The sequence below is a fragment of the Peromyscus eremicus genome, chromosome 1 (genome assembly GCF_949786415.1).
Source record: "Peromyscus eremicus chromosome 1, PerEre_H2_v1, whole genome shotgun sequence".
NCBI classification, from domain to species: Eukaryota; Metazoa; Chordata; class Mammalia; order Rodentia; family Cricetidae; genus Peromyscus; species Peromyscus eremicus.
Genome location: NC_081416.1, coordinates 96,187,583 through 96,258,655, shown reverse-complemented (window position 1 = coordinate 96,258,655; position 71,073 = coordinate 96,187,583). Strand labels below are relative to the sequence as shown.

Here is a 71,073-nt window from a genome sequence, read left to right as displayed (position 1 = left end):
CTCTCAGCTCTACCACTGTACCAAAAATGCTGGCCATTCTGTGGCTCCATGCTAATGAGATTTCCTTTGGTGAATGCCTAGCCCAGATGTTTTGTGTCCATTCTATCTATGCTCTAGAGTCCTCAGTCCTCCTTGCCATGGCCTTTGATCGATATGTGGCCATCTGCAACCCACTAAGATACACAACCATTCTCAATCATACTGTCATAGGCCAAATTGTCTTTGCTGGGATAGTTCGAAGTGTGGCTATTGTGTCCCCCTTCATCTTTTTGCTGAAGCGACTGCCCTACTGTGGTCACCATGTCATGGCTCACACATACTGTGAGCATATGGGCATTGCTAGGCTTGCCTGTGCCAACATCACTGTCAACATTGTCTATGGGCTGACTGTGGCTCTGCTGGCCATGGGCCTGGATTCAGTCCTCATTGCCATCTCCTATGGCTTCATCCTCCGGGCTGTCTTTCGTCTTCCGTCCCGTGATGCTCAACACAAGGCTCTGAGTACCTGTGGCTCTCACCTTGGTGTCATTCTGGTTTTCTATATACCTGCTTTTTTTTCCTTCCTCACGCACCGCTTTGGTCACAACCGAGTTCCCAAGCATGTGCACATCTTCCTGGCTAACCTCTATGTCCTGGTGCCTCCTGTGCTCAATCCCATTATCTATGGAGCAAGAACCAAGGAGATTCGGAGTCGGCTTGTAAGACTGCTTCACTTGGGGAAGGACTTGGTGTGAAGTCTGAGCAGGGGTTGGAAATAAGAAAAATAAAATACTCTTGGTGTTATGTCATCAGATCTCTGAAAGGAAGAGGATTGGCCAGATGAAGTGGAGACTTAATGCTCACATGAAACAAACTATTTTTTTTCTGGGACTTTTAAAGGAATTCTGAGTAGTCAAGAAGAATTATATTTTCACTTTTCTCTCAAAAGTGGTGTCCTGGCTAATTTTATGTCAACTTGACACAAGCTAAAGTCATCTAAAAGGAGGAAATCTCAGTTGAGAAAACGCCTCCATAAGATCTGGCTTTTCTTAATTAGTGATTGATGGGGGAGGTCCCAACCCATTTGAGTGGTGCCATCCCTGGGCTGGTGGTCCTGGATTCTATAAGAAAGCAGGCTGAGCAAGCCATGGGGAGCAAGCCAGTTAAGCAGCACCTGTCCATGGCCTCTGCATCAGCTCCTGCCCTGCTTGAGTTCCTGCCCTCACTGATTTTGATAATGAGCAGTTATATGGAACTGTGAGTGAAAAAAAACCCATTTGTCCCCAAGTTGCTTTGATCATGGTGTTTCATCTCAGAAATAGTAACCCTAACCAAAAAAATATGGCTACTACTTACTAAAGAAGTCAGTTACCAGTCTTATGAAAACTCTGGATTTTGTGAAAGGGACTCTATCCTCTGAGTTCAAGTGGAAAATAAAAATGAGCTTAAAATGAGTTTGAATCTGAGTTCTGCGACTTCACCTCTTCAGGTAGCAATTACGGCCCGAAGTGTCCAGTCAGACTGCCTGAACTTAACTTTTCTACCTACTAATTGTGTAACTGTGAACATGGTGCTCAGTGCCTATGTGCTTTAGGTTAGCCAGTTAGTAAATGGAGGTATTGACATCTAACTCATACTGGGCATATGTCAATAAGGGTAGGAAAATTTTTTTAGGATATTGCTGGTAAAAGTTCAATAAAGAAATAAAATGAAAAAGTTACACAATTTCTATAAACACTAGTAAGCAACTTCTTTACCTCTTTTTTTAACATTATTGTATTTCACAGAGTTATTATGGTAACTACATTATAGAACAAATCTGTAATTTGTAAATGGTGTTTAAGGTGTAATTGATGCCTAATGAAACTAAATATCCTCCCATCGTTCCTCCAATCTTCTGGTTCAAGATCTAGTTCATTTCAGTCCTAAAGTTGTCCCTTGCTAATATTCCAGAGAGCTGAGTCAGACTTTGTCAGTAATCTCAGTTCTAAAATTTACAAGTTTGCCTACACTACTCCAACAGATGACTGCTAATGTTTTCATTTCAAAATAAGAACATGTAATTCAGGAAAACACCTAAGATTACACATTTACATAGACAGTATCATGTATATTATCTAATCTTTTGTGGTGGCAATAATACAAGCTCTGGACCCTGGTGGCCAGAGGCTTAAATCTCAGCTGTTTAATCTTCTTGCTGCATGATTCAGGACATCTCATTTAACCAGCCCCACCTCAGTAAATGCTTATTGTGGTATCTGAAAACAAGCAAGCACTCGATTGGTAGTAGTTGGTGGTATTTAGTTAATGCCACTTAAGTTAACAAAGATCTACATGTTTCCAATCTCCCATCTCTAAACAGAGGTAATCTCCAATTGACATCTACTTTCAAAGGAAAAATTAGTTTTCTTCAGTGGAGGCTCACTGGCTATATAAACCACACTTAAGGGTAGTCCACCTGCCCAGCAGTACATGGCCAACATAGAACAAACTCAATGGTGTTTTGTAGCTGTTTTTGCCTCATAATGATTTGTTTGTACATTTTTTTATTGGACTGGTCTTTTGCTTGAGTATTATGGTTTCTGATTTTGTGGTTTTATGGGTTGTGCTTTTGTATGTCTGTGTGTGTTTCTTATGTTTTTCCATTTTTAAAAAATTCTGGTTTGTTTGTCTTGCTTGTTTGTTTTCTAAAGAAGGAAAGTAGGTGTGGGACTGGATGAGAGGAGAGGTGGGGAGGATCTGAGAGGGTGAACTGTGATCAGAATTTATTACATGACTTTTCAATAAAAGTTTTTCAAAGAACTTTTTTTTAAGATCTGTGGAATTTACAGATTGGTATGACATAACAAAATAATATAGTGATTATTTCTTTGTTGGTTGGTTATTATTCAAAATTGCATCCCAACAAGCATTTAATCTGTGTCTCATACAAAGTCAATAAACAGCTAATACTATGACAGAATTGTTACAACATGCTGGTGTGCATACTAATCTTTATTGAGTCAATAAATGTACAAATGGTACATTCAATGTGTTACTGTGATGAGGAATTTAGAAGCATGTCTAGCACATAGTCTGGTACTGAGACACTGCTGAGTAACTCAACTCCTATTTGTTTCTATTACACTGAGACTGCTCATCCATAGACTCAAGATAGTTAAAGAAGCACTGTTTTTAGACTGGAAGGCAATTGAGGGAATATTATCAATGTTCACAGGTGAAACTAGAAGACAAGTGTCAGCTCTGGGAATAAAGAGCACCATGTTAAGCTATAAATACAAGTCCACATACCAGGAGCCACCAGGAGCCAGGGCCTCATGCTCATGTCTTGATACAGAAAGCTCCAAGGAGAAGATCAAAATGAGGAGAAGAGATAGGGAAATGTAGCCAGTTTATTTTTAAGCATATAAAGGAGAAAAATTAACTTAAAAATATGAGGTACCATAGTGCCAAAGCGCTGAGATATGACTGCTGAATACTCAGCCCTCAATGAGGCATTTACGTCACATGCTCCAAGACTCAGGAACATCACAGAAGAGAAGAAATAGGCAGAAGATGGAGAGGAACACTACAAAATGTTGTCTTCTGTATATGGCTTGGCTGTCAGAGTTATGAACACATAGCATCTGTGGCTACCTACATTAAACAAGCACACAAAAAGTTAAAATAAGTGGACATTGTAGTAAGGATAGTGAAAAAGAATGGACCCAGGAAAAGTGGGAAAGGGATTAGAGAAGGCAATGGTGAGGGTGAGTATGGCCACAGTATTCTATGTGTGTATGCAGTTGTCAAAGATAAATGTTTAATAAATGTGACAGCTAAAAACACAGAGGGAAGTGTGTCAAGGAAGAAGCAACTCTTTTATTCCATACAGGAAAAAAAAATCATGCAACTGTGATTCAAGCAAGTGGAATGGTGGCTGATGGATGACCATGGGACTTATTACACAGAGCTCTGTGGTCCTGACAAGAGTGACCCCAAACCTTGGTGTGATATTTACAAAGACTTAATTACATTGTAGTAGGTCTGAGAAAACAAGAAGAAACTAGTGTCATCAAAGATAGACATCTTATGCTCACTATAGTGGTGAACTGAAGAATAGGAAGGAGCTAGAAGGTTATAAGTGGGCACAAGACATCATTCTCTGTTCTGTTAATTGATTCTGTTTTTTATTAGAAAGTAGTGTAAATGGAAGCCTTTCTCTCTCCCACCCCATCCTGCAGCCATTTCCAAATAATCACTCAGAGGCTTATATTATTTACAAATGTTTGGCTGGTGGCTCAAGCTTATTACTAGTTAGCTCTTACATTTAAACTAACCCTTTCTTAGCTATGCTTTGCCACATGGTTTGTGGCTTGTTACCTCATTTTTCTATACATCTTGTTTCCTCAGTGGCTAGCTGGCATCTGCTCCTCACTTTACCCTTCTTTTCCCTGTATCTCTGCTTAGATTTTCTGCCTAGCTCTATCCTGCCTTTTTGTAGGCCAAAGCAGCTTCTTTATTGAACAATGGTAATAAAACACATTCACAGTATACAGAGGGGCTATCCCATAGCATTTCCCACTTTCTATCTAATCAAAAAGGAAGGTTTTAACTTTAACATAGTAAAATTACAAATAACAAAACAGTTATCAAGTAAAAATTACAGTTACAATATCTAGTCTACTTGTATTTGGCAAAATTAAAAAAATACTTTATCATCTATCCTATCTTTGTGAATCTAAAGTTTCATATCTAATTTACCTTTTATCATAACTAAGGAAAACTATAATTATAACTATCTAGTCTTTAACTCCATTAAAGAACTCAGAAGGGTATAATAATATCTGAGTAAACAGGAAGTGCATTGCAAGCAACTTCCAAAACTCTAGAAATGATAGAGACATCTGGCTACCTGGACAGTCACCCAAAGTTCTTCTGTAATGTTGGAGCATCCATCTTCAGCCTAGAGTATTTGGAAAACTTTTCAGTGAAGCAGGAAACTTGAAAAACTCTCCCACCTATATTGACAAAGTTTGTCAGCAGTTTTCCTCTGTGTCCTGCAGAATGTCTGGCAGTTTCTTCTGTAAAGCAGGAACTCTCAAGGATCATCCCACTTTGTGTTGGCAAAGTTCAGTGGTCACTTTCCTATGGGTCCTGCATTTCCAGTTCATCAAGCAGTCCAGGCAAGAGCAGTTTTTTGCCCAAATGGCTAACCTTGTCACATTGAAAGCAAACTCCATGAGGAGTGTTTTCTATGCCCATCATCCTCTTTGAAGTAATTGGGTACTACCAGGAGCAGACATGTCTTACTGTTGAGGAGAGTCTAAATTCTTTTTTTTATTTCAAACATTGATATTTAGTTTATTAAAGAATTTTACATTAATTTCTAACTTTCAAATAACATTACATTTAAATAAGACTTGTCTTGATTACTGATAATTTTTTCATGTCTTTTTTTTCTTTGAAAATGTCATCATACATGTATGCAACACATGTGCTTACATCCAACCTCCACCTCACTTCCTCCTGGGCTCCCCTCCCCATGCCTCCCTCCCAACTTCATGTCCTCCTGTTATTTTTTTATAACTCAAAAATAAGTGATATATATATATATATATATATATATATATATATATATATATACATATGCAGGGATGGGAAGCTATTCATTAGAGCATGGCCAGCTTACCAGGGACCACATCTGTTGCACGAATCTTAAATGGTCTTATTAATAAGACCAAACCCAGAGCCAGATACTGAGGTCAACACTGGAAGATCAGAGAAACAGAACAAGCCACAGCTACCTCACCTTGCCAATTCCTCAGCTGATCCTGTTTCCTCAGATGAGAAGCCTCTGAGTCCTCATCCAGAATGAATCTCAGCTGAACTGCTGCTCCAAAGCCTAAAAGCTTAACCGAGAGTCTAAATTCTTAAAACATTTTAAATGCTATATTCTGTAGGTCTTTAAAAGTGTTTGAAGATTATCTAATTGAAATATATCTTTGTGTACATAGAAAACCTAATTAATACGGCCAAAAGTTTGACTATTATAGATGACTAATTATTAATCTGTATTTTTAATTATACATTATATTTTTTAATGAACTGCATAAACGTAATACCTTAAACAAGAGTAGAAATATACATATATTATAATAAAATTGACTTTAAATTTGTATTAATAAACCAAAATCCATACCAATGCAAAATATTTTGAGATTAACAGTTGTTTTTTGGATTAAAGTAGATTCAATAATCTACCCTTTTTTTCATAATAATCTACCCTTTCCCCATCATTTCTATATCATATCATCCTTTCTTCTTTAGAAAGAGATTGACTATGACCATTAGCAATTTATTACCATCCCCCTCTTAAATGAACACGAACATTCATAATTTATTTTTAGGAATGTGGATGTAGTTCTCTAGACTACTTCCTGTTGATTGAGGGTGCTGGTAATCTTTGGGGGACCCTGAGAACAGTTAGAATTATGGTCAAGTCCTGACTGGAGTAGTCTGTGAGGCTGGATCATCTCAGCCAGCAACCTTGAAGCTGTTCTGGATGTAGAACTCAGAGGAAACTGCAATAGAGGCACTCTGAAACATTGGATCATTGGAGATTTTTCAGGGGGTCTTTCTTAATTAAACCTGATTTTTATAACCCAGAATGAATCCAGAGCCTCTCATTTCCTGTGGAGATAAAATCAGAACCTCTTTCCCAAAGTAACATATCTTTTGACTTAAATTTTGAAGTCAAGACATTTTTAAAATATGTAGGTTGGATTAATCCAGCAACATTTATAATCAAATGTGTCTTAGTAGCTGTTGCTCCTTCCTCAGCAGTCAGACAATTCAAAGACAACTCAATAACATACAGTATGCAGACTCTGTGCATCTTCCATCTTTACATGGTCTTTTTTATTACTTTACTTCCTTTTTAAGGACTTTATTATTTTAAAACTATATATTTTTTATGACTGTCTATAACTTCTCTTTACTCTCCCAAGCCTATGTATATTATAAACATGCTGTGAGCCATTTAGAGGGTTTTTTGTCTGAATCTCTCTTTACTGCATATGTCTATCTTTTTCTGACCACACAGATGTATTAGAGCAAAGGTAAAGGCATGAGACACATGGCAAAACACAGATTGATAGAAATGGGTTAATTTAAGTTATAAGAGCTAGTTAGTAATAAGCCTGAGCAATAGGACAAATGGTTTGTAATTAATATTAAGCCCCTGAGTAATTATTTTAAAAATGGATGCAGGACTCGGTGGGACAGAAAAGCCTCCATTTACAAAGTAGTAGAATATATGTTCGTGGGAATAACTCACTAAGGAAAAAAAAAAAGAAAAGCTGATGGAGCAGGAGGAGAAGACTGTACTTGAGAGGTGAGAGATAAAGGAACCCAGTATTTTAATGGAGGAGCTGGAGAGAGAGAGAGAATAATTTTGTTAACAGCAACAGAACAGACAGAATACATCAGCACAAAACCACATTCACATGGACATTGATATGGAAACTCAGACATGTTTAATATCAGTCTTTTTTATTGAAATGAGAAACAAATTCTTCAAACAATCCTGTGAATGGAAAAGAAGGTGCTATTGTTTTGATAGATCAAGCAAAAAGAAATGATGTGAGGCCATCCAAGAAATGCAGCGAAGATTGGAAAATGAATACAGAGACCAGTTATCTACTGTATTTGTCTTTTAGGAGACTATCACTGATTTTAGTGGGCTGGTTTCTGTGACAAAGAGAAAATCCAGATGGGAGGTAAAAAGTGTAAAAAAAATATTTCTAAAACTGAAATGTGCAAGGGAAAAAAAGGATGACCCACAGCAAAAGAAGCAAGGATGAAGAGAATTTTATTTCATTATGTCAATGGACTCCAGACATTATCCACCTCCGACCCATACCCAACCTACCTCATACCCTGATGCAGTCTCTGGGACTGGATTTAGAATATGTACACATACATGTGTAGTAATCATGCCTATTATTTCCCCACATTCAACTATAAATCCTAATGCTTGAGAAAAAGAGATTCCCTTATTACACAGGTCTGCAGGCCCAAATTGAGGGGGTATTTAACAACAAGAAAATATCTAAGCAATCACAAGAGTGACAGTAACAATAGATGAGGGAAACTCAATTTTCTCCACTTTCCTCTCTCCTTAAGCTTAATTGTTAATTTTTCTTTGGATAAAAACTATGAACCCAGATTCCACATCACCCAGATGTGATTTAAGAAGATAAAGCATTCAGTAAGAATCCTAGACACAACTCACTGTTATCTATCTGCCAGTTGAACCTTGAGTGGAGATTGGAGAACTTTTGGAGACACACAGAAAGAGAGAAATAACATTATTTCTGAATACCTGTGTAACTAATACTACATGTGAAGTGTATACATGTTAATGTTGAGAAATATTTGCTAATTCCATCTTATAGATGATGAAACAGAATTGTGGATCATTGCAATGACTGATACTCATTAGCCCAGTGTTTTAAGTACTTCACACTACAGACAGTCAATAGATAGATGCTATTGAATAAGGGTATGTTAATCTGTACCTTTATAACATGATGATAGGAATGTATATGCATGTCTACCACAGTTTACCATCTAGAATATAATTCCCTGTAGACCAGTTTAATATCTTCCATATTATCTAGTGTTGCCTCAGTATATGATTATTCCATATGTTTCAGTGAGCATTTTTACAATGTATAACCATATGGACTGATATATTTAAATATGTTCAGTGTGGGATTCCATCTACTCATTCTGCCAAGTATCCTTCCCTCATTCCTAAAAATTTCATTTTTTAGGAATTACATAAAAGATTTGCTTTAGCACAGACACTAACTCTCTTCCCCATTCTGGATTTTTCAGTAGCTTTTCACTCCTCCTTGTCTTGCTAGAGAAAGAAGCTAGGAAGCAAGGATCTTACAGTGGCTAATACCCTGAGGGATCTCATTTCAATCTCTACTCTAAGCTGGTACCCTGAGAATATAGTTCAGATATCTCCACTTCATGGTGGGAAATACAACCCTTAATGACCAAAGCGAAGCTTACACTCACAGATCAGTAATGAGGGAGTTCTCAGCCTTGCCAACAAATTCTGCTCAAACCTCTGAGTGCTGCTCCTTTATCAACCTAAAGATAGAATGCACTAAATCGTGCAGTGAGGGGTGACATCATAATAATACCAGTAGCTGCTATCCTCCAAGGTATAACAAGGATCCAACCCCCAGTAAGGCCACTAACAATAATACAATGATGATTTCCACCCCAATCACAAGTCTAGCTACAGGGGTCTATATGATGATGGAGTGAGGTGAAGCTTACTTCTAGGATCCCAGCATACTTTCCTTCCCATCCCCATCCTTCACATCAGGTACTCCCCACTCCTTCCTGGGGTCAAACTCCTCTCAGAATTTCAGACCATCACCTTGATGGTATAGATAGTGTTATGTCCAACCTGTAGCCAAAAATAGAAATAACTGTGCCCCAGTTAAAACTGTAATTTACTTAAAATTTTATAAGGCTTTACAGTGGGAGGGGGGGTCACTCAATCACAGTTCTCAAGCAATGTCATATTGCAGTAAAAAAAAAAGCTTGAACGTGCCTGCTAGGAAAACAGAGAGTTAAGTACATACCAGGTTCATTTCTGGTAAAGGGTGACCTAAAGATATTCAGTTCTCTTCTACATTCTTTGGGTGTCTATTCTCATGGAGCATCACATAACAATTAAGTTACAGTGTCTGCCTCCGAGTTAACAACCCTTCTCAGCCTTAAGGAGGCCTGAGACTCAGATGCACATCCATTCAGGCTTGACTGACTCCTATGGCCAATCTGAATTTTCTGTCCTTCATACCTCCTTAAGCAATTTTCTAAATATGACCTCCCCTCACTTCCATCCTTCTGTTGCCTATGTTCATGCTATATGACTGTTCTTAAACTGCTGATACTCTCTTCCTACTCTGTGAGTCCTGCCCCTAACAACCCAGAAATGACAGGAGAGCTATCTGGGTGTATTGTAAAACCATGGGTTACTTTTATTAAGATACAGGGCAGAAATGTAAAATTCAGAGTGGTAATGAGCCAGGGGAAAGACACTGAATTACATTTGGAAATTCTGAGCCATAGACATCCCTAGGACACCCAAGAGAAGTCCAGTGGGCTGGAGAAATACAAAAAGCACAACTGTCAGAAACTTAGAAGCCATAAATACAAAAGAGCCAGAACTTTGCTTATGAAAGGGGCCAAAACCTCTGAGATAAATTTTAAAAGAATTGATAAAACATAATCCAGGAAGCAAATGAAAGAGTTGGCATCTTAAAGAGAATTAAAGGAAGTGCATTCATCAAAGAAACAAGAATGTACAGGTCAAATTCTATAAATAAAATTTGAGAAAGAATTCAGAGAGAGTTTTGAAAAAGCTTCTACATCTTAGTGGGCTAACTCCCCAACTGCAGAGGATCATAAAAATTTTTCCCCTGAGAGGGACATGTCAAAATTTAGAGGCAAAAACTACAGAAATAGACCAGCCACTGATAGAGCAATAGAGGTAAGCATTTTGTAGGAGAAAAGTACCCTGTGGAGGGGGGAACAGGAACCTAAGCAGAGGCAGGTATCAAATGAAGAATGTCAGCTCAGAGAGAAGTTAGAAACCAAAAGAACTCTAGACAGAGAAATGCCAGCAAAGAAATGAGTGGTTTCAAGAGGTCTTAGGAAATCTCAGGACTTCTTGGGGGAGTAACAGCCAAGATTCTGTCACTCTGAAAGTAGCTAATAGAGGTAACAGCAATGCTGGCAGGACCCCAAATGTAGATGAGTGTGAATAAAAATATGAAACATGTCAGGATTTATCTGCCGTATTTTTAGTGTATATGCATCTGTATGTACATGTCCGTGTGTGTATGTGTGTGGGGGTGAGTGTGTGTGCATGCGTGCGTGTGCGCATGCGTGTGTGTCTAGGCCAGAGGCTGACATCAGGTGTCTTCCACTACTGCTTTCCATCTTCTGTTTTGAGACTGAACATGGCGATCATTGACTGGCTAAGCTATGCTGGCCTGTGAGCTCCAGGCATCCTCCTCTTTCCCCATCCCACTGCCTAGTGCCAAGGTTACAGATGCACCACTGTACCGAGCTTTTACATGGGTGCTAGGGATCTGAACTCAGTCTTCATGCTTGCGCAGGAAGCACTTTACCCATGACCCACTGAGCCATCTCCCAGCCCTGTGTTTTGTTTAAAACGTAAAAGGATCCTTAGCTTACAGACATGAGAATAAGTAAAGCATGCTCTCAAAGCATTATGCAAGTCCCTCTCCAAGTAAGATGACGTTGCCCACCCAGCCGCAAATCTACAACACACAGGAGCTCCAAGCAATCTTCTTTAATGTAGAACAGGCTTGGGCAGTAAGAGAAGGGCTGCCCAAATGTGCTCATAACCCGAGGAGGAGGAATCTCTAAAATAAGTGCCTTCCCTCCCCTTCCCCCTATTCCTCCCTTTCCACAGAATGGCGCATCGTGAGCATCCGCTGGAGAGACTAGGCCTGTGGAGCCCCCAGAAGCCTCTCAATGGCAGCGTGAATATCTCCATCCGTGGCGATAAGGGCCTGCAGGTTTGCATCGTGGTTAGCAAAACCCAAGGCCTTCAGCTGCTCCAGTTCTTGCTGGTAGCGACTGTCAGTGAGGAGGGGCGAGGACAGTGCAGTTTGGGTAGACTGGGAACAGGCGCTGGCCAAGGAATGGAAGAGCTGAAGAAAGGCCAGGGAGTGTTGTGTGGAATCTTCTCTATGGGCTTGTCTTCTACCCCTAGTTTCTGGGGCTCCTCTAGCCCCACGTGGTTTAGCTGAGTCCCATAAGAATGGTCCCAGCTCAGGCACCTCCCTTGACAGTATCTGTAGGCCTTGTTCTATCTGTAGCAATGCCTGCAGTGCTCGCGGGTTGGTAAGGATGGGGAGAAGTGGCATATGATGTAGCAGGGGGCTGCCAGTTGCCAGCTGGTGTAGCAGAGCTGGGTTCTGCTGCAGGACATTTAAGGCTCGGCACAAAACAGAGGGTGAGAGTCCTGGCTGACTGGTTAGAGGGGCTTTCTCCACTTGCTGCTGGCTCTCTTGGGAGGGGAGATCTGAGCCTACGCGTAAATCTAGTGTACCAGGTCGACACCCCGAACTGGCCTGACTTGAAACAATGCCCTTGACCTGGGTAACTCCTCCTGTACTGACCTCTTGTGCCAAGGGCCTGGCTGGAGCAGAGGTGGCTGGAATGGTGGTGGTCGGGTCAGAACTACAGTGAGCATTGGCAGCTTCTCCTCTGCACAGGTCTGAGCCTGAAATGTGGCTTTTAGAGGCCACCAATAAGGCCAGAGTGGAAAGCATGATCTGCTGGATATCAGAGCAGCCAGGACGCATAGCATTGTCACCTCCTGGCACTGCTTTCAGGGCCTCCAGACTCTGCTTGTGTTGTTGCAGGACTTCCGGTTGCCGCACAGACTTCTGAAAGGTTTCCGGAAACTTGAGAGCTGGCTCCCGTTTCTGTACTGTCTTTGAGGATTCAGGAAGATGCAGGCCGTTGGCTTGTTTCTCATTTGCCAGTCCTTGAATCAGAGGGTCTTCCAAGAACTGCACCACCGACTCTGGTGCCATCGCCAACAGTTGGATAAGCTGGCTGAAGAAATCAGCTCGGTCAGGTGAGGTTCGGGCCAGCCTGCCCACTCTGGCTAGCACCCCAGCACTATCAGAGGCAGATGGTTCTGAATGGCAGGTAAAATGGCCTGTGGGGCCTGCCAGAGTTCCCGTACAGACTGACCCTTTCAAACGAGTCCTCACTACCACGTGGACTGTAGAGCCATCAAGGATGCCACGCTGGCTCAGTATGTCTTGATCCCGGAGAATCTTCCCAGAGAAGATGAGCACCAATCGGTCAGCGTCACAGTGAAGGTATTTGGAGATTTGCTTCTTAAAGCGGTGGACGTTGCTATTTTCTGCCAGCAAAAACTCCTGGCAGTCCTGTGGGGTCTTGACAGACACTTTGATGATACGTGAGATTGGCTCCCTACCAGATACCAGCTGACTGTCCCCTGCTTCTTCTCTAGCCCGTGCCATATGTCCTTAAGAAGATGATCCAGGGTTACCTGAGGGCACAGTGGTGCACACACCTTCAAAAGCTCTGATGTGGCACTGAGCACACCTGGGTGCAAGGACCAGTAGGTGTCCGGTGATGTCCTTTCACCTAGGTCCTGCAGGTGCCACCTCCCAGTGGTAGCCCTACAGCCACCTGGCTCCCATTGAGGAGGCAGCTGCTCCTCTCTTTAGCAATCTTTAGGGGATATGCTGTCAGCGATGAGGTCACAGTTGAAAGGTAGACCTGAATGGGGGCAGGGCAGAAATCTGTACCACCTGCCTGAGGTTGGGTTTTCTTCATGGTCAAATTGAAACTTAAATGGGGGAAAACATGTTACCGTCTGGAAACACATTTCACACAAACCTGTTCCTCTTCAAATCCTAACTGAGCTTGACAAGTGACAGTGGTTGACTAGAAAAGCAATGTCTACCTGTCAGCTTAGAAAGCACTCATTCTGGTCACCAATCTTCCACTAAATTACTGTACCCTCATCACAGTCCAGCCAAGGCCTCAGGTCCTAGTTTCTATCTGAACGGAATGAAGAGGTGTAATTAAAATGTGTAATCAGCCTACAGTTTCAATGGGACACTGTATTCCAAGGTCCTGAAGTAACCTGTCTGCATGGTTCTAAAGGTAGTACATAGAAGCCCTGATCATAGCAGAGCTGCTTCAGAAAATAAACTGATGGGGGTGGCAAGGGGTGGCACTGGGGAGATTCTTGCCCTTCCAGAGGACCCTGGTTCAGTTCCCAGCACCCACTTCAGGCAGCTCACAACATCCAATAACTCCATCTCTAGGAGACCCATGCCCTTTTCTGGTTTCTGAAGGCACCTAAATGTACAACAGACATACACAAGTAAGTGTTAGTAAATAAAATTTTTAAGAGAAAAATATAGTCTCAACACAGAAGTTGGTGGTTGGGTCAAAAGAAATCACAGCAGCAGTTTGAATCAAGATCTAAACATGATTTCATTACTATAAGACTGTGTGACAGAGCCCTAGGGAAAATGTAATCCCTCTAGCAGTTATTTGTTGATATGAAGATGATTGAGATGCATTAGGTTTGTATCATTAACAATCACCATCACACACACACACACACACACACACACACACACACACACACACACTTTTTTGTTGTTGTTCTAACATTTCCAGTGATCACAAAACTCAGAGATGAGAGAATTTGCCTGCCTAGAATGCCACCTCTAGGGAAGCTGCAAGAGGTAAAATGACCATACAGGTCACTCTGCACCCACATTATCGGGTGCTCTTAAACTTTGGTAGTCTTGAACCAGGATCTCCAGTATCAGTCAATAGCAAGTCCTAATAAAATGTAATTTCTGAGCCTGAAAGAACTTCTCAGTCCCAGGAACTTTCCCAGTGCCCTATGGTTGGCTGACAGTTACCCTCCCTAGATAGTGTCCAGCCCATGAGACAACTTCTACCATACAATTGTTGCTGCAAAAGCAATTCTTTTGAGATTCACTGTGCATTGCCCGCCACATGGGAGGGCATGGAGGGAGGAAACAGAATGGGGAAAACAGTGTAATTACATTTTAATTTTAAAATAAATATTAACAGTTTCTATTTCAATGGTATTGTTATTCCACATCCTTTCAGGCACTTTTGCAGACATCTGATATGTCTGAGTGTGGAGAAGTACCTAAAATTGTGATTTCTTGGATTGCTAGAGATCTTTTCATTCCCTCACGAAGACCTGAACTGGGAATCACAGCACCCACATTAAAAAAAAAAAAAAAAAAAAAAAAAAAAAAAAAAACACAGGCATAATTCGGCACTACTGTAACTCAAGCACTGGGAGGAATATGGATATCAGTGTACCCCAGTGTACCCCAGGGCTCCTGGCTAGTCAGTGTAGCTGGAACATTGCCTTCCGTTTTAGATAGGAGACATTGTCTCAAAAAAATAACATGGAACATATCTGGAGTCAATATCAATCTCTATTCTTCATATACACATGGATGAGCGAGTATAGGAACATATCCATACACCTCAGAGAATGGGGAAGGGGGCGGGAAAACACCAGAAATCTAGGAATTATGCAACCAGATGTAGTGGGTAGCCATTCCAGCTTTGTTCTGGAAGTTCCAACCCCCATTGAGACTTCGGCAACTGTCACGCCTACAAGGCGGAACCAAGGAGATTTATTTAATGGCGTAACTTACAAATTAAGGGATAGGTAGGTCGCAGGGTCTGGGGAAGGTGTATCACAGTCCAGCGGTGTTCTCTGGAGCTCTGCTTTGTCCACCTCCACCATCCAGGGTCCTGGAACCAAGAGAGTGTTCGCCAATCCAGATCTCGGGTCCCCAGGCGCCTCCCTTGGCCCCGCCTTGTAGGCGTGACAGTTGCCGAAGTCTCAATGGGGGTTGGAACTTCCAGAACAAAGCTGGAATGGCTACCCACTACAACCAGAGTTGGGTTTTGTTTTTTATTTTATGTGTACATGTCTGTGTGTGTGTGTGTGTGTGTGTGTGTGTGTGTGTGTGTGTGTCATATGTACGCAGATAGATACCTGCAGAGCCCAGAAGACTATATTAGATTCCCGTGGAGCAGGAGTTACAGGTGGTTTTGAACTATCCAGTGCGGTTTCTGGGAACTGGACTTGGGTGATCTGCAAGAGGAGCAAGTGCTCTTAACCACTGAGCCATCTTTCCAGCCCCTAAAAGCAACAATTGTGTTAAAACATATAAAAGGAGCATCATTGTGGTACTACTTGTAGTATCTGAAAAAATGGAATTATTTTCTTTATATTCTTAATTTTCCTATCCACATATCTACAATTTACACATATAAATCCCTACTAGACTAGCAATGGCTTTCTAACTCTTATCTCACTTGCTTAAAAATCAGCACGCCATCTGTCTGAAAGGATTTATTGTATAACCAGTTACAGTGCAGTTTTCCCTCACAGTAGAAAAAGTATCTACTCAAAATCACAGCCATTCAAATTTAGTGTTTAAATCATCTCAGAGTTGAAGGACTTATGGGAAGGAACTATGACATCAAGGGAACAGAGAAAACATGAATAGATGGAACCATTCCCTACTCTAGAAGCAACGGCATCTCTTGTGAGTTTCTCAGTTCTCTACTGATTTGTAATTGTCATGAAAAGTCAACCAAAACCCCAGTTGCCTTCTCTGAAACTTGAGTTCTGCTGGAAAGTGTTTAGAAAAATGAACAAACGGAAACCAATGGCATTTTGTGAAGAATGGTGGTCTGAGCATATGCCTTTTGTCATCATTTCCTGGAGTTGTAACAATTAACTATGAATGGGTAAAATAAGAGCACAGTGATGCAAACGCGGGCATACACACAGGTAAACGATGATAAGACTCTTCGATTCCATGGACGTATTTGCAGGAGTCAGAGATTCAAAACTCCCAACAAAATACTGAAGATCGTGCTCTGTTCACACGTTGGGAACTAAGGATTAAAGCAGAAGTGAATTTCCTCTGGGTACAGTGATTAACAGCATGGAACCTAGAAGTAGACTGTCTAATTTCAAATCTTGACTCTAGTAGAACACTTCCTAATTTTATCGTTGTGGTTTCTCCTCCTTGTGTGCTCCAGCTTTCCTCAACCCTACGTCAAAAATAGCAACATGGCTATGGAGAAAGGGAAAATCTGTCTTCTCCAGGGACAAGCGCTGATAGTTCTCCAATCCTAACTAGTCTGGCTTAACTAAACACTCATATACAGGCAACAATAAATGGACTCGGCAGGTTGTATTTATATATACATTATGTGTATGTGTCTGTGCTGACGTGTGTGTTGTAATAAAGTTATGATGCTGAAAGGGAGGGAGAAGACAGGAGAAACTGGAGAGTGTGGGGTGGGAATGATGGAAATGCAGTGTTCTTGCATGAAATTTAGGGGAAAAAACAGAATAAACATTAAAAAGAGAAAAGAAAACAATTCTATGCAGACAGCTGTGGTGGATAACACCGATATTTCCAGCCCTCGGAGGCTGAGGCAGGAGGATCTGCTTGAAGTGTGAAACCAGCCTGGCCTATGTAGTGAGACCCCACCTCAAAAAGAAAATTAGGAAACTTCTCTTTGCACCTGTGTCCTTCTAAAAACGTATGCTGTACTTCCATCATAAATGGCATCTTTGCTAGATGTTAGGGCTTCTCTGTTTACATTCAATCTATGGATGGCTGTCAGCCACTGATGGTGTACTTTAGGCCAGGCCCTGTGGATCTGATTCTTAAAATAGTCCTCTAGCACAGGCAATGTTTTAGTTCTTAATTTTTTGAGAATTACTTGAGTACTGCAGTAACTTTTCCACCCCTCCTTCTCCCCCATCACCTCCTCTGAACTTCATGACTCTCCTTACCAGTTACATACATATGAATATAAATGCGCATTGTGTGCATATGTGTGCGTGTGTGCATGTAATTTGCAATGAAATTCATGATGGTAAAGAACAGTTATTTGAAATAATGTAAACACAGAAAAACAAGGACTCTGTGTTCTCTCTCATGAAGCTTAAGTCAATCAGAGAGCTGGGGACATGACCCACTTGATAGAGTGCTTGCCTGGCATGTGTGAAGCCTTGGGTTTGATCCCCAGACAATTTCAAAGTAAAGTAGAAATCACATTGGGAAGGGTATAGGAAGGAGGAAAAACAGTAGGTTAGATTTGAAGCATGTGTGTTCCATTCAGGCTGGAACTGTCTCACTGTACTCTGTTAATACGTACAGTTAATACATGCTAAATAGAAATGTTGTATGAAGAAGCTATGACAAGAAAACAATTCACAGCCAGGCATGGTGGTGCACACCTTTAGTCTCAGCACTCGGAAGGCAGAAGCAGGCAGGTCTCTGAGTTTGAGGCCAGCCTGTTCTAAAGAGTGACTTCCATGACTGCCAGGGCTATACAGAGAAACTCTGTCTTGGAAAAAAAAAAAAAAAAGGAAGGAAGGAAAGAGAGAAAGAAAGAGAAAGTCCACTAAACACTCTCCTAGACAAGACTTCAAAACTCACCCCAACTTCTCTTTGCCTTCCTGAGGAGCCTTTAGGATTCCTCTTACCCAAACGAACAGCAAGTAATTAATATTTATTTTTGTGCAGGTATGTGGGTCTGTACACATGAAAAGATGGGTGCCCCTGGAGTCCAGAAAAAGGAATTAAACCCCCTAGAGACAGGATTACAGGTGGTTATGAGCCACCACCACCCCAGCAATGGTTCTGGGAATCAAACTTGGGTCCTCTGCAAAAGCAGTATGACCTCTTAACCACTGAGCCATCTCTCCAACCCTAAAAAATTTCTCGTATGAAGATTATTTTCCTTTTGGCCTTCCAAAGATGGGAAATATGTGTTGTATCTTACATCTTCTGCAGTTAGACACAACCTGCAGCATGCCCCTTCTGAGTTGCAGGACATGGTAGAGCTAAGCTTGCCTCTTGATGTCCTTAGTGCTGCAACAAGAAACATTCTTTTTGTTTGGACAAGATTTCTCTCAATAGTAAGAAACAGACAGGAAAAATTGGGTGCCTAACAGCTGTATGCCCCACTGAGATTGAAATCTAAGTCTCCAGGAAAAGTTGTTCCTAAAAGTTGGCCTTGTCTTTATGTCACGAGCTAGTAGCTAATGTAACTGCTCTGAGATTTGGATGGTTATGGAAAGGAAGGGGAAAGAAAGACTGGACTCAAAAGGATGCTGCACAGTCTCTTACATTTAAATACATACCACAGGCAGTTTTCCCACAGAGATATAATCAATTGCAGACCTCTTCTCTGGCTTCACTAAAGCATGAGTGTTTTTGTTTGTATTGCTACTCTGTGAAAACTTTGACTTCAAGGACCGTATTTAGTATATACACATTGCATTTGTGCACAGGGTATGCTTATGTGGAAATGCACTGGGATACATATTTGTGCCTTTCTTCTAGTATATATTCATGCACACATTCCTGTGTATAGGTACCGAAAATCATGGCTCACTTGATTCACTTATGGATTGTAACATGTTTACACAGGTAACGGGAACAATACTCTTGTCTGAGGTCTGTGTCCTAAGTCCTTACTACAATGGTTGTGCATAATATTCCTTTGGCAGGGACAGCCCTCCTCCCTTTTCAAAGCTTTATCTGCTTCACTCTGAATACTTTTCAACTTTCACCCCTAGCTGGCTTCCATGTCTCCCCATAGTAAGCTTGCTCATACTATTTCAGAGATTTTTCACCTGTTTTCTTTTGTGTGTGCAACATGTGTGGTGTGTGGTGTTTGTGTGTGTGTGTGTGTGTGTGTGTGTGTGTGGTGTTTGTGTGTGTGGTGTTTGTGTGTGTATGGTGTTTGTGTGTATGTGTGGGTTTGTGTGTTTGTATGTGTGTGTGGTGTTTGCATGTGTGTGTTTGTGGGGGGGTGTGGTGTTTGTGTGTGTGTATGTGTATGGTGTTTTGTGGTGTTTGTGTGTGGGGGGTTCTGTGGTATATGTGTGGTGTGGGGGGGTGTTTGTGTGTATGTGTGTGGTGTGTGTGGTGTGTGGTGTGTGTGTGTGTGTGGTGTGTGGGTGTGTGGTGTGGGAGTGGGGTGGGTGTGCTGTGGGGGGGGGTGTGGTGTGGGGGTGGGGTGGGTGTGCTGTGTATGTGTGTGTGGTGTGGGTGGGTGTGTGGGTGTGTGTGTGTGTGTATGGGTGTGTGTTTGTGTGTGTGTGTGTGGTGTGTGGTGTGTGTGTGTGTGTGGTGTGTGTGTGTGGTGTGTGGTGTGTGTGTGTGGTGTGTGTGGTGTATGTGTGTGGTGTGGGGGGGTGTGGTGTGGGGGGGTGTGGTGTGTAGTGGGGGAAGGTGTGGTGTGTGTGTGTGTGTGTGTGTGTGTGTGTGCATTCACTCGTGTGGAGACCAGAGGACAACCTGCAGTACCACTTCCCATCTACCACCTTATTTCAGATGGGGTCTCTGTTGCTGTTTTCCACTCTGTACACCAGGCTAGCAGGCCATGAGCATCTGAAGAGTCTCCTGTCTCTCCTTCACGGCTTCCTGCAGGAGCACTGAGATTACACAGTCATGCTACAAAGCTAGCTTATGCATGGCCTCTGAGAATTGGAAGTTGGGTCCTCACATTTGACTGTAGGTGCTCTTACACACTGACCCATCTCCCCAGACTCATCATTTTCTTCCAAACTTATAGATTATAACCACAAATAAAATACATTTTATTTGAACAATTGCTGCCTGTATACCATAAACCAATGAGGGAAGAGTTGTATCTATTTTACTCATATTGAATTCCTAATACCTAGATACTAAGTGTAGGGCAGCCACTTCATATTTGAGCTAGAAAATGTAAGAATTCAACTCTCCTGACAGTTTAGAGTGCTTACTGCTCTTGCAGAGGATCTGGGTTCAGTTCCCAGAACCCACATCAGGTAGTTCCCAACTACCTCTAAATCCAGTTGCATGGGTCTGATGCCTTCTTTTGGCCTCTACATGAACAAGGACATACATTGTACACATATGTTCACATAAAACATAATAAATAAATCTTCAAAAAGAAAAGAAGTAGGAGGGCAAAGAGAAGGAGGAGGAGAAGAGAAAGAGGAAGAAGTGGTAATCAACTCCGAATCTGGCTATAAGGAATAATATAAACTGGATGAAATTGCAGAATCTATCATTATAATTGAGCGTGCATCCTCGCTTCTCTAGCTCTTACCCACTCAAGAGATTAATGTCAAGTCTGTGAGATAGTCTTTAGGGACAATAAATTAAGAAATTGTGCCTTTTCTGGAGCCAGGCAAGAAATAAGGCATACCATAAAGCAGAAGATGTGGTAGGAGCTCCTATAGTACACACGATCTGAAAAACTTCCTGGATACCAGGAAATCCATGGGCCTCCCACTTTAAAGGGTGGCAGCAACGTTCCTTCCCATTCCCAAGCTTTTGGCTCCTCCAGCTTCCAACCTTTTAGCTTCCTAAGCCCTCCAGAGAAACAGCCCTTACTGCCTGTTTTCCCCCACGTTTTCTCCCTTTTCTCAGAGCCCACAAGAATCAGACTCAGGCAATAGCTGGCACTAGAGATTGGATGTAATTGCATCTCGAGATAGGTATACACAGAGCTCAGTCGAGGGCCCCAGGTAGAAGAGTGGCAGGCACAGCTGGGTCACACAGCATCCCCACCCTATTTCCTATTTCTGTTTTTTTCGTCTTCTTCATTGACTCCAGAGCATTGTCTCCACAGTAAAGAACATCATAGTAATTTGGTTTATAGTGCAGCTGTATTTAAGAATAGGAGAACTACGGTAATAAGGCATGGGGGAAAGGCACAAAGGAAAAGACAAGGTCCAAATAACTAGAGTTCCTAAGACTTCCTCAGCTTCTCCACAGCAGCATCTACATCACCCCCTGTAGCAATGAGGGCCTGGAGATTGGCTTCAAGATTCAGAAAGCCCATAGCCCGTAGTTGCTCCAGTTGCACCCGGAAGTGAGCCTCCAGTTGTAGCTGTTGAGGATTGGTAGTAGCTAAGGCTTGCAACACCTGGAGGAAGGGAGTGGAATGGAAGCCTAGCTCTGCAGAACCCTGTGCTTGGGAAACCTGAGGAGCTGGGGCTGTGTGGGGATCCTCAGATATGACAGCACCTTCTCTAGATTCTGTACTTCCTGACACTCCACTCAACCCTGTTAGGCAGGGCATGAACCAAAGTAGGAGACGAGGTGCTTCGGTAGCCAGGATCTGCAGACCCTGCTCAATCTGCAGCAAGGCTTGCATGACGCGGGGATTTGCCATGGCTGCCTGAAGGTGCAACAGTAGTGGTAGCTGTTGGTGTATCTCATTCTGTGTTAAAGGGACTTGATTTGTGCCAGCTGGCCTCAGAGTTCTTGGATAACCTGTTGTAGGCAGCCAAGGAGATTCTGGGACTCCAGCAGTGACTGCCACAAGGGAAGATAGTGTAGGAACAAATGGCGACCTGTTGGCAGAATCCCTTATCTGAGAGTTAAGATTGGGCAGGCTGGTGCTCGGGCCAGTAGATCCCTTCCCTGCATCATGTAGGCTTCTACCTTGTCCAGTACTGTTCTCCGATGACTGTCTCAAGAAAGCTGGGCAGGAGGACTTTCCCTTGATAGCTACTGACTCTTTGGGGAGAGGCTGACCTGACCCAGGTTTTGGGGATGAGGGTAAAGTTGGAGGAACTCTGTTTCCTGATAGTGGTGCTTCCTGGCTTGGGCTCGGAGTGGACACAGTACCCTGCAGAAAGGGTCCCAGGGACTGGGAGGTCTCATGTAACTGCTGGAGATAATCAAAGAGTCCTATGTAACCCAGAAAGCTTGGAAGCCTACTTCTACTCTCGGATGCATCCTGGTCCCCAGGTTGTCTTCTTTGTCTGCCACCTGAGACCCCATATGTGGAAGTCCATGGGTTGGGAAGAGGGTCACAATTCTCTGTCCTTGATGGTTGGCTGCTGGTGGTGGTGGTACTAGCAGTAGTAGTAGCAAAAGGATTGCCACCAAACTGTTCCTGTACTGCATTAAGCATGGGATCCATAATATCTGTGTACATAGTACAGAGCACATTGTAGCCACCAGGGATGCTCTCCAGGTTACTGAGTGCACGGTCCTGGCTACGCATCATCTCCTGCATCATGGAAGGATTACGTAGGAACTCCATCGTCTGCCGCATGATCTCAGGGTTGTTAAGAATATGACCAATCTCGGGGTTCTGCTGGATCAGCTGCTGCATATGAGGATTGTCAAGAACCAGCTGGCGCACTAGGCCTGTGTTAGACAGCAGACCCTGGATGAAGGGGTCATCAACAAGCTGAGCCACAAGTTCAGACACTGAGATGTGCTGCCACATTAGTGAGCCTGGCTGGTCAGAGAAGTTCCCTGAGGTCAGACCCAACCCACTGAGGCCTGTGAGGACACCTAAGTTGAAAGAAGGAGACCCATCCACAGGGTAAACAGAACTTGACTGATGGAGTACTCCAGGATTTGGGCCTGGAGTAGAGACTGGTGAAGCTGGGCACTCAGTGCCTGTGGTCCGGCGCTGCATCTTGATGACCAAGTGAACTGTGAGGCCATCTCGTACTCCACACTGTGCCAGTGAGTCGGGGTCCTTGAGGATTTTTCCCGCAAAGATCAGGACCAGCTGATTTGGATGTGCCTTAAAGCGGTGTGATATCTCTTCCTTCAGCTGCCGGATGGTGCACGTGTCTACAACTGAGAAATCCTCCTTGTCCTTGGGTGTCTTCACTGTCACCCTGATGAGGTGGGAATCCTGGGCTGGCGCTGGAATGCCCTGTGGTAGAGCCTCTCCACTTTTAGCCATGGTAGGCAGCAGGAGGCCCAGGTCTGTGGGGACACAGCTGAGGGAATGGGGGGGAAGACAGAGATCATCTTTTCAAACAATAGTGAAAGTGAAAAATGAGTATAAAGAGGGCCTAGGGTCTTGAGGCAGGGGAAGGTGTAGTGTCCGTATGAAAAGGACCATGAGGTCACTTGGAGAGGGGTGCTTTGGGGAAATTATGGAATTAAGATGTGTCAGTTAGGGAAAAACACTCAGGGCCCAGAGAAATGGTCTTCAGATGATGAATAAAGGGATAGAGGGCAGTAAAGGGACCTGGTCTGGGGGATACACACCAATCTGCTGTGGCCCCGTCCTTCCTCTTAGGCAGGGCTCCAAACCGCCCTCATCTTGCTGCACAGCCACCCCGGAGGCCTTCTGGGCTGGAACCCATCCTATCAGATCACCTCTATGACCTCAGCACTGACATCATAGCCTCATACCATGGATACTGGAGACCCAACCTCCCCACTTAACTTCTGTTACCTTTATCTCAATTACTCATTAATAATGAGGACCCTGGGCTGACAATTCCTTTTTAGGTCAACAGTGCTCTTCCATACAACACTATACATGGTAGATGGAGACTCAGAGTGGAGTTGGGGCCTCTACAAAAAGTTCCTTAGGGACATGTAGTGTCTCTATTAAGAACCGAATTCAGTTGCCCATACTTGAAGATTTTTCTGGAATCTTCAGTTCCTTTTTCTCTACATTCAATATCAACCAGAATATATATATTTACATATTTTAAAATGTTTATTTGTTAATAGAAATAGTATAGAGTGTGAGAGAGGGGTCAAAAATGACTGAAAGTTTTGTAATTCTATAATTTTTTTGTACAGAGGAATGGTCATATAAAGACAGTACATGAGGAAAATTATATGCAATTCAGATGTATATAATAATAAATATTTGAAATACTACTTTTTTTTTTTTTTTGGTTTTTCGAGACAGGGTTTCTCTGTGTAGCTTTGCGCCTTTCCTGGGACTCACTTGGTAGCCCAGGCTGGCCTCGAACTCACAGAGATCTGTCTGGCTCTGCCTCCCAAGTGCTGGGATTAAAGGCGTGCGCCACCACCGCCCGGCTGAAATACTACTTTTATCTATCAAATATATAGAAATGTGGCAAAGCAGTTAAATATTGAAAGTCTAGACTGCATCAGTGTTTAGATTAGTTGAAATATGGGCTGACTTGAAATAAGACTATTCAATATATAAAAAACATAGATGAAGTTCTGATTGTACACGAATTCATAAATAAAAAGGGATAGACATAAAAAATACCAACTCATACAACAGTTAGAAATCTGGAATATTATAATACAGAGCAGGAGGGACAGACAAAACAAGGCAGAAGATGGATGATTAAATAACACTGCAAAAGTGAGAGTAACCAACTGTTTCAAGTTAGACTGGTAGGTCCAAAGCACTAAGGATTGACTACAGAGTTATCTTTTATTTATCCTTCGACAATTTCAAAGACAATAACAATGTATACATTGATCATATCTACCCATAATTCCCCCACCTGCTCCCCTTGGATGACTCTCAACACATCCCCTTCCACCCTTTTGTTCTCTCTTTTTGTTGTTTTTGTTTCCTGGAACCCAGTAAGTCCAGTTAGGGCAGCCTGCTGGTACTGTAGCTGATCCTCTTGGCTTGAGCTCGCACAGCTCTTGTGTAGGTAGCTCTTGTGTAGGTAACTGTAGCTGCAGTGAGCTATGAATGCAATGTCCATGGCATGTCCAGAGACAGCGTTTCCCAGCACTCCTCCCCATCCTCTGGCTGTCATATTCTGTTCACCACTCTTCCATGGTGTTCCCCGAGCCTTGGAAGTGTTGATACAGTCTGTTTGTGGCTGAGAACTCAGGTTGACTGCTGAATTTCATAAGAAGAAGGCAGAAGACTGTGGGAGCCCACAGAGGTTTCCTAGTGAGATCTGAGCTTGCTTTACACACCAGGGCTGCATTAGGGGATGGGTTGACGGCATGTGTGGTTACAGGTGTTTGGAATGTTCTGCACTTGGTTGTGCTGGGGGGAGGTCTTTTGTTCCACCCTTTGGCATTTCTTTAAAAGCCCTTTAGCAGAGACAGAAGGGGCTGGTGGGTATTGACCCAGACCCTCCTGAGGCTATCCTGTGTTTCTATCTGTCTGTCTCCTGTCTCTCTCCTCTATATTTCTATCTAAATATTTCTCACTTCTCCCTGCTCAAGAGTACCCTGGCTGGGGGAAAGTGGGGGCAGAAGACCAGCTGTGGAACAGTGGTTGGGGAACAGGAGTCCTGTTTTGAGGGTGTTTAAGAACAAATGAGTCAGAAAGCAAGTCATCAAATGAGAGTAGAACAAATGAGAGAAGGAGTTGTGGTGCTGAAAGGCTTTTCAGTGCTCCTGTGCTTGGTTTCCTGAAGACGAGCCTCGATAGTTTTATTGTGAAGAAAACATTCCAGTGAGGAGGAGGAGGAGGAAACAGGTGCAAGAGTGGAAAAGGGAATCCCAGGCCTGAGTCATGAGCAAGTGCCCAAACGGATGGCTTGACTTGAGGATTTGGACTGCTTACTCTTCATACCAGAATGGAGAGCTGAGTCTGCAAGATGAGGTGTTGATTGTCATTTGGCAGCAAATGTTCATGAATGCCTCTTTGGATCTCGTCTGTCTTTTGGTGAAAATAGGTAAAACACCCTTTAACACTAGAAAAAGATGATATATTGAAATTTTCCAAAAATCAGGAAAAGTATGACATATTCATCACAAAGGACAAGAAATGACCAGGTCTGTTGATCTGGTGAGATCAGTAGCATCCATAGCCCCTGAGAAATTTGTTAAAAAAAAAAAAAAAAGAAGTCTGAGCCCCACTCTAGATATGTGGAATCAAAACCCTTGGAATATAGTTAGAAAACTGTGTTTTAAAACACTTGCCCCAAGTTTTTGGGAGCCGGTGACTGTGGTGTGATGCCTTGCGCAGCCTTGGTGTAGTGGGAGGGGCTTGGACCTGCCTAGGTTCAGTGTGCTAGGCTCTGCTGACTCCCCATGGGAGACCTTGATTTAGGGGATGTGGGGTGGCCAAGGAGGGAGGGCTGGAGGGTGGGAGGAGGGAGGAGGGGGGAATCTGTGGGTGGTATGTAGAGTGAGTAGAATATTTCTTAATAAAGAAAAATGAAAAGAAGAAAGAAAACACAAACGAAATATACCAACAACCAAAAAAAAAAAAAAAAAAAGCAGCTCCTCTCCACAGCTTCGGCATCAGCTCTTGCCTCCATGTTCCTGCCCTTTTTGAGTTCCTGTCTTGACTTCCTTTGATGATGACCTGTGATGTGGAAGTAACAAACCCTTTCCTCCACAAAAAAAAAAAAAAAAAAAAAAAAACTTGCCCCTATGTGATTCTGGATTCTAGTGAGAATCATTGCCTGTAATGTGTGGTTAGGATAACTGAGTAGATTAACTGAGGCCTTGATTAATATATATAAATAAGACCAACAAACATGACTGTGTGCTTTCCTTGACTGCACCGATTGAGCAAAGTTAGGTATAACTATGATGAATTCACTAGAGAATTGTTTCATTGACAAATCTAAAAGCTATCTTGAAACTAGAGAATCTGGGTCAATAAGCATCCAGAAGGTGCAAGAATGATACCCACTTCTGAGAACATGCATAGTAAAAGCAGCAGCTACCGTGGTGGGGAAGCAGGACTTCAGTGGACAACTTCCATTACAGAAAACAGCTAAGGGAATCCTTGAAAGAAGGTTGTATGTAGGAGAGTTTTGTCCTGGCCTAAATTATGTGTTCCTAATTGTAAGATGAAGATGTTTGGGAAAATGGTGACAATTTTTAGGACAATGAGTGTAAACAGAGATCAGTTCAGGATTTCAGAATATAATGGAATGAAAAAAAAAAAACAGGAAGATTATATCATACCCAGCATGGATGATATGTAACTATCATTCCAGCACTTGGGGAGGCAGAAGCCAGAGGATCACAAGTTCTAGGCTAGCCTGGGCTACATAGAAAAGCTCATTTCTATCTATCATCTATCTATCTATCTATCTATCTATCTATCTATCTATCTATCTATCAACTATTAACTCTACCTATCATCTATCTATCTATCTTGGGCTGTTTATGTAAAGTGAGACAGATAGGATGTAGCTATAGTTTGTTCCTTGAGTATGTTTTCGATAGGTTGTAGTGATGAAGTAGAGTCTGGAAAGAGGCAAACTAGAAGAACTGGAACTTTGTGGCCTTGCCCTCTTTAACACTTGCTGATGATGATAAACTCTAGGCCAGCTTTGGGATACAAGAGAGTCTGTCTCCAAAACAAAAAACAAAACAATAGAAAGAATCTTTGTTTTGTCTATTTAGTTAATGTCTGAAACCATGCCAACTTATTACATTATAGCAAGAGTGTAATGCTTAATAATTGAACCATAATTGGTTGTGTATCCTGCCAGGCAGGGATACTTTCTTCAAGGTAGGAGGAGAAGGTGGGACTTGATGAAGTGCATCATGCAGGAGCAATGTCCATGGAGGGCTGGTTGGGCGTGATGGGACTCTGCAGTGAAGGTGGCCAGGAGCTGTACCTCTCTGATTGATAATGGAAGACAATTCACAGTCTACATCTTGTTATCATAAAAATAACAATCAGTAAGATACCCCAATTATAAATACCAATATCTCATTTATATGTGAATTCCTCCTACCTGTATCTATCAGGATCTATCATTCCTCTTCTTCAAGTTCAATTCAGTTTTAAGAACCATGCCTAAATATCAATCTTTATAACTAAATATCTGGGCCTATGTGATATTTCTCTTTATTTCACAAGTCTCTTTTACAACATATGGTCTACTCTTGTACCACTAGGTATTTGTGTATATCAACCTGTGTATACACATCCTAGGTTACATATGTTTATTCTCTGACACTTGAAAACTATATAAGCAACTGTGATTATCTATCAAAACAAGCATATAATGTATGTGTTTGTGTATCTGTAGGTAAAACAAAGACATCAAACACATTTTGTTGATTTCCTGGGGAGGGGAATGCACCAAGCTGAAGGCCAGCTTGGTCTACATATCTCACAAAAAAAAAAAAAGCAAGGCAAGCCTCAGATGAAGTAGGTGTAGCCCTTTATTGACAGATTTTCCAGCCATGACCAGTGATCTAGTATCCAGTTGAGCAAGCATTGATTGATTTTTCCTGTTCCAGGACTTCTCCCAGTTGGAAGCATCAGGAAAGGCAGGTGAGGTGGTCAGATGGGTCAACATGCAGGTAGAAAGCAAATGGGGAGACACGATGGCTACATTCCCTGAGATCTCTTGAGCTTGTGAATAGCAGCATTTGTGTCACCATCAGTAGCAATGAGTGCTTGCAGATTGGCAGTGTAATTCACAAATCCCATGGCCTGGAGCTGTTCCATCTGTTTGCTGAAACGAACCTCAGGGGCTGGAAGGGAACAGGAAGGGTCTTCAGATAGGGGCTGTAATCTCTCCTGGGCTGTTCCAGATTTGGGGCAGCATTCAGGCCACTGAGGCTCAGCCATGTCTGGCACATTCGGGGTCCAAGGCACTGTATCAGGGTTGCTACAGCTGGAAGGAAAAAGCCAACCTAGACCCCATAAGTAAGGTTCAATGCATGGCAAAAGAATAGGAGCCTCTGTAGCCAACAGCTGCAGACCATGCTCAATTTGCAATATTGCCTGTGATGCTTTGGGGTTGGCTAGGGCTAAAAGCAAGTCAGAAAGTTGTGATGACTGCAAGGATGGAGGAGATTGTGGGCTCCACTGTTCGTTCTGATGGGGCATATTCATAAGCAGCAGCATCTGAGCTGCCATATGTGGGTAGTTTCTAAGCAATTGGATCATTCCTCCTGTGATCTGAGAGCTGGTCTGCTCATCTGACTGCTGGAGATCTCCCTCTAACCACTGGTCAGAGCTACCTAGAGGGATGGTAGTATCCTTATCATCTTCCTGAAGCTCCTGAGTGACTGCTGTGCAGGGTAAGGCTGAAATCCCAGCTGTCTGCTCAACAGCACAGACATGGCTTTGGCCCTTGGTGGTGACTGTGGCTGGATTTTCCTTGGAAGCATGGTTGGAATTGTTTAGAGTAGCATTTGTTGGGGTGATTGATGATAAACCACAAGAATTAGCATAAGTGACTTGGGCAGTAGGGGGTTGGTCCCATTGTCCCTCAGATGGCAGTGGGGATAGAGGAGTCTGGACTTGTTCTGGTACTTGTCCAGCCAGAAGGGCTGTAAAAGAGTTGCCCCCTAAAAGATGTTGCATGTCATTGAGCATTTGATCATTGAAATCATAGCTCTGGCCCAGGGCATTGTTCCCATTTGGAATTGTCTCAAAGCCCAAGTATGGCTGTGGGTTGGGTGGGTGCTCAAGGTTCTGTGCTGGCTGATAAATCTGCATGATCTCTTGGATAATGGCAAGGTGCCTGGCCAGCTCCAGAGTCTGGCATAGGATTTCAGAATTGTCAAGGAGATGGGAGACTTCTGAGTTCTGCTGTATCACGTCTTGTGCATCTGGATGTTCTGAGATCAGCTGACGCATCAAAGCTACACTGGACAACATTCTCTGAACACAAAGATTCTCCAGCATCTGTATAATATGCTCTGAACTATCCTCTTCTGGGTTTTGAGTACCCACCTTGGGTGCATCAGACTCCGTGAGGAGGGATGATTCCACTTTGGTTTGACCTGTGCCTGCAGATTGGCACACCCTACTGCTGTTTTCTTTGGTGCTTCCGTCTTGATGGCAGGGATTGTTGGTTAACAGGTTCCGGAAAGAATGAGGCAGGAATCTGGAGCCATGCTCGGACTTGATGACCACGTGGATGGTATGGCCATCGGTGATGCCCCTCTGGCTCAGTATGTCATGGTCTTTGAGAAGGCGGCCCATAAAAACCAGGACCAGTTGGTCCATTTGGCATCTGAAGTGAGCAGATAGCTTCTCCTTGAGTTGACTCACGGAGATGTCACCAGCTACTGCAAAGCTGTTCTGGTGGCCTGGCGTCTTCACAGTCACTCGGATAACACTTGGAGAGATATTCCCATCTGCAGGCGTGCCTGCAGGACGTCTGCTCTGGGGCATCCTAGGTGTTCAAGGGATGATACGCAGCATAGACCTTAGTGGGTAGCAGATTGGGAGCAGGCAGAGGTGAGGGCAGGCAAACGGTCCTGCTGGCCTTTGTTGCAGGTGTTATGTTCTGAGATCATAGGTTAGTTTTTCTTGATGCCCCCAAAAAAGAATGAACGGGCTAAATCCGGTATTATTCGATGTTGTGCCCTCACCCCAGTTCTCCAGATGTGGCCCAGCTGAGGCCCGGCGTGGCTACTTACTCATACTTGGCACAGAGTGGACTAAGTGGTGGTGGCCCCTCACAGCTTCCTCATCCCCAAGGGCATGACCTGTTCAAAAAAGAAATATTGTGATGTCAACTTAAGCCTCACAATATGTCATGAGGAAGTGGGGATATATAAATTTGGGAGAGTGGGGTGTGTCTCTCTCTGTAGTAAAACATATTAGGGCAGTTTTTCAAAACTAGAGATAAAATTTCCTAGTAAATAATAATAGTGGTAGTAGTAGTAATTGAACAGATATGGAATATGTGTTTTTTAAAGAGCTATGTGTAGGTCCCTCTTTGGAATGATTAGGCTTATTGTATAAAGTGTTGGATCTGCTGAAACCATTAAAAAAAATAAAATTCGAGCCAGGCAATGATGGCACATACCTTTAATTCCAGCACTTGGGAGGCAGAAGCAGGAGGATCTCAGTGAGTTTGAGGCGAGCCTGGTCTACAAAGCAAGTTCCAGGATAGCCAGGACTACTACACAGAGAAACCCTGTCTCAAAAAAAAAAAACACAAAAAGGAAAAAGGGGGGGGGGAGCTCATTCCAGAGAGTAAGAATGGAGTCTGCATCACAGGAAGGGTGTATTAACTTTGCTGATGATTTGGACAAAGTGAATGTTAGGAAAATGGAGATTGGAAGTTATGAGACATGCCTTTAATCCCAGCAGCTCTGAAAGCAGAGGCAGGTAAATCTCTATAGTGAACCTGGTCTACATAGTGAGTTCCAGTCCAGCCAGGGCTACATAGTATGACTTTGTCTCAAAAACTAAATTAATTAAATAAAATAATATTTTTTAACTTTTTATTGATTCCTTGTGGATTTCCCATCATGCATCCTGATCCTACTCATCTCCCTGTCCCCTCCCTTCTGCCTTCTGCCCTTGCAACCTCCCCACAAAAAAAACCCAAAATTTTAAGTAAAAAAGAAAAAAAAATTTTTAAATCTCAGCATGGAAGCTGTAGTATGGCCCAGTGAGTCACACAGTATACCCTTCAGTCCATATGTCTTTACCTGTAAGTGTTGTATCTGGTTCAAGGCCTCTAGCTTCTGTTATACCCTCGATACTGGACCCTCACTGGGACCCCTCTTGGAGATCCTATTGTTGGCTTGTGTCATGACCTCCCATAGCTTTAGATCTGCAGATCCAGCCCCTTCACACACTCCAGCAGTTCATAGGTGAGGTGAGTGGTGCAGTGGGCTAACTCATAGTCCTGGTTCTGGGCCTGGGTGTTAGGTGGGCTGGCCAGACCACCAGCTTTCCTTCATTGTCACAACCCAGGCAAGCTCTCCAGCACTGCCCCGGCTCACTTGCCCAATGTAGCAGACAGCAGGGAGCAGAGCCAATTCTCCTGCTCTCACACACTCAGGTCGTCCACCTCACCCACACTCATACCACCAGGGCCAGCTCTACTGTTTTGCCTAGTCGAGGTGCAAGGCCCAGATTGCAGCACTTGGTGAGGGGCAGGGCCAGCTTCTCCCTTCTCATGCCCTCTAGGCCAGCTCTCCCGCCTGTTGCAGGTGGCAAGAGGGGAAAGAGGGGATGTATTTCCCTTACCCTTGCCACCACATAGCCTACAAGGGAGAGAGAAGGGGCAGCTCACCTGCTCTCACACCCACAGGCCTGGCTCACCTGTGCCCCACCAACAGAGTCAGCTCTAGTGTGCTGCCCAGGTGAGGCGTCATGCTTGCCTTCCCGTGTGCTGCAGCTGGTAAGGGGCAGGGCCAGCTCTCCCACTCTTGTGACCCCAGGGCCAGCTGTCACTTGCTGCAGGTGGCAAGGAGAAAGGGGAAGGAGAGCTTTTTTTTTCCTCATTCACGTCACCACATGGCAGGTGGGAGTAGGGAGGGTGTCAGTCCTCCTGCTCTCATACCCACAGGCCTGGCTCACCTGCACCCCTGCCAACATGGTCAGCTCTATTATATGGCCTGGGTAAGGTGCAGGGCTTGCTCTCCCACGTGCTACTGCTGGTGAAGGGCAGTGCCAATTTTCCCACTTTCATGACCTCAGAGACAGCTCTCCTAACCCACCACAGGTGGCCAGGGGGAGAGGGGGGAGGTCAACTCTCCTTCTCCACCATATAGCAGATGAATGGTGGGGCCAGATGTCCCACACACATTTGCAGCACCAGAACACCCGCACCTCCCATCAATGGGGTCAGCTCTACTGTGCTGCCCCAGAAAGGTGCAGGGCCCACTCTCCTGCATGCTGCAACCAGTGAGGGGCAGGATCAGCTCTCCCACTCTCATGTCCCCAGGACCAGCTTTTCCCACCTGCAGTAGATGGTGAGGGATGGGAGACGAGGGGCAAGAGGGATATCTCTCCCTCACCCACGCCACCATATGACAGACCATGGGACTAGTTCTCCAACTCTCAGGTTGGCTCACCTGCACCTATGCCAGCAGGGACAGCTCTACTGTGCTGCCCTAGGGAGATACAGGGCCCACTCTCTTGAGTGCTGGAGTTGGTAAGGAGCAGGATCAACTCTGTGCAGCCCTATCCTCGTTTCTTTCAGTAGTAACAGGAGCCATGGACATCAACACAGACCATGGCAGCAACCCAGGCCCATAGGACATCATGACCCTGGGGGGCAGCACAGGCTACTCAGATCCACATGGCCCTGGCAGAGGCTCAACCCTCAGATGCTAACCTGGCTCTAGGTGGTGGCCCAGGCCCCTGATGTCTGTGTGGCACTGTGGGCCATAGACATCAATACAGACCCCAATGGTGGGTGAACCATGGACTGAGACATGGTCCTTGGCAGTAGCATGGATGTCACCATGGCTGGGTTGTCAGTGCATGAAGGAAAATCAGGCCACGTGACTCAGGCGAGCCAAAGACACCCATGGGGCAGCCTGGATCCTCATGGTCTGGCCTATTTGAAGACATCCACGGGCTGCCTGGTGTCTTGTGACACTGGATGGATAAGTGCCATTATGATAAGCAAGTATATGGTGGAGAAATGGAAGAGGAAGAAGGAAGGAGTGTGCTGTGGTAAGAGGCAGTTCTGAAGAATTGGGGATGGTGAGGAATGGGCTGATGCTGGTGGTCTGCTTGCCACCCAGGACCAAGGTGATGTCTGGGCCTGGGATGCTACCTAGGGCTATGTCTGGGTCCATGATCCTACCGCAGCTAGAGTTTGTGCTGATGTCCATGACCTGTGTTACCACAGGGTGTTATTTGAACCTTGCATGTTCAAATCCAAAGGCTGTGCTGAGCCAGCGCGGCCCCTTACTGGTCCTGGGATAGCTGGTCCTGCTCTTCACTGGACATTGCAGCATGAGAACTTGCCTTGACCTCCCCCCATAGGAGAGCTACATGTACTCAGGAGGACTGGCCAGGCCCCACCCCTCACCATGAGCATGGGAGAGCTGGTCCCAAGGCCATGGGCCTAAGAGAGCTGGCTCCACTCCTCTCCTGACAAGGGTGGTCACAGTGGACTAGACTGACCAGCTCAGCTACCACCCAGACCCACATCCTGGGCCTTGGTTTGGCCCTCCCTAACATCTACCCCATGACCTGCTGGAGAGACTGGTCCCACAGAACGATAACTGCAGGATCTCTATGACTCGGGGCAATAGTAGGATATCCAAGAGGAGTTTCAGTGAGTGTCCAGTTATGATGATGTACCAGAGGCCTTGAACCAGACCAATGATTCATTGTAACAAACATTTTAAGGATGGGACTGATTGGACAAAAGGGTGTAATGCATGGCACACTGCAACTCCTAATACCACTAGAATGAATGAAAAAGTGTTGGAAAGACTGAGGAGCAAGGTGGTTTTTTATTTTGTTTTTTAATTAGTTTGGGGGGGTGAGAGTTCTTCTGGGGAGACATGCTATAGAAGTGAAGGGTAGATATGGAGGGACTGGGAGGTGAGCAGGATTGGGGTATATGACGTGAAATTCCCAAAGAATCAATAAAGAATTAAGTTTTAAAAAAATCAAAGAAAGAAGGGAAGGAAGGAAGGAAGGAAGGAAGGAAGGAAGGAAGGAAGGAAGGAAGGAAGGAAGGAAGGAAGGAAGGAAAGAAGAAAGGAAAATGAAACAAAAATGAAAATGTGAAAAGGAAGTCACATTTTCCTCTGAGGTCTAGACTGTGGAATTCTAGACTTAAGTGAGAATGTGCCCATGAAGTAGGTAAAGATTTTTTTCCTCTGGGAATTAGGGGTAGAACTGGTCAAGGAGGCTTTCTGTAAGGAAACCCCCAAAGTAGAGGTGAATAGGCTGCTATTTACAGCACATTTTTTTTTTTTGAGACAAGGTTTCTCTGTGTAGCTTTGTGCCTTTCCTGGATCTTGCTCTGTAGACCAGGCTGGCCTCAAACTCACAAAGATCCGCCTGCCTCTGCCTCCCGAGTGCTGGGATTAAAGGCGTGCGCCACCACCGCCCGGCCAGCACACTTTTTATTCACATAGTTTACATGTCTTGGTCTCTCTATATGCCATTATAACAGGCTTTTTGAGTGAGTGAGTTCAAGATCTTTGCTCAGTCTTAGGTGAAAACACCAAAGAGGGCAGGTACCTCCAGACCAAGTGGTAGCAGTGAAAATGGTTAGCACTGCATTTCCTAAGGGGAACAGGCTCCAGCAAGTGACATGGCAAGATTCTCAGGACCCCAGATTCTTAGAGCTAGTATTTGACTGCTTTTTTAGGAAGCTCAAACTGTTAGTGGACATGTTAAGATATCTGCATGAATACTTAAATGTAGAATTATTACATACACAAATTGAAAGTGCACATGTTCTAGGATTCATGTTTGTGAATATACACACAAAGAAAGTGCATGCATCCTCTATGACTGGGATGGCTTGGGAATCTGTGTTTATATAGCTGCCTAGAGAGAGGTGAGCATTGTCTGGACAGATAAGGAACACACAGAGAGTTTGAACCCACATGTTCTAGGGCACTGAAGAGGGGAAAGAAAGCACAAACACATGCTAGGAGACTTCCTCCAAAATCACACCAACAAGTCTTTATTGAGAATGTCTTCATCCACACTCCAAACCATATCCCATGTTACTTATCCTAATTCAGTTGCTAACCTCCTAGACCAGGGTCAGGCCTAAGTGCCTCTTTCAGTTCTACTCAAAAGTGAGACTGGCTGAGGGCAGTGAAGAACTTATCTTCAGACCAATATTCTCCCTCCCTTTCTCTGCACAACATTTCAGGGGTGTGGAGTTATGAAGGGAACTTCTGCACCCCACTCTCAATACCAGTTTCCATGGATCTTCTATACTGGAATCAGATGCACCCAACTTGACCCTGAGAATGAAAGGTCACTAAATCCTAGAACTCTAGGAACTATCCTGGTAAGTTTTAAAGCATGATGCCCAAACATCAGAGAAGGGGCAACAGTTCTCTAGCTAATTTTTTTTTTGTTATTTTTTAATGCCAAGGATTGAATAATGAGGTTTTTCCCCACCCACTGTGCTAAGCATTGAATGTAGGGCCTGGTGCATGCTAAACACATAATTTAGCACTCCGCTACCGCTACCCTTTCCAAACCCTCTCTAGCAAATATTGCCTTTTGTTTCTTAATCGAATCCTTACAGGCCATTATTAGTACCTTAATGTGTTGATTGAGATATTAATTACATACAGAATTAAACATAATCACTGTATCTCAATCATTTGGGTAGATGGTTATTAAAGAAGTTGTCCTTCTAGAGGTGAGGAAGACAATATACTTTTATGAGTACCCTGATCAGTCAGAGTCTCCTGGCCCGGAGGGTTTGTTGAACTTGATAGGTTTGGATGGAGCTAAAGCCCCAGGAGCCCTTTTAATGGGAGAGCTTGGCAGCTTTTCCTTTAGTGTCAGGAAGGTGAGATCATAATTTATTAAGAATCCATCATTGTAAACATAGAGCTTGTGGTCCCAAGGGCAGTAATTGATGCCATGCAGTGTTTCCAGCATCTTGTCCAACAGGATGCTGAGGTGGTGTTCCTGACTAGTGGTGGTGTCATAAGCATAAAAGATCTCCTCTTGACGAGTGCTTAGTGAGCGCAAAGCATAGAGCACCCCACAGGCCATGAAGGCCCCTGAAAGAGCAGGCTTATACTGGCTGGTATACCAGGTTTGCTCAACTTCTAGGGTGCTGTCATTGAGACGACTTATTACCAGGTTACCCTTGCTCTCCTCTGTGGCATAGAACACCCACAGCCCCTTCTCGTCACCAGCAAAATCGAAGGTAGTCCAAGGCACACTAGCATATGAGAAGCGGTTGTTGTAGGTGGCACCAGGCAACGGACGTCGCAGCACTAGAGTGTTGGAAGAAAGGTCCACCTTGGCCATGTCTCTTGTGCCATAGTAGTTAAAGTACATGAAGTTCTTGTACACGGTATTGCCGCTGCCATCACCGTAGCCCATCTTCCACTGCTCATAGTGCTTCAGCAGCAGCAGGTCATCATAGGACCTGTGCAGCCTGTAGTAGTCAAAGTACCTAGGCCAAGCCCCACCCCCACATCAGAACCATTCAGTGACAGCAGTAACCAGCCTGTAGTAGTCAAAGTACCTAGGCCAAGCCCCCCACCCCCACATCAGAACCATTCAGTGACAGCAGTAACCAGCCTGTAGTAGTCAAAGTACCTAGGCCAAGCCCCCCATGCCCCACATCAGAACCATTCAGTAACAGTAGTAACCAGAGTAGTAAAAAAACTATAAAAATGATCAGCCTCTCATGCCCAAATGGGACATCCATAACACAACCCCTACCATCAAGTCCAGAGAACACAGCAGAAGCAGGGGTGGAAAAATTAAGTGTAACAGCCAAAGGACCAGGAGTACTGCTATGTCTTCTGGACATGACGGGAATGTTTCACCCAGAACTCACAATAATACGATCACCTACATAAGACCTGCACTAGACCAATAAACACCTCAGCATAGATGTGGGAAAGGTTTATGAGGTCTTAGCCCTAGGTGGAGAGTTATAGGCACTTTACAGCTGTGGAGGGAAGGAGAGTCTGTTTTCCTCAGGGTCAAACTCCCTAACAGATTGCCCATGCCCAAGTGGTTAGTCCTATACACATGTACATATGGGAAACACTATTGGACTCAATACACTCTGTGTGTTTGTGTGTGTGTGTGTGTGTGTGTGTGTGTGTGTGTGTGTGTGTGTGTGGTGTAATTACAGAAGAAGAGGACATAAATTTTAAAGGGAGATATGGGGGACACACAGGAAGAATTAGAGGTGAGTCAGGGATTGAGGGATGTACATGATGAAAATACATTGTACTTGTACGTGAAATTCTCACATACACAAAAAAATAAAACTGGGAAGCCTCATGTGCCAATTAAGAGCAGGGACTTTGGTGTCAAATGGTATTTCATCTTTTTCTTACTATATACTATGCCAAAATAAGTAACCATTTTAAAAAGCAATAGCTACAGTGTCTGCTTGCCAAGTAAATGAACATTCTCATTAAATTATACTGAAAACATAATATAAGGCTAATTTTACTCTCAAAGATTAGAGGGCTAGGTCTCAGAAAGTTTAGGTTCTTTCCTCAAAGTCACAGAGCTTATAAGTGAACCCTGACAGGAATAACAAAAGGATATACTTCATCGATTGTGAAAACTGACCTAGATGATGAAAATAATAAATTTAGTGTAGTGGGTAGCCATTCCAGCTCTGATCTGGAAGTTCCAACCCCCATTGAGGCTTCGGTAACTGTCACGCCTACAAGGCTGGGCCAAGGGAGGACCCTGAAGACCCGAGATCTGGATGTGCTAGCTCTCTTGGTTCCTGGACCCTGGACACTGGAGGTAGACTGAGCAGAGTTCTCCAGAGAACACTGCTGGACTGTGCCATGCCTTTCCCAGACTCTGTAAACTATCCATTCACTTGTAAGTTACCCCTCAAAATAAACCTCCCTTTTAACTACGTGGAGTGGCCTTAATAATTTCACCAATAATTTAGTACAGTGTTGATCATAAAGAGCAATCAACAAAGAGTAGCTGATTATTTTTTATGTACACCCCTGTAGCAAGGCTGCACTACATTCCATGTGCCGGAGAGACCCGGAGAGACGCAAGTGCCCTGTAGTAGACTATGGTTCTAGAGTTAGGTTCAAGAAGCTTTCAATAAAATCATTCTTAGGTTATAAACATTCTCATGTCTTAACATTGGGCAGTAAGTTCTAAACTACCAGTTAGCATCTTGAGAGTAACCAAAGTAAAGGCTTGCTGGTGTGTCTTATGGGATATACAATAGGAGCTGGTGAGTATTATCATGATTAATGTTCACCTTTCAGATAAGCTTCAAGTGAGGCTCGTTAATGGCTGGTTCCACTCACATTTATTCCTCTCTCCCATGACTTGCTGCTCAGTTAGGTCCACACCACACTTCCACATTCACTGACTTTAACCAGAGTAAGTTGTACCCACTTTCCTGGCCAGGCTGGCCTATTGAAGGGCTCACACACCTGTTCATTGACTCATCTAGCCATTCATTTACAAACACTTATCAGTGCCTACTGTAGTAAGTCATACTATTTCATGTAATTTCATGAAGTTTTATCATATATCTAATTATCCTCATGTTATATACGGTTAAGAGTGGTTCATCCACCTTCATACGGTGACTGATGGAGGCAGGTTCAGAGATCAGAGGCCAAAGCTTGCAAGGTTCTGCTGAGGAGAGGGAGGAAGGATTGTAGGAGCCAGAGAGGTCAGAGACGTCAGAGGAAAACCCACAGAAAGGGCTAGCCTGGCTCATGGAAACTCACAGAGTCTGAACCAACAACCAAGGAGCCTGCATGGGACTGACCTAAGCCTTTTACATATATGTGATGGTTATGTAACTTGGTCTATTTGTGGGACTCCTGGCAATGGGAGCAGGGCTATCCCTAGTGCTTTGGCTGGCTTTGGGAACCTATTCTTCATGTTGGATTGCCTTGCCCAGCCTGAATACAGGGGGAGGTGTTTGGTCTTATGGCAGCTTGATATGCCATGCTTTACTGATGCCCATGGGAGGCCTGCCTCTTTATTAGCAACAGAGAAGGGTTGGATTGATGAGGGGGTGTGCAGGGGAGGGGGAGGGAGTAGGAGGGGAGGAGGAAGGGGAAGCTGCAGTTGGGATATAAAATGAATAAATTAATTTTTTTTAAAAAGTGGTTCATCCATCTGAAGTCATTTATCATAATTACAACATTAAAAACTGTCCTTGGTATAAGCTTTACTGCAGGTCTTAAGGTTGACCAGGATCATTATCTGAAGTTCTAAGCAGAAAAATTAGGATTCTAAAGCTGAGATATAGAAAAGTTTGTCTTTGAGTTGGGATAATACTTTGGTTCATGATAAAATTAAGAACTGCAGAGCAGTATGGGCCATACATGTCCCATAGGAAGTACCGGGTGGCCATCTGCCAAGTCTAGGCTACACTGGCGGGCCCAGCAGCAAACATAAAACAAAGAAAAGAATCAGTGCTAGGGCTACTAGGAAACCAGTTGGGGCCAGGTTAAAGTGCATATGGAATGGACCCAGGCACAGAAAATTTGCCTCTAGGACTCACCTGCCATCAGCACGCAGAGGAGACACCCAGTAAAGAGAAGAAGTTGGATTGGGTGCTGAGTCTCGGCCCCAGGCACCTGCCTTGTATGATAAACCCCTCCAGTTGAGCTTCAGCACAAGGGGTCTGCTCACTTTCTGTAGGCCTCCATGAGTGCAGGAACCTACAGGGGTGAGTGGGCCAGATATGAGCTAGGTACAATGTATATAACCCAGAGAAAGCAGAGTATGAAGTATAATTAGCACATGCGTGCTAGAGAGCATGCTCATGCAAGTGTATACATAATCATATAAATAGACTGATTTTGCATGAATAGGGATGAGTGCATGTGCCTGGGTATGAGAAGTATGAATGACCGCGTATGTGGATATGTCCATGAGAAGATACCAATCTTTGTATAATCAGGAAACTGAAGACTTATTCTTTATCAAGATCTTTACTGGCCCCTATTAGTCCCTCAATCTATTATAGCAGTCATGCATTTGGCCCAGTCAATGGAGAAACAAAGTCTTGGGAAATTCAGTCTGTGAACTCACCGGGAGCCAGGGGTGGACCAGAGTAGCTGGAAGACTGTTCCTGTTCCTTCTCCCTCTTGCACTCACTTAGTCGGCCCTCAAGGATGTCTACCTCCTCTTGGAGAGTACGGAAGCTTTGGTAGTCAGAGTCAACCAGAAGCTTCAGGGTCAGACTGGCATTAGTGACCTGAGGGAATGAGATCCCAGGAATGTGGATCACAGGGTGTCCTCAAGCTCAACTCATACTGACATTTTTTTACGTTTGGAGTCTTCTCCAGAAAGAGGTTTTGGAAAGTGTCAAATACGATATCTAACCAGGTAAGACAAAAGGCTGTGAGAGTAAGGGAGGGCTCTTTAATCTCTCTACATACCTGGTTCTGGAGTTGCTGGAGGAGCTCTGTGGCCCCACTGACACCTGCCTTGGCCTGAAGCTGGGCTGCCAACTCTTGCGCTCCTTCCAGCTCCAGACGTAGCAGGTTGAAGGCTGGGTTGTCATACTGGGACATAGTTACACCGGGATTCTTGGACTCCAGCATGTGACTCAGTTCTAGAGTCTGGCTGTCTTGATCTTCAGTGATATAAGCATACTCCTTGGCCTGGTCATAAGAGGATAGGTGTATACTTCCTCTAAATGTCAAGGAACCTGACTCTTCTCATCTATTCATATCCACCTTATGTCTATATCTTTATTTAACAATAGCATTATCCCCCATTTCTTACCTAAGGACATTCAGGTACTTGTTTTTCTGAAGGCAAAAAAATTCCACTTACGTCATTCATAGAACCCTTTAGAGCCATCCCTTAAGACTAGTTAGATGAGTAAAAGTATAAACAATACCAGCTTCCAGTCTTGCCATATATCATTAAGCTTCCCTGGGAGCTCAGCAAGTAAGGTTTGCTAGACCATCAGCCACCCTGGACTACAGATATAATAGTTCCGCTCACTTGCCCTTATTATAGGCTCAGTGCCAAGCTTTCCAGATCAACTCTTCCACACGACACTTCTATTTCAGTTCCCTAACACAAATCTCTGCTCCTCCACATTGATCATTCTGCTTTCAATCCTTTGATTAGACTATATATGTGTCTGTCTTTCCCACTCTAGTTTTTTCAATGGATCTACAACCACTACTTTATCTATTAATGTGAGAAGCTCCTGTAAACATCTACAAGCCATGCTTTACTGTTATTGCTATTGAAGACCATAAGAATAGTACCAAATTTCCCTTCTTACCTGAGGACATTCAGGTCCTTGTTTTTCTAAAGGCAAAAAAAAATCCTAAGGATTGATCTCAAAGACAGGGAATCATCACCATAGACTTGTTCCTAAACTGAAGCCAGTAAAGGATGTGCTTACAAACCTACTGCCTCAACTCCAGCACAAAGCTCCAGCACTCACCCTGGACAGCTGTTCTTCATACTTGCCAATGAGATCCTGTAATGTACTCTGTAGCTGCTCCAGCTGCTGCAGGAAGATAGAGTTGTTGGGCAGATGAACCACACACTGGAAAGTACCACTCTCATCCACGGAGTTCAATGCACTTCTCACCAGCTGCAAAAGCAGGGTCATAGGCACACTGAGGGCAGTGAAGCACACTGGATCACCATATGCTGTTTGCAAAAGGCAAGCAGGAAAAGAGGCCAGCCCCGCTCTGGGATGATGGAGAACACTTTGCATGTGGGGATCTTACTGACTGCCTAGAGGTTTCTCTGTTGGGAGTTTGAGCTACTTTTAATTTGCCAGAATTGAAGTTTCAGTCCCCTTCTAGCTTCCATTATTTGACCACTCTCACCCTGTATCATGAACTGAATGGGTATAACTACACTCCACATAGCTGATTGCCAAGATTTCCTTTATCTGTGGGAGAAGGCAATGCTTTCTGGCCTTCAGAAAAGCCTTGAGGCAGGCTTAAGGAACTTCAGTTCTTGACAAAGACCCCACTCTTGGGATTTGGCAGACCTCCACAACCTCAGCCTCTCCTGAAGAAAGCAGAAGGACAGAGTTCCTAATCATTAAGGGAAGCAGCAGGAGGAAACTGTGTCTGGATCCAGATCTATCACTCACAAGAACATAGCATAAGGTGAGTGGTGATCCATGAATTGCAGTTGAAAAATCACAAGGGTCTGAGATTAAAAGAATCTTAAAAAATCACGTAATTAATAACTGACAAGGCTGAGAGCTTCTTCAAAGTTTGACATTTATTCCAGGTCTTGTGCTCTTACATCAAAGGCAACTACACAGCTCTTCACTATGATGGGGTGGGTCAGCATAAGCCAAGAAGGTGAGGGCAGGAGGGAGCTCCCTTGTCTCAGTGAACCAGAGCAAGAGGGCAGCGACTCTATGGCTAAGAGACACATAAGCTGAATTCTTCTTACCCTTGCATAACATGACTGGCTCACACCCATTTCAAATCCACTGATTCTAGAGCTACATCTCCTATTTTTTCTCAACATTGCATATGTAATCTCTCTGTGTCCCAGTACCTTGACGTGGATAGTGATAGAAATTGTGGCATTTTCCCTATTGTTTTACTTTAAAATAGGTAGGTAGGTAGGTAGGTAGATTGATGGATGGATGGATGGATAGATGATAGATAGATAGATAGATAGATAGATAGATAGATAGATAGATAGAGATATAGAGACAGACAGACAGACAGACAGATGGATACGATAGACAGGTAGAGCACTTAAGACAGTGCCCGCCTGCTTAGAATCCCTTAGATGTGTTATTATAATTCATTAATTCTTTCTCCATTTTGTTTTGAAGCTGAATAAGCCAGCACTTGCTTAAAAACTCCTTACCAAATTTTAGACTATGCCCACGGTACCAGCTGGGGTTTACATATGGTCCCTGTACTTCTCTGGGAATCTTTACCTTCCCCATATCTTTTTGAGCTCTGTCTGATACCCATAGCTTACTCTGGCTATGTCTTCAGCCTAAAACTCACTTTCAATAGTATTTAGATTTAGACAGAAACTAAAATGAAGCCACTTAATCTATAATGCCTTGGGCTCACCAGCATCTTTATCACAGGAAGAGTATGCCCTGTGTTTGGTAGAAAACAAGGACTTGTAACAGCAGGATGTACAGCCCAGAGTGTCTCTCTCTCTCTCTCTCTCTCTCTCTCTCTCTCTCTCTCTCTCTCTCTCTCTCTCTCTCTCTCCTCTGTATTTCTTTTCTCTCTCTCTCCCCTCTATATTTCTCTCTCTTTCTCCCCTCTCATCCTATGCCCATACTACCCAAAGGACAATCAGCAAAATGGGGTCCCATCCTTCGTTTCTCCTCCTCCAGTTTTTTCTATCTTCACTCTTGCCAGGGACCTAGAAATTCTTGAACAAAATGAGAATGGCAAAAGAGGCCAGCCCAAAACATAGAACTCTCCCTCTCCTACATGACGCCTTCACCCTTTGCCTGTACCTGAGGCTGTCCTGGAAGCACCAGGGGCAGCAGCAGTAGAAAGGAGGCCAAAAGAGCTGGCTCAGGCTGCATCTTGGTCCAACTGTGGGTAGTGGGGTAAGTCCCTAGGCTCCCCTGAGTTTTTATCTTCATTGCAGATGAATAGTCTCAGTAGGAGGAGACAAGGATTTCAACATCTAAAGAGCTAAGATATGTGGAGGGTCCTGAAGGGCGGGAAAGGGGGTCATAAAAAACTGGCAACTTCAAACATGGGTGGAAGTGGGTTTCCTCTATGAAAACAAGGTTGACTTCATCCACCCCAGAGATGTGTCCCCACCCTGCCAGGCCCTCCTACACAAATAGATTAAAGCAAACCTGAGACATCCAGAGGGGCCTTGGGATGGGCCCCTTTCAAGGGGGATTATGGTCTTTTCCTCAACTTTCAGGGGGAGGAAGGCTCTAGAAGGAAATGCAACCTAACCTGTTCAATCTAAGAACAGAAGCCATTTACTTAACCACTTAATCATGTCCCTGGATGGGGGCCAAAGTGTGCCCCTGGGGGGATTGCTTAAGCAACACTGCACTATTTTGCCCTGTTACAAACCTTCCCTCATCCTTAGCAGTATGCCTCCTCCACTACCCTGTGTACTCCAAACGTGTCCGTTCTACTTCACCTCCAATGCTCTCCTATTCTACCTACTCAAAATGTCCACAGCCTCTGCTGTCTGTGCTCTAAGAAGCCTCCATGCCACCAACAACAGGAGGCTACCAAGCCTCAAGTTGTCTAGCCTCTCAAGCAGATATTCCTATAGAAAAGAAAGAGCTTGGTTCCTAAGGTCTAGATAAGAAATCACAGCTCAGGGCTCTCACTTCTGGGTATCCTAAATCTCTCCCTCTCCCTCTCTTTCTCCTCAGTCATCTTACTTGAGTACTTACTTCTCAAGCAATGTGGAGTCTCCCATTGCCATGTGCCTGGGAGATGCTACATTTCCCAGGACGGTTTCCATGAAGCGCTTGTCATTCCATTTTGATTGAGAGGGTTGGTAGCTATAACTACTAGCAATGTCTACTGTTGCTTCCTTACTTCTCACAGTGCCCTTAAATCTAGATACTGTAGCCACTGAGCACCAAGGCCCTCTGACTACTCACTCATCCTTTGAGAGTCTACCTGTGCTGTACACCTGGTTTTAAAAAGGCACATGAAGTTTCCATTTCCTGTTCTAGAAAGACTTCAAGAACTGACATATGTATAATCCTGAGGAATTACATTACACCACAATATAGGAAAATCTTCTCTGTAAGGTTACATTTTATCCTGGTTTACAGATTCTCACTGTCTGGCTCCCTACTCAAAACCAGAGATCCATTCTCTATCAAGTTCTGGATCCTGACCTTTTCATCCAGGAATCACAGAGGTTGAAAAGACAGCCTCTGGTTATCTTGGGAGTTGGTTCTAAAACCAAATATGCACATGATACGAAGGTATCTGGGCTCAGGGTCCAAATGGGTATCACTAGATCTATGTTTCATGGAAGAACAGATGGAAGGAAGCCTGAGTAGGAGAACAGCCAGGGCAAGAAGCATGCCAGCATGAGTGTAGCCATTTTCCCATATCTTAGCAACTTTGTCTAGCAAATGACACAGGGTGAAAAAAGCAGGAACTCCCTCAAAATCTGATCAGAAATAGGAAGCCTCCTGGGGAGGCAGCTACAGTACTGGCCCCCGCCCCAGCTCTCCAGAGCTCAGGATATTAACCACCCAGATCAAAAACCAAGTTTCCAAAGCTCCGTCCCTTTATCCACACTCTACTATTTCTCCAGCTCCTCCTGTCTTCATCCCTTCAGCAGACATGGAATTCTTGCTTAGTACCAGTTACCTTACAAAGGTCCCACCCAGCCACATCAGACCAGTCTGACTTTGCATAGACTGACGGAAAAAGATTGTAGTCTTGTGGATGTGTCCTGGGCCTCCTTGTGTGTCACCGAAAGGCCTAAACTCTTCTAGATTTTTGTAACTTGTCACTGGAAGTCAAAACAGAGCTGTAAGAAGTAGACTGTACAAGTGGAGCTGGGTAGGGAGAGGTCAGTTTGGTGTACTCTGCCTGCCTACATGTTTGGAATAGGTAGTGTGGTCATAGCGCCACCTGATGGCAGATGATGTCAACATTTGGGTTCACACAGATAAAGCGTGTGGGATGGTTCGACTGTCAATGCCCACCTTTCTAACTCTTTGAAGCAAATGCCTAAGCCTCTGAGTGATCTGCTTTGTGCGCACTCCATAGACCACAGGATTAAGTGCTGGAGGAACTACCACATAGAGATTCGCCAATAAAATATGGATGTGGCCAGGAACTGTGTGGTGACCAAATCGGTGAGCCAGGAAGGAAAAGAGAGCAGGTGTGTAGAAGAGAATAATGACACCAGCATGGGACCCACATGTACCCAAGGTCTTGTGGCGGGCACCAGGAGATGGCATGCGACAGACAGCATGGAGTATGAGGGCATAGGAAGCACCTATGAGGCCTAGGTCCAGGGCTGGAGAGAGCAGTGTGGTAGCCAGTCCATACCAGATGTTGGGACGTGTGTCACCACATGCTAGACGAGCCACACCCATATGCTCGCAGTATGTGTGAGGCAAGGCCCGATGCCCACAGTAAGGGAGTCTCTGGAGAAGGACCACAGGGGGCACCATGACACAGGCACCACGAGTCACAGCTGCTACAGCCACTATACCCACCACACGCTGGCTCAGCAAAGCCCCATAGCGTAGAGGCTGGCAGATGGCCACATAGCGGTCCACTGCCATGGCCAGCAGCACTGAGGACTCAGCAATGAAGGCCACGTGAGCAACAAAGAGCTGAGCTAAGCAGCCCCCGAAGGAGATTTCATCTGACAAGCCCCAGAGCACAGCTAGAGCTTTAGGCACTGTGGATGTGGCCAGAATCAAGTCAGCAGCTGCCAGAAGCCCCAGAAGCTGGTACATGGGAGCCCGGAGGGTTTTGTCCACTGCTACCAGCCCCAGGAGAAGTGTATTCCCTACCAAAGATGCCAGATACAGCAGGCACACAGGCACAGAAAGCCAGGCATGCAGGCGCTCCAGTCCTGGCACACCCAGCAGGACAAAGGGCCCAGGCCCAGAAAGTGTCTGATTGAGGTTGAGCAGCGCAGGATCCAGCTCCATCTTCTGCTTCTACCTGGCTCTGTCCCTGCAGGGCATAAAGGAAGCCTGTGAGCGGCAACTGTAGTTCTACAGAGATTTTGGTGAGGTTACGGTTAGGGGAGGGAAGGGAAGAAGCAAGATGCTCCAGATCACTATGCCATGGACTGCTATGCTAAGCAATGGGTTCCCAAACAGTATCGAGGGTTTATTAGCATTTCCACATGATGAATCAAAGAATTTGGCATCTAAGCGATTAACAGACATGCAGTCACACAGTTGGTAAACAGAAGAGGTAGGGTTTGAGTCAAATCTCATCTGCCTAAACACCATGCACTTTTGAGTGTCCTTTATCCTCTGAATAGAATGTTCCTGCATCAGCCCAGGACAGTGGGGAAGGCATTCTTATTAGGTAGCAGACTATGTCTTCTACACCCCCAGGGAAATGCACATCAGAATGGTCAGGATGAAGGAGACATGATGTGTCTCTTCTAATCCATTCACTGACAAATGCTAAGGGGAAGCTCCAGGCCCATGATCCTTCTCCTAGAGTGTAAGTCCATATCCACTCTCCCAAGTGTTACATCCCTCCCACTCTGAACAGGATATTTTTCCCGCTGCCCATGACATCTCCCCCTCTAGTTCTGTTCCACCACAACTCTAAGTACCTGATTTTGTAGAATGTAATTCCTTCTTTGATCAGTATTGACATCTGAGATTCCTCAAATCCAACTTTGTGGTTTCTGTCTCCTCTCTCCTTTGTCCATGGGAAGACACTATGGAGTCTATGGAATCAGTTTTGGGTAATCTGGTGCCCACTAAGAATAAAGATCATCAGGTTTGGGGTAGCAGTGGAAGAGACTGGGGCTGGGTGTCTCCATAAGAGTGGAGTGGGTGATCAGATTAAGATGGTGGTGCTGGAGGAAGGGTACCATGTTGGGGGAGGGGAGATCTCTTTACACAGCCCTGGACAGCGTTGAATTGACTGAGATCCACCTGTCTCTCCCTCCAGCATGCTGGATAAACCTGAGTCAGGAATGATAATACAAACATGTAATCCCAGCACTTTGGAGGCTGAGGCAGGAAGACTATGAATTTCAAGTCACCATAGGCTACCTCAGACACCACCACCACCACACCACACACACCACCACCACCACCACCACCCCACACATCACACCACACCACACCACCCCACACCACACCACACCACACCACACCACACCACACACACCACCACCACCACCCCCACCACACACACCACACCACACACCACACCACACATCACATCACACCACACCACACCACAAGCAGCCTGGAGGAAAGAACCGCAGGCTAGGATCCTTTGCGCTCTACCTAAAGACCACAGTTGGGTCGTTCAGTTCCCTGGAAGGTCCAAGCTGGCAGTCTAGGCTGCTCTGTTAGACTGGTAACCCGCAGACTGGAGAACCTGGGGCAGGTGACCAGAGAACAGTTTAGCAGAGCTACTTCCAGGGCCCTCCCTCATCCACACAGCCTCCCGAGGAACAGGTTAAAACCCACACTAGACTTGCCACATGGGAGTCATTGATTAGGAACCAGAGCTTCCTTCTGGTGATTTGTGTGTGTGTGTGTGTGTGTGTGTGCCAAGTCATGGGGCCTAGCCCTCTCCCCTGATTCCTCTGGATGCTGAGAACACCCTGCTTGGGCTCCCTTACACAGAGCAGACTACTAAGAACATAATCTATTACTCCCTCAGTAGCTGGGAATGCCTGTCCCCAAACCACAGGGTAAGCACAACCTGTAACCAGGCGAGGGCCTCTTAACAAAGTCCTGTGCTCAGGGTGAGGGCTCTACCAGCACACATCCTGTTGGCACCTTTCCAAGGACAACTGCTTTAGACCCTTCATAACCACAGCACATACTTCTCCTTCCGTTTCCGTCCACACAGCAAGTGAAGATGGGGAGATGGAAGCTGGGGACCCTCCTCACATCCTCTAGAACAGTGGTTCTCAACCTCCCTAATGCTGTGACCCTTTAATGCAGTTCCTCACGTTGTCACAACCCTCCAATCACAAATTATTTTCATTGCTACTTCATAACTGTAATTTTGCTACTGCTATGAATCATAATGTAAATATCTGTGTTTGCTGATGGTCTTAGGTGACTCCCGGGTTTTGAACCACTGTTCTAGCCTTACTTCTGCCCTATGCCTGACTCTTTGCAGGCAGCACTGGACCCTTCTCATTTTCTGCCTGCCTGCTCTGTTCTCTTAATGCCCTGAGCCCTCTCCCCACGTGGGGACTTGTCATCCCAGTACCATTCAGCAGGGGCTTGCAGAGAGAGGAGAGAAGTAGCACTATTCTCCCTTAGCTCCCAGCACTAGACTGGCTCTGGACTGTGGCAGAGTCCGATGGCATCTCCGTGGCAGAGACACTACTGCAGACGTGTCACACCATCTCAGGCTGCTTGCTGGGATAAGAAAACGCCTGTACAGTAAGACTACAGTCACGTAGAGCTGGGGCCACACAAGATCTCCCAGATCCAGTCCAGTACTCTTCCTTCTTCCTCATTCCTAGTTCCCCTCCCCTCAGGAGAGCAGTTTCCCTCAAGTTAGTGGAAGCTGCCTGAACCTCTTGCTTAGATTCTGAATGGCTGGCTGGCTGTTTCCCTTTCTAGAAGGCATCTCTGTTCAGACTCACATGAGCTCATCTTTACCAACATCAGCCCTGGGGACAGGGGTGTCCCACGAACCAGCTGGGAACCGAGGTTTGTCCCTACCCTCTGCTGCCTCAGAGACCACCAGGTCATCACCATCTCTTCTGTTTTTCCTGATGATCCTTTTGGGGATGACCTTGGGTTCTTGGAACTCCTCCTTTCCAGGTGCCCCATGAACCAACTCTTGCCTGAGAGGCTTTAAGGACAAGGGTAACAACCCCCCTGAGCAGAGCAGAGCAGAGCTCCAGACACATGTGAAGTCCGGCCCGATGCGCAGAAGAAGGCAGGGTGGAAGTGTGCAAGAAATAAACTGGAACACTGTTCAGTCTGGTTTTCTTATGATTTGGGGAGCATCAATTAACTCGGAACCCTGATTTCACCCAATTATGGGTCCTCACCCATAATTTTAGAAGAAGTAAGGATGCAAATATGGCACCAAATTGTATTTCTCTTGTTCCTGTCTGTCCTCATTTCAGCACAAGACAAAATTCAGAGCAGGCTCTGAAGCCAGGTTGTTTAGGTGCAGATCCTACTTCTGCCCCTCAAAAGCTGGAACCATACACAAGGTCCTCAGCTCCTCTGTCTTCATGTACTCATTTCTAAAATGAGGATAATCATAAATGCATCTATTCTGTGTGTGACTTTGTAAGAAGTGAGATATATACATATTATATATATTATATATATGTAAAGTGTTACAAATCTAAAGAACTGGGAACATAGCTCAGTGGTAAAGCACTCGCCTAGCTTGTACGAGAACCTAGGTTCAAGCTCCTGAAGTAAAAGAAAACTAAACAAATCATAAATCAAAAATTACGTAATTATTTAGGGCTCAGCAGTGCCTATAATGTAGAATACTCAGCACACATTGAACGTTATTGTTGTTGCCGTCAGCACTTTCCTCACTCCTCGAATCTACCCTTCAGAGACCCTCTCCACTGCACTCTCAGTGTGCACACGTGATAGTCTTTTTTTTTTTTGAGACAAAGTTTCTCTGTGTAGTTTTGGTGCCTGTCCTGGATCTCACTCTGTAGCCCAGGCTGGCCTAGAACTTACAGAGATCTGCCTGACTCTCCCTCCCGAGTGCCGGCATTAAAGGTGTGTGCCACCACCGCCCGGCGTGATAGTCTTTTGATATACCTTAAATTAAAAACAAAACACAAAACATGAGTTGGAAAATGAAACAAAAATTGTGAGCAGTCAAATGGGTCTGAACTTATTTGTTCAATTGATTAAAAGAGAGAATAAAATATTTTTATTCCATTTTCAAAAAAGGACCTCCTTTGGCAATAGAACCTGTTGGGATTAGTCTGGTTATAAGACCATTGCTAAACAAAATGAGAAGCATGGGATATTGCCCTCACATGCCTCGTTGCCTTACCATTCTGACACAAAGCAGTGAGACAGGGGAGGAATGACAATGCTTTGTGGCAGATTCTCAAAGGTGAGGGAACAGTGGCCCTTTGTACAGCAGGAAGCTAAGCACAGAATGTCAAGGGGCACGTACAGGGCAACGCAGAATGAAAGCTTACTCAACCCGCTCTCCTCTGGTTCCGTGAAGAGAAAACAGAAAAGAAAAGTCTCAACAACTCATTTTATTAATTTTGACCTTTGGTGTTGAGCTCAATGTGGAAAAGATCCAAGGAGAGATTATAAGGGAGGCTTTGTTACAGGAGTCCTCGGATCGTGTCTAGGGTCTGAATGATGTTGGCTGATGAACTGCTACTGCTCGTGGGACATTGATTTCTCACCTCTATGCTGTGGAAGCTCAAGCTCGGTTAAAGATGAGGAAAAGGTCTTGTCTCTATCCACCAATTTCTGCCTCAGCTCTTGCTTCTCTAGCTCATTCAGCTGATGGAGTTGCCAGAATCTCAGAAACCCCAAAGATGCTTCTATGGCAAGCTGAGAGAAAGCAGAGGCAAGTGAATAGGATTTATGGCTTCTGTGATCTCCTCAGGGGTGATGAACACCGAGCCCCTGTGGGCCTGAGGTCTCAGCTGTACAGTGTTGGTGAGGAATTAGCAGAGATTCGAGGCTATCTCTGTGGACTTTCCTGGGCCCCAGGTTTAAGTGTTTGACATCATCAGAACCTAGGGAGAAAAGGAAACTGGGCCAAGAGGTCCCCAAAGATTCATTGCATGTGAGAGCAGCAAAAACACATAGACCTTCTCTTTGTTCTACACAAATGGTAAAGCCAGTTGTCATCAGGACATTATTACTGATCTTAGGGACATCTCCATCCCATACGCTCTGTAAAGAGACTAAGTATTTTGATGGAAACAGCCTGGATATTATTCTTCCAGACTGAACTTCCAAAAAAAACTTCACTACTATGCAGCCTTCAGTATTTTCAACTCTTCCAAGTTAATGCTTTCTTGGTGTGATGAAGATTGTACATCTCCCCCCAAGACAAGTACCTTTAACTCACCCGAGTTGACAGAGCACTCAGACGGTTGCATGACTTGACAAGGGAACTTGAGAGCAAATTGCCTATCTTAGGTACCAGTTAGATCTACATGGAGATGCTCTTAGATGCCAATAATGGACATTATTGTTCACCACACTTCCTTTTCCTCAAATGTGATACAATTTCCCACTTTGAACAACTAATGGCTTTCATTGTCACCATAGAAACCCAAGTTCATACTTGGTTTTAGTTACCACTCATAATGAAATTTTGTGCATGCACTTATGTGTCAGATGACAAGAAGAAAAACCAATAGAAATCTAATAGTTGAAGAATTCACATACAAAGAAATACACAGGATTAGACAATTTATGTGTGAGAAACTAACCTGCTAGGTTTTGTATAATTATTGTCTATGAGTACAAAACAGAACATAGATTTTCATCCACGATCTGATGATGGAAGAGAAAGTTTGTAACCTGCCATGACATGGATGAGTAGGGCTGTAAGCCTGAACTTACAGGAAGATAAACTGGGCCTTTTTTCTCCTTGAATAAACAGTAAAGAGGAGGGAATTTTAAAAAATTATAACCTCAGTTTTCCACTTGATGGATCTGAAGTGAAAGTCGCAACAGCAACAGTAAAGACACAGAGTGGCTCATACAACATGCAAACCCATACACTTTCCTCTAGTGCTGACCCTACAAGGTCAGAAAGCTGACATTCCCAGGGAAGCTGATGGCCCGGGATCAAGGGAGTCAGTTTTCTTTAACAATGTGGCCCCTAGTAGATCGATTCTCCAGCGGATGGGCACACACCCAAGAGCATATGGGCAGCACAAATTGGACTTGATGGGTTAAAAAGAAAAACAGAACACAAAGTTGGGTTTGGGTGAATGGAAAAAGTGGAGGGGGAGGAAGGGGGAGGAGCTGGGGAGGGGATTAATATGATCAAAACACATTGTTTGACGTTGTCAACTAATAAAAGTAATTAGTTAATTAATTTTTTAAAAAAAAAACTAAGATCACATATAAAAAGCCAAGGCTCGTGTAAGATTACTGAGAGGCCACAGAAATATAGAAATGTACATTCTCTTGGGAAGGAAGATAGAAAATAATAGCAACCGCTGGGCAGAGACAGAGAGTGGGAGGGGGGAAAATGAGACAGTACACACAATGGTCCCTTCTCTCTCTTGTTTTGCCTTGTAACTCCATTAGTCTTTCATGGAAACCATTCGTGCGTGTCAATGAACAATCTTGGGTTTTAGTTCCTACCAGGATGAATAGACTATGTACTTTCAAGTTATCTTAACTCAGAATATATTTATTTATTGAATCCTCAGAAAGCTTTTAAAATATCAGCTCTTAGCTAATCTGTGTTCTCAGCAAGATGGAAATTACCAGAAAAAAAGAATTGCCAGAAAATATTCTGATGCCTGTGAGTACTTAGCAGCTTAGCACAGAAAGCAGAATCCTCATAGAGTATGATGGGCCCTGGTTTTTGATGACTAGACTTCTAACAGACACAGAGTGGAAGGCTGGATACCAGAGACCGGAGTAGCAAGAGGCAGTAAACAGGGAAATATGACTTTGAAACCAAAGTCTATAGAGCTGGGCATTAAAAAACAAGTTCTGGTGAGTTCACGGTGATTAGACTAGGTTGTGTACTTAAACTGTTTTTTAAAGATAGATCCAAAAATATTCCTGCTGCAAATAAATAAATGAGAGATGGACCTGTCAATTACATTGATCTACTCATTTCATGATATATGTACGTACAGCAATATACATTATACCTTACGTTCTTTCTTTTTTTAATCTACAGAAAAACATTAATGCAAGACACACAGCATTTTAATTTAAAAAAAAACATAGTAACTGTACAATTTAAATTTTGAAAAGACAACTGCAGTTAACAACAATAATAAAAACAGGCCCTGCAACTCCTAAATATTTTTTCCACATCCTTAGTCTATTTTCATGATTCTGAGCTCAGTGGAATGTCACTAAGATTTTATGCCAGGTAGATATTAACGACCTCCTTGCTGCAAGCCTTAGAATGCCACTTCAAGGTATAGGTCCTACTCTTCAGATAATAAGATTTGTATAGTGGATGTCCGCAGAATCTGCTCCCCCTTGCCCCAGAGTCTGTTTTCTTGTTGTTGTTGTTGGGACAAGGAGGGATTCCATCTCTGCATTTTATTCTGTTTTGTTGTCTTTTTGTTGTCTTTGGAGGGTATTAAGCTACTGACTTAATTCCTTTAGTATTCTCTCTTTCTTAATTAGCATACAAAACAAGAGGAGTTTCATGGTGACACTTCCACACATGCTTTTTGTGGATCCCCCTCTTCCCCTCTCCATTCTCCCATTCTCCTTCAGCTGTCCCTCCTCCTCCCCACAGTGCCCACTCTTCTGTTTTCACACCACGCATATCCACTACACCCCTCAGGTCTTCCCCACTGAAGACCTCTTTTTCTAAAGTAGCAGTGGAAAACAGAAAATGAGGTACTGTCTGGAGGAAATAGGGAACTAGGTAGAGGAGAGAGGATAAGAGGAGCAAAAAACAATTGAGAACAAAGCACAATGGCATAGATGTATGCAAACACCATCATGAAATTAAAATCATTCTGTTAAGCCAGGCCTGCAGTCCCCAGAAAATTGCCTCTAATTGGAGGCACCCTACTTTACTAGTGAGTTCCAGGACAGCATGGGCTGCAGAGTAAGGGGGGCTATCTCAAAATCATAAGGAAACTACTAAGGAAAAAGGAAGAAAAGAGACAGTATCCCAGTAGGAGGTCAGGGAGAGATATGAGCCAGATGCTTTTCCTCCAGGATAAAGTGTCAACAGAGCATGTGGCCCAAAGAAATATAAGTGCATCATGTAGAGCCTAGCATGTAACTACCGGGAAAGACAGCACACCACACCAGAGGCTGGGGAGGTGGGAACGGGCTGGGAAGGTGAGACGGCTGCCTTTCATAACAAGCCTTGTAGAACTTCATCCACGTGTAACCTGGATTTTTTAAATGTAATCAACTAATTCAAAATTAAGGGAAGAAAAGACCTCTTTTCCCTTTCTAGTTTTATGACTTACACACACACACACACACACACACACACACACACACACACACACACATTTAAAATATGGGAACCACATGAGAGAAATGCAATGTGTGAATCTGGGCAACTTTGTTTAATATGATAATTTCCAGTTCCATTTTCCTACAAATTTCTTGTTTTGTTTTTTTTTTTTCTTTTTGATTGACTAAAACTCCATTGTTTAGGTACCATAGGTTTTTTTTTTTAAGTTAATTTTTTCATTTTTTGACATTATAATATAATTACATTATCTCCCCATTCTCTTTCCTCCCTGCAACCCCCACATCATGGTATCATTCATGCACTGAAGGATATCTGCTTATTCCAACACTTAGTTATCACGAATAGAGCAGCAATAAACATGGATTACAACTATCTCTGTAGTAAGACTTGGCATCTTTTTTTTTTTAAACATTTATTTATTTATTATGTATACAATGTTCTGCCTGCATTATGCCTGCAAGCCAGAAGAGGGCACCAGATCTCATTATAGATGGTTGTGAGCCACCATGTGGTTACTGGGAATTGAACTCAGGACCTCTGGAAGAACAGCCAGTGCCTTTTTTTTTTTTTTTTTTTTTTTTGACTTGGCATCTTTTTAAGCCTCAGAGTATTTGAATTTCAGTCTGTAGAATAGAGATCCTCAAGTCCTCTGACTGGCGTGAATAAATTTTCACTTTAGTGTCTAAGTAGATTGGCTTGAGGTTCATGCATTGTGAGAATTACAGCCCCTTTTTCCAACCTATTTTCAAGGGTTTTAGTCTCCTGAAAAGATATCTACAGGTTACATTCTAAATGAACTTTGGAGCCCAGAAGCTGCTTTCTCACAGTGCCACGCTGGCACCCCTGGCATTGGTATGCATACTAATTTTCCCATCTCTGTAGCAACACTGACCCAGTTGTTTATGTTGGGCTAAAGGGCTTTGGAGAGTTATGGGGGACACATTTAAAAGCAATTATTCAGAAATATGAAATTTACAGTACATATGATTGAATATCATTGTAAATATCCTATTATCTATATGCTAATCCCTTAAATGAGTGGTTTTTCACTTAACTTTTCCCATTTAGTCTCTTTTCTTCAGTATCTCTATTTTAATGCGTTTCTTTCATTGGAAGTGCCAATTGCAATTTCCAAATCATAATGATTTTTTTCATTTAGGTTAATTCTACTCTGTCCTCATCTCTTTCTTCTCTGTCAGTGTCATATCACACAACTGAGGTCATCAGGGATTCCTTCTTATCCATAAGGCTATGTATCAGATAGTCCTGCCTGGTACACAAAGCATCTACAAGCCATTTTTGCTTTAAATAGAATTCTCTTTTATTTTTGCCACACTTTCATTCTTGATAAAAGCATATGCACGGTGAATTTCTCCTGCCTTTAATGCTAGTCAATAGATCAACTTTCTGTGCTCTTGGCAGAAAATAAAAGAATGACCTTATCTCTGATCTGCTTGGTTTTCACTCCATAGACAATGGGGTTCATTGCTGGTGGAATAACAATGTAGAGATTGGCGAACATGATGTGGAATGTGAGGGAGACATTGTGTCCAAAGCGATGAGCAAGGATGGAGAAAAAGGCAGGTGTGTAAAACATGAGAATGACACAGACATGAGAACCACAGGTGCCCAAGGCCTTCTGGCGTGCATCTCGGGAGGGGAGGCGAAAAACAGCACATAGGATGAGGGTGTAGGAGATGGCAATGAGGACCACATCTGAGATGACTGTCATGATGGGAACACAAAATCCATACCAGATGTTGATGGAGATATCTGCACATGCCAGCCGGGCAACACCAATGTGTTCACAGTATGTGTGAGGTATGATGCGTGTCCTACAGAAAGGTAAGCGTGTCAACAAAAATACATCTGGCAAGATGATACAGAAGCTTCGAAAGGAGATGCCCACAACAATCTTGATAACAGTCTTGGGAGTCAAGATGGTAGCATATCTCAAGGGTGAACAGATAGCCACATAGCGATCAAATGCCATGGCCATTAGAATGGCGGAGTCCAGGACAAAGCTATAGTGGAGAAAGAACATCTGTGTCAGGCAGCCTGGGAATGTGATTTCTCGAGCCCCCATCCAAAAGATACTGAGTGTTTTAGGCACACCAGCTGTGGACAAGATGAGATCAGTCATTGCCAGCATGGACAGAAAAAAAAACATGGGTTCATGAAGGCTCCGTTCCACTGTGATGAGGTAGAGAAGTACACAGTTTCCCATCACAGCTACGATGTAGATCACACAGAAGGGAATGCCAATCCACACATGGAATTGCTCCAGGCCCGGGATCCCCACCAAAACGAAGGGCCCTGGGTTGTAACTGCTCACATTAAAGGCAATCATGGCAGGGCACGTTGTCGCCTAGCCTCACGCCCTAAGAACAGAGAATGATAACGACGTTCAGCATCACTTGACTCACTCTCACTTCAAACCAAGTATCACGATGGGCTCCTAAAGCAATTTATCATCCAATATGACTTTTTAAAGTGATTAATGATGGACAGTGATGACAGTAATGCATCAGGTCATCCCAGACACACCATGGTTACTCCATCTAAAGGAAAAATCTTTTGTTCTTCCAGCTACCTTCTAATTGGCGTACGCTTTCTAGGAAGCTTTCCAGATTATCTGTACTCTAGATCATACACTGTCTTCTGAAGTAAATCACCAGATTACAAGACACACTTTTCACAAGTTAGCAGGTTGCAGTTTTTGTGGATATAATAGGTTAATCCTTCCTTGGTCACTCTGTCATTGCAGAATATCTATCTATATCTCAAGACAAACAACTATTTGCTTCTAAACTACCTGAAGAATACGGCTCTAAGATTCTGAGGACAAAACCTTGTATTGCTAGCTAGTAACCTGATTCAGATCAGTAAATACTAGTTGAGTTCCAACATGATGCTGGGTTACATATGTAACTAAAATTTAAATTACAAAGGCCCCTGATAGAAGTTACTCAGGGGTCCTTTACTTAAAAATAAGAGAAGGGGAAGAGAGTTAGTTTCCACCACACTGTACATTATACAAGTGTATCTATCTTGATTCTTGGTCTTAGTAACACTATCGGTTAAGATTTTTGTCCAAAACAAAGATTTCACCATGCAAAGGGACATGTGATAGAATAGCGATTCTCAACATGTTGGTAGCAACCTGTTTGGCAAACCTCTATCTCCAAAAATATTTACATTACAATTCATAGCAGTAGCAAAATTACAATAATGAAGTAAAACTGAAAATACAAAAATAATTTTGTGGGTGGGGGTCACCACAGCATGAGGAACTGGATTGAGAGTCGCAGCACTGGGGAGGTTGAGAACCAGTATGATTGAGTCTCAGCAAAACCCAGATCTGCATTTGCATTCTCTCTGCAGGTCACCATCCTGGTTTGTTCTGCTTTCCTTTCTGCAGCTGCGATGAAACAACCTGACCAAAAGCTATGGAAGGTAATGGAGAGAAGGGATTGTTTGGGTGACAAGTCCAGGTTTCAGGAAGTCGAGGCAAGAATTTGAGGCAGAATTTGAAGGCAAGCCTGCTTGCTTTTCCATTCATCATTACCTCCAAATAAGAACTCACCTCACAGCCAAAGGGTGGAAGAAAGAGAGGGAGAAGGTGGAGAGAGATGTTTTTAAAAAAAAAAAAATAGCCGGGCAGTGGTGGCGCACGCCTTTAATCCCAGCACTCGGGAGGCAGAGGCAGGCGGATCTCTGTGAGTTCGAGGCCAGCCTGGTCTACAGAGCGAGTTCCAGGAAAGGTGCAAAGCTACACAGAGAAACCCTGTCTCGGAAAAAAAAAAAAATAGTCTCTCTGCTTGTTTGTTTGTTTTGTTTCTTTGTTTGTTTGTTTCAGTGTCTCTCACTATGTAGAGCAGTGTTGTCTTAAACTCCATAAAAACAAAAACACAGATTGGTCTCAAATTCATGATCTTCCTGCCTAAGTGTTATAATTACAAGTATCTTCCACTGTGCCAAGGTTAGATTCCTGCATTTTGAGAACACAATATTACACAAAACGAAATAAAACAAAAAGAAACACTTCAAGATCTTCTATGTCAAATCTAAAGGCTGAGAACATAGAAGGCGAGGGCATTTGGGGCTGGGGATATGGCTCAGTCAGTAGAGTACTTGCTTGCCTAGCAAGTAAGAAGTCCTGGGTTTGATTCCCAGATCACATAAAACCAGGGGTGGTGGCACAGGACTATAATCCCAGTACCCAGGAGGTGGAGGCAGGAGGATCAGAAGTTCACGATCATCACTCTACACAGGAAGTTCAGAGCCAGTTGGAACTACCTTACACCTTCTCCAAAGAAAGAGAGAGAAGACAAAAGAAAAGAGGGTCAGCGAGATGGCTCAACAGATGAGGGAGCTTGCTGCCGAGCCGGACAACCTGAATTTAGTTCCCAGGACCTGCACAGTGGAAGGAGAAAACTGACTCCAGCAAGCTGCCCTCTGACCTCCACATATACACCACGTTACTCGTGCTCACACACAAACATACACAAATAAATAAATAAATATTTTTTATTTTAATAAAACAAAAGACAGAGAAAGCACTTGAGGAAATTTAAATATGAACTAGGTAGAACTGGCTATTACATGGTATAAAGGAATTAGTGTTAATTTCATCAGATACGTCAAATGTTACAAAACTATAAACCATACATACAGACATGCTAAAAACATTATGAAAAAATATTGGTACAGAGTGTGTGCTGTGGAGACAGAAAGCCAGGCTCCATAATTAACTTTAATCCCGCTTCTAAGCTATTAGTCATGTGAATTTGGAAAACTATTTGAAATCTATAGTTCTTAGACTCTTCACTTCTCTAATTCTTCTGGTTTATAACAACATGAAACATGCCTCCCAAATATATGCTCTGGAGCGCAGTCAGCTTGTAGTAAGCTTTGCTCCTTTGTCAGATCGTATGTACTTTATCATGAATGTTTATCAATAGCTATCAGATGAAGGCAGAAAAAGACCACTGGATAAAAAATTAACAAGTACACCTCTGGGCATATACATCCTCCTGAACACTTGCCTCTGCTTTTTAGGTTACCTATGTGTCCCCACACAGAAGCTGCCTGAACACCAGGTATGGCCATACTTAGCTCAGCTACATAATTGTTCATCTGTTTTAATCTTTACACGTCCATTCAATGAAGCAATAACACAAGCACTAGAGACGAGGCCTCAGTTTATAATAGGGATGTTGGTTAAGGAAGAACATTCTCGTGCCCAGCTCATGGCTTCTAGATCATGGAGCAGTGGGCTTTTCATTCACTCCCTCTCTCTCCCCAAACCCTACTTGCAGTCAAACCCATTCCAAGAGCAGCACTTACCTAATCTTGAGAATCGGGCCAAACAGAAAGAAGAAAGTATGTTGGACAGATACACAGAAAACCTACAAGAGGGGCAAAAATGACAAGTGGAGAAAGAAGGGACTTCCAAGAGATTGTTTCCATGCCCTTTTATGTTATTTGGTCACTGTTCAATGTGGGAAAGAAACAAATAGGCAGGGCCTGAGGGACACATACACTGTCTCCTCTCAGTCTCAAAGGAAGAAGACAGAGGTGTTTCTAGTAACCCTACAAATGCCACTGCTTCTAAAGCAAGTTGCATTTTTGTTTGGGATTTGCTGTTATGATATATATGTAGAAGGGAGTCACATCTGTAAGTCTGTCTGTCAGACCTCCTGGGTTTGAGAACTTAGGATGATGTTCTGGGTCTCCCTGTAACAATAAAGACATTAGAATAAACATGTGCCGGTAGGTTATTTGTCTGTTTGAAAAAATACACAGAAAACCATATAAGAAAGGGGGGCTGAAGAGATACCTCAGTGTTTAAGATTACTGGCTGCTCTTCCAGAGAACCCAGGTTTAATTGCCATCACCCATATGGCAAATCACAACCATCTATAACTCCAGTTCTAGGGGATCCAACACCCTCCTCTGGCCTCTGCAGGCATGAGGCATGCATGTGGTACACAGACATGCATGCAGGCAAAACACATATAAATTAAGTGAATAAATCTAAAACAAATAAATAAAAGGTTGTTTGCCTCCCACTTTTGTCTCCCTGTGTACTTTCCACGCTACAGGCAGACTGTGGATCTGACTGTGCCATTTCCTACTTGAAGTCTCTTTCACTCCCATCACAGAGACCAGCCATCCGCTGTCTCATCTTCCTTGAGTCACCTGCATCCAGACCTTCATGTCACTGCCATATTTCCATTACTGGAAACCCAACTCAAACTGATGCCTCATTGTAAATGTTTCATTAATAAAATTAATACAACTATTACAATTCATTTCCAGTGCGAAGACAGTTAGGTCAGGCTACTGATACTGTTAAGATTTCCTGAAAGCCCGAGTCTCAAATGTGCTTGTTTTGCCTTCATTCATTCATTATTCTTTTTTATTGAAGAGGCTTTCATTGTCTAATTCAAATGGCCATGTTAACTTCCCTAAGTTTGGTGAACCCAGTACCAATAGATACGTTATATCTAAAAATATATTCAATAAGAACTGTAAAATGTGGAAAATAAAATTGCTAATTTGCAGTTGTGTAACTTGGTCTCATTGTGGAACTCCTAACAGTGGGAAATGGGGTTGTCTCTGACTCTGTTGCCTACTTTTGGGACCCTTTTCTTCTACCGGGTTTCCTCATCCAGCCTCAAAGAAGAGGAGGTGACTAGTCTCACTGCAACTGGATATACCATGACTGGCCATGCGAGGCCTGTCCTTTTCTGAGAGAAATAGAGGAGTGGATAGGGCAAAGAGGAGGGTGAAAGGAGGGACTGGGAGGAGAGGAGGGAGTTTGATCAGGATTTTAAATAGATAGATAGATAGATAGATAGATAGATAGATAGATAGATAAACAGACAAGAAATTGCTAATTTGTTTTCCTTCAGTGTTTTTTTTTCCTGTGTGTGTGGTTTGTGTGGGCATGTGTATGAGTGGTACACATGCATGTACATGTATGTTTACATGTATGTGGGCACATGCCTATGGAACCCTAAGGTTGATGTTGGGAATCATCCTTAATTACTCTTCCACTTTATTTGTTAAGGCAAGGTCTCTCAATTAAACCCAGAACTCACAGATATGGCTAGTATCATAGTCAGCTTTTCCTGGGGAGCCTATCTTTACCTTCTGAAGTTGGAGTTGCAGGCAAACTACAGTCACCCAATATTTACATTGGTTGAGGGGATCCGAACTGTGGTCCTCACACTTGTACACCAAGCACCTTAATCACTGAGCATCTCCCCAGCACATTTTTAACTTTACTTGAGTATCCTTCTGGCTAGACACAGAATACTACCAATAATTAGATTTTAAAAATGTATCTTTTCAGTATCCAATAGTGCAAGACTAATTATTTAAATGTCAGTCAAATACAGAGCAGTAAAAATACACTACAAACCAATTTTTCTTAGGTCATTATTTTGTATGAATAGAAAGGAGGCTTAAGACTCAGACATTTATGATTCTTCTCTTCGACTTCTCTGTGCCTTCATAAAATATAGAATGTTCTTCCTTTCTTTTACACCTTGTTACATCAGGTCACACTGAAGTCAGAGCCTAATTCTGTTGCCAGAACCCGCGGCCCTGGTAAATCTTAATGGTTTTCACTGCACTAAAATGGGTACGTGCTCTGATGCTCCATTTTATTTGTAATTCACGTCTCCAAAATGTGCCATCTGAATTTCACCCCTAATTAAATAACCTAAAGAAGCAGTTAGTCTATACAGCAATAGAACTCTCTCAGCATGATCAAGGAGTGGCACCCTGACAAGCAGCTGGCCCTTCTCTTGCATTGTGTTGGAGGAGTTCATATGAAGTAAAAGATCTTAACATGGAAGGCCCTACAATTCAGGTAACTGTATTGTATCGAGCAATTTGTTTAACTTGAAACTTGGTTACTATTTTTGATGGCTAGGCACCCAAATGTCACTAAAATGGCCATTTCCTTATGTCTGATTTGATCTTTTGTATTTTAAAGATTATTAGAGCTTAGCCAATTATTTGAGCTCTAATTTAGCTTTTGTTTTGTTTTTACCATATAGAAGTCAGTTCTTTTAAAAGATCTCTTAGTCCCATCATCCTATGGAAAAGTATTATAACCTTCAATGTCTTTACGTTTTTCGTTTTCTTTTTTTTTTTTCCGGTTTTTCGAGACAGGGTTTCTTTGTGTAGCTTTGCACCTCTCCTGGAACTCACTTGGTAGCCCAGGCTGGCCTCGAACTCACAGAGATCCACCTGCCTCTGCCTCCCGAGTGCTGGGATTAAAGGCATGCGCCACCACCGCCCGGCCGTTTTTCGTTTTCTATGTGTGTGTTTTGCCTGCATATACTGTGTCTGCCTGGTGCCCTCAGAAGCCTGAAGGGGATGTCAGGTCTCCTAGAACTGAGATTACAGATGGTTGTGAGCTGTTATGTGGGTGCTGGGAATCAAACCCGGGTCCTCTAGAAGAGAAGCCAGTGCTCTTAACTGCTGAGTTATCCCCAGCATCTCTTTTCTTTTCAAAAAAAAAAAAAAATGTTTAGCACTGTCCTAATCCTCTCATAAGAAAAACATCTACAACACTGATTTAATAATTTCATTAAGATTTTCTGTTCATTTATTTGATAAATGTTGCCTATGCACCTGGTAGATAACAGGTAGGATACATAACTGATGCTTTCTAGAAAGAAATAGTAACCACCATACTAAAACTCTAGAAACTTGTTCCAGCAAGATGGTTCAGCAGCTAAATGTGCTTGCCCCCAAGTCAGAAAACCTGAGTTTGATCCCCAGAACCTATATGTTGGAAAGAGAGGACTAACTTCCTCACAAGTTGTCCTCTGGCCTCCTTGTGAAAGCTGTGGCATACGTGTGCCCATATACATACACATACACACACATAACACATGCATGTACACACAAATAGACAAATTAATTTTTTTAAATCTAGAAACTAGCCGGGCGGTGGTGGCGCACGCCTTTAATCCCAGCACTCGGGAGGCAGAGCCAGGCAGATCTCTGTGAGTTCGAGGCCAGCCTGGACTACCAAGTGAGTCCCAGGAAAGGTGCAAAGCTACACAGAGAAACCCTGTCTCGAAAAACCAAAAAAAAAAAAAAAAAAAAAATCTAGAAACTACAGAAACAGACAGCACTAATTCCTCACCTTACTGTGACACAAGAATACAAAATTAAGGTGTGTGTAAAAATAACTACGATTCCTCAGACATATTTCAAGTGAAAATAAGATAGCATAATTTTATTGTTTCAATTAAATCTTTTTGTTGTGGTGGTGGTGGTGTGAGACAGGGTTTCATTGTGTAACAGCTCTGGCTACCCTGGAACTCACTTTGCAGATCAGGTTGACCTCGAATTCACAGAGATCCACCTGTTTCTGTCTCCCACCACCCAGCTTTAATTAAATCTTTTATTACTTTAGCATAACCAAAGAGAATTGCAAGATTTTTATTTAAGATAAGTTGTTTATTTTCAGAAGTGAAATAGATATCTTTTTTCTTCTAATGTCGGAGGTTCTTTTCCTAAAACTAAAATGGTTGAGTAGGCTTCTGCATAAAATAACTAAGAAAACAAAACCCCAACTCTGATTAGGAAGAGTAGTTCCATGTGTCCTCTCTCGGAAGCCAGTGGCTGTAGGTTCAGCCTTTGACCTACTGTACTTTATGAACTGGCCTGCAGATCCAAGACCTCAGGCATCTGTCTGTCACTGGGACGATTTGGGAAAGAGCAGAAGAATGGCTTTATCCCGTATCTGCTTGGTCTTCACTCCATAGACAATAGGGTTGAGCGCAGGTGGGATAATTACATATAGGTTGGCAAACATGATGTGAAAAGTGCGAGGGACATTGTGTCCAAAGCGATGAGCAAGGATGGAGAAGAATGCTGGTATATAGAACATGAGGATGACACAGACATGAGAACCACAGGTGCCCAGGGCCTTCTGGCGTGCATCTCGGGAGGGAAGACGAAAAACAGCACATAGGATGAGAGTGTAGGAGATGGCTATAAGGACCACATCTATAATCACTGTCATGATAGGAACACAAAATCCATACCAGATGTTGATGGAGATATCTGCACATGCCAGACGGGCAACACCGATGTGCTCGCAGTAGGTATGGGCAATGATGTGTGTCCTGCAGAAGGGTAGGCGGTTCACAAGGAAAACACACGGGACAAAAACACAGAAACTTCGGAAAGAGATTCCTACAGCAATTTTGACAATAGCTTTGGGTGTAAGAATAGTGGTATATCTCAAGGGTGAGCAGATGGCCACATAGCGGTCAAATGCCATAGCCAGCAAGATAGCTGAGTCCAAGACGAAGCTGTAATGCAGGAAGAACAACTGGGTCAGACAGCCAGGAAAACTGATTTCCTGAGGGCCAAACCAGAAGATGCTAAGGGTCTTGGGGACACAGGTGGTAGACAATATGAGGTCAGTCATGGCCAACATGGAAAGGAAGAAGAACATGGGGGAATGCAGACTGTTTTCCACTGCAATGAGGTAGAGAAGGATGCTGTTGCCCACGATGGCCACCAAATAGATAAAGCAGAAAGGGATGCTGATCCAGACATGGTACTGCTCAAGTCCAGGGATGCCTGAAAGGGTGAAGGAGCCAGTGTTGTAGCTACTTGTGTTGTGCATGGCCATTGATATCTGAAGAATAGCTCTTCTGTGCTAAAAGCAAATGTGTGTAGTGAGCATAAGGAATTGTGTGGTAGTTACTCCTCCACAACCTCTTGGAACCAGTTCTCCTCTTTCCTATATTTGAGAAAAGAAAATCAAATTACTATTAAGAGCAATACTCATGAGTGGGAGGGATGGCTCCACGGTTAAAAGCACCAGATGCTCTTCCAGAGGACCTGGGTTCAATTTCTGACACCCACTGTTGTGGGTGTGGTTGCTCACAACCATGTGTTAAGTCCAGTCCCAAGGAGAGCTGACACCCTCATCTGACCTCTTTGGGCACCAGGCACACACATAATGCACATATATACATTCAGGCAAAACACTCACACAAAAAATAATACAAAATAAAACAAATAAATGCCCTCCAAAAAGAGCAATACTCATGACTTTGAGAAAGAGCCATCAGACTCCTGGTGTTAATCCCTAAGTTTCTAAATCATAGAGAAATAACTTGTCCAGTTCTGAAACTACTAATCCTATTTAAATGACCAAGTTTTCCCTGAGTCTATATAATTCATTACTGTGGGTGCGTATAGAAACAAGTACTCTAACTGCATACAGGAAAAGGAATACGCTAAAGAGAATGTCTCACTACTGGGAACATGAGTTAATTAACAGTTTTGGATACCTACTATATTCCAACATCTCTTATGTGTTATCTTATTTAGAAGCTCCTCATTAAAAAATGAATTTTGCTGGGTGGTGGTGGCGCACACCTTTAATCCCAGCACTCGGGAGGCAGAGGCAGGCGGATCTCTGGGAGTTCAAGGCCAGCCTGGACTAAAGAGTGAGTTCCAGGAAAGGCACAAAGCTACACAGAGAAACCCTGTCTCTGAAAAAAAAAAAAAAAAAAAAAAAAAACTTGGTTTTTTGGGGGCTGGAGAGATGGCTCAGTGGTTAAGAGCACTGGCTGCTTTTCCAGAGGTCCTGAGTTCAATTACCAGCAACCACATGGTGGCTCACAACCATCTGTAATGAGATCTGGTGCCCTCTTCTGGCCTGCAGGGATACATGCAGGCAGAACGCTGTATACATAATAAATAAACAAATCTTTAAAAAAAAAAAATGAATTTTGTTTTGTTTTGAGAAACTGAACATCTGTGAAGTTATCTATCTGGCCAAGGAAGGTGTCATCTTTAGTAACTGGCTGAGCCAAGATCATTTGATCCCATGACCAGCGCTCTTTCGTGATGCTATCTTTTACCAGGAGATGCCTGCAGGCACTGTGAAATGCTGAGGACTCAAAAGAGACGTGAAGCTGTAGAAAAAACAACAATTCAAAGAACTGAGATTTGTCCCAACACCAACCCCACACCCATTTCAGTCCCTGTCCTCCAAATCCTAGCACTTTCAGATCAACATGTTCTGAGACAGGGATACGGGATGCCTCCTCGTGGTGAACATGTGAAGCTGGGCCTCCACTCTATCCGTTAAGGATGAAGGAGGAAAATCTCTAAGAATTGGAGAAGACTTTGAGTCAATTGTACTTTTTAAAAAGAATGCTGGGAGGACCTCTAGTGGACGAAATGCAGAATTTATTTACTCTAAATGCTGAGTCAAAGTAGAAACAAAGAAACTTAGTAAGATTTGTTTTGAGAATTTTCAGCATTTGACAACACTTGAAGATCTTAGAGTGAAACCACTTTTGTAACTCTCCTAAAAGTTCTCCAAGAAGATTGGGGACCTAACTCAGACGGTATAGTGCTTGCAAAGCCTGTCGGAAGCCGTGGGTTTCATATAAGCACTGCGTACATCCTGGGTGCCATCACCTGCCCGTAATCCCAGCATTGAGGAGGATCAGAAGTTAAGGTCATCTAGGAGTAAATAGCAAATTTGAGGCCAGCCTAGGATATATGAGACTCTACCTCAAAAAAGAAAAAAAAAAACAACAACAAAACAAAGCTATGAGATACACCATAATATTGTCCATATTTTACAGATGTAGAAACTAAATCAGAGAGAAATGACTTTTCAAAAGGTACACAATAAGTAAACAGTACATTTGAGAATCAAATACTAGGCATCAAGTCTTTAAAACTTCTATGTTCATAAGCAAAACTCATGATGGAGCTAGCAAGCTCTGTTGAGAACAGAAAGTACATGATATCAAGCACAGCAATAGACAGGGGTTACATATCACGAAGAAAGCATAGCAAACTAAAACCATAAGGCAGGTCAACAGGAAGGCACCAACCACATCACTTATAGCTACAGACATATATTGTTTGAACTTTTCTATTATAAAATCTGTTCTCTGTAAAGTTGGTTTTTTTTTTTAAATAAAATCCAATTATATGTTGCTGACCTGTGAAACACTTACACAAAATGACCCAGAAAGGATAAAATAAAAGAATAAGTAAGTGTATTTTGGACAAACTTAAATGTAACAGAAGAAAGCTTAGTGACATGGAAATAAGAAAAAGCAAATTTGAGGGTCAGTGGCAGATGGACTGGCAGGTAAAGGTACTTGCCACCAAGTCCAATGGCCTGAGTTTGATCCATGGGACTTGCATAGTGGAAGAGAAACTGACTCCTGCAAACTGTCTTCTAACCTCCACTCTGCAGACTAGAGTACACACACACACACACACACACACACACACACACACACACACTCATACTAAATAAAGCTACTTAAAAATATTTTAAGTAAATTTTAGGATGTAATCATTAGAGAAAAGGGAACTGTACTGTTTAAAGGAAGACTCCTTAATGAAAATATAAGTCATGTTACTTACAGGCATTTCCTAGAATTCAATTGTGTTTATTTATTGTGTGTGCGCAGGTCACGTGGAGGTCAGAGGGCAACTTTATGGAGTCGGTTCTCTCCTTCCACCTTGACATGGGTTTTAGGGATCCAGCTCAGGTCACAAGCTTGTTCGGCCAGCACTTTTACCCAGTAAGCCATCTCACCAGCCTTTTCGAATCTTTGTTTTCCATGTAATTATTTGAACTAACTGTCCCCTAGTGAGACCCCATTCACGCAGCCACTTTCCCTGTTTTCTTATTATCCTCCAAACAAATCTTTCTAATTTTTTGGCATCGATTCATTAACTGCAGAAGTTTGCACTCTTGCGACCCACTAAAACCTTTTCCTTAAAGTCCTTCTTCATACTGTGACTGAAGTGTCATACTGTGACCCAACTCCAGAGCTACAGTTGGAAGCACTGTAACTCAAAACCGATCACTCCATAAAGAGAAGTCGAAGCAGATGACATGTGCTGTGCAAACACAGTGAGGTACATCTCCATACCATTCTTAATGAGGCCAGGCACATATGTCTCCCTCCATTGAAAGGACTTCTCCCAGCCCTTCTCCTACCCAGCAAAGCTGTGTTCCACTCATCGCTGCTTCAGGCAAGCCCATTCCACTCCATGCATGTAAATGATACATCCCTGGAAAAAGTTTCCAGGTTTCTCTATATTTAAAAAGTATATTTCCTCTTTTAGGAAATTCATAATATTTATATTACTTATTTAACATTTCTTTTCCAGGCTAGACTATAAGACAAAATCGTGTCAGTTTTGTTCCTTTTTCATACCATCCTCAATGCCTATACAACAGTGTCACTCAAGAACATTTATAAGCCTGGCGGTGGTGGCGCATGCCTTTAATCCCAGCACTCAGGAGGCAGAGGCAGGTGGATCTCTGTGAGTTCAAGGCCAGTCTGGGCTACAGAGTGAGTTCCAGGAAAGGCACAAAGCTACACAGAGAAACCCTGTCTCAAAAAACAAAAAACAAAAAAAAAAAAATTAAAGAACATTTATAAACTAAATATCATTAATTAAGCCAAATAAAAATGAATATTCTCATAGTCTAAGTGTCTCTGCCAATAATTTTCATATATTAAATCTGTATTACTTTCCATGTAAAGCAAAATAAGCTTACACAAATTGGAAGCCAGTTTGTACCAAGCCACATACAAACACTAAAAGCATTTTCATTAAAGATAAGTAAGATTGCAATTGTCATTTTTATTGACACTTCCTTTCATTTTGGCTTATGCAGGCAGTGGCCGTGTCAGAGGAGCTACAGACAGCAATGGAGCTTATGGAATACAGACCAGTGGACAGCAAAGCTACCCGGGTGCATCCTGGAGAGGCAAAGCCCCGGAAGGAATGTTTCCAGAATGCCCCTTGCTTTTGCTGTTCTTCCTTCTGTTTGCTGCTGCCATGCTCCTGCTGTATTTGGCATGGTGGGATTACTATGTGAAGGCATCCCACTGTATCTAGTATAGTGTGATTGGTCCTTGGGAAAAATCCCACTCTTCACTGGGCAATTTACTTGCAGATCATGATGAAGATGATTTTTGCAAGAGCAATGATGATTAGTTAGATCTATGATTTAATTGAACTTTCTGAATTAGCCTAAAAGATACAGTTAGGACAGTTAGGAAAGATGATTAGGGGAATGGTTTAGGTTATTCCGCAGATTGCTGCAATAAAAGATACAGAAAAGGAAAAAAAAAAAAAAAAGTCACCTTCCCGTTTGTTAGATGTGAGATTTGCACACTATGAAAAGTAAGAACAAGGATGTTTCGTGCCTTATAGACCCATGAATTCTGTCTGTGGAAAAACAGGCTGATGATCAAAGAAACCAATTATGGTCCCTAAACCTAAAGTTAGAACTGAGTTCCTTGGTCATGTAACTTACAGAATTAATCACAGGCCCTGGTGTGCACCTAGAAAAAAACAAAGTTGTGAAAGGAAATTATATGAACCTGTTGTGTATAAAGAAAAATAAATGGCTAACTGGCTACTTGTTTAAAGTTTCTCTAGAGCAGAAAATAGGAATCTGCTGTACTGAAAT

General features: G+C 43.4%; 8 protein-coding genes across 8 annotated transcripts in view; 1 reads left to right on the top strand and 7 right to left on the bottom strand.

Annotated features, from left to right (window-relative positions):
* LOC131901038 (olfactory receptor 52D1) overlaps positions 1-734 on the top strand; it is a 966-nt gene extending 232 nt beyond the window's left edge. The window contains exon 1 of the mRNA XM_059252353.1: positions 1-734. This exon is cut by the window's left edge and continues 232 nt beyond it. Within this exon, the coding sequence (XP_059108336.1) occupies positions 1-734 (734 nt within the window).
* Positions 735-11,353: 10,619 nt separating this feature from the next.
* On the bottom strand, positions 11,354-13,303 carry LOC131901027 (ubiquilin-1-like). Its single transcript, XM_059252348.1, has one exon. The coding sequence runs from the start codon at positions 13,080-13,082 to the stop codon at positions 11,523-11,525; it is 1,560 nt and encodes a 519-aa protein (XP_059108331.1). The 5' UTR covers positions 13,083-13,303; the 3' UTR covers positions 11,354-11,522.
* A 7,828-nt stretch (positions 13,304-21,131) lies between these two features.
* Positions 21,132-23,831, bottom strand: Ubqln3 (ubiquilin 3). Its single transcript, XM_059252341.1, has 2 exons — positions 23,700-23,831; positions 21,132-23,425 (listed from the first exon to the last, which is right to left on the bottom strand). The coding sequence occupies exon 2, from the start codon at positions 23,386-23,388 to the stop codon at positions 21,424-21,426; it is 1,965 nt and encodes a 654-aa protein (XP_059108324.1). The 5' UTR covers positions 23,389-23,425; positions 23,700-23,831; the 3' UTR covers positions 21,132-21,423.
* A 4,683-nt stretch (positions 23,832-28,514) lies between these two features.
* Positions 28,515-30,546, bottom strand: Ubqlnl (ubiquilin like). The gene is given in 1 exon segment (XM_059269485.1): positions 28,515-30,546. A coding segment is annotated over 1 exon segment (1,830 nt). The 5' UTR covers positions 30,532-30,546; the 3' UTR covers positions 28,515-28,701.
* Positions 30,547-35,730: 5,184 nt separating this feature from the next.
* LOC131916249 (olfactomedin-4-like) lies at positions 35,731-44,278 on the bottom strand. The gene is given in 7 exon segments (XM_059269561.1): positions 35,731-36,483; positions 36,485-37,201; positions 40,274-40,433; positions 40,807-40,972; positions 41,157-41,381; positions 42,185-42,337; positions 44,207-44,278. Coding segments are annotated over 7 exon segments (1,569 nt in total). The 3' UTR covers positions 35,731-36,407.
* A 2,079-nt stretch (positions 44,279-46,357) lies between these two features.
* LOC131910625 (olfactory receptor 52D1-like) lies at positions 46,358-47,365 on the bottom strand. The gene has a single exon (XM_059262545.1). It carries the CDS (start codon positions 47,363-47,365, stop codon positions 46,358-46,360), a length of 1,008 nt encoding a protein of 335 aa, XP_059118528.1.
* A 9,258-nt stretch (positions 47,366-56,623) lies between these two features.
* Positions 56,624-57,897, bottom strand: LOC131916229 (olfactory receptor 52H1). The gene has a single exon (XM_059269541.1). It carries the CDS (start codon positions 57,895-57,897, stop codon positions 56,947-56,949), a length of 951 nt encoding a protein of 316 aa, XP_059125524.1. The 3' UTR covers positions 56,624-56,946.
* A 7,095-nt stretch (positions 57,898-64,992) lies between these two features.
* On the bottom strand, positions 64,993-66,341 carry LOC131916240 (olfactory receptor 52H1-like). The gene has a single exon (XM_059269549.1). The coding sequence runs from the start codon at positions 66,223-66,225 to the stop codon at positions 65,278-65,280; it is 948 nt and encodes a 315-aa protein (XP_059125532.1). The 5' UTR covers positions 66,226-66,341; the 3' UTR covers positions 64,993-65,277.
* Positions 66,342-71,073: the final 4,732 nt, after the last annotated feature.

What these genes read in the sequence shown, in the direction of transcription:
- Ubqln3 (XM_059252341.1), bottom strand. Translation starts at nt 23,388, where the DNA reads ATGGCTAAAAGTGGAGAGGCTCTACCACAGGGCATTCCAGCGCCAGCC.
- LOC131916240 (XM_059269549.1), bottom strand. Translation starts at nt 66,225, where the DNA reads ATGGCCATGCACAACACAAGTAGCTACAACACTGGCTCCTTCACCCTT.
- LOC131901027 (XM_059252348.1), bottom strand. Translation starts at nt 13,082, where the DNA reads ATGGCACGGGCTAGAGAAGAAGCAGGGGACAGTCAGCTGGTATCTGGT.
- LOC131916229 (XM_059269541.1), bottom strand. Translation starts at nt 57,897, where the DNA reads ATGATTGCCTTTAATGTGAGCAGTTACAACCCAGGGCCCTTCGTTTTG.
- LOC131910625 (XM_059262545.1), bottom strand. Translation starts at nt 47,365, where the DNA reads ATGGAGCTGGATCCTGCGCTGCTCAACCTCAATCAGACACTTTCTGGG.